Here is a 72,089-nt window from a genome sequence, read left to right on the forward strand (position 1 = left end):
TAAAATATACCTAATATATTAAAAGAATATATATAATATAATATTAAGAAATATAATAATAACAAAAAAGGAGAGAGAGGGAGAGGGTGGATGATTTTCGACCACAAGGTCAGCCATCGTCCAGTCGCCGGACCGCCGCCGGTGCCACCGTACACGGCAGCCGGACCTCAAAAAAACTTTTTCGATAAAAATGGGTAAGCTTTCTCCTTTTATTTTTTTTTACTTTCGTATAAAAGAAACAAAATAATATTGAAAGGAAAACAATAAGTAAACAAAGAACTTAAAATGAGAATAGACAAAGAAACCTCTTTTGCTTTGATCTTTAATTAATCTTAAAAAAAAACTAGCTTTTCCAAAAACTAGCATTCACAATAACTCTTCTCCTTGATTACTTTAAAAAGAAACCTCTCCAAAAATCATTTACAATAACTTTCTCTCCCAAAAACTCTCCAAAAAAAAAATCCCCCCATATACAAAATATGAGAAGGCTTATATAGCCATTTACAAAATATTTTTTTATTGTTTATGTCTTCATTTGTAGGTACAAGTGTGGTTAGTGGAGTAGGTAATGGAGCAAGTGTGGCTAGTGGATTTGGTGGTGGAAAAGGTGTGGCTAGTAGAGTTGGTGGTGGAAAAAGAGTGGCTAGTGGAGTTGGTGGTGGAAAAAGGAGTGGCTAGTGGAGTTGGTGGTGGAAAAGGTGTGGCTAGTGGAGTTGGTGGTGGAAAATGTGTGCCTAGTTGAGAAAAGTTTAAGTTGTGGGCTAGGTTTTTTATTTTGATTTGGGCTTAGGGTTTGGGCCATTGGGGTTTTGATGTAAATTAGGCTTTGGGTAGTTAAGATTTTGGGTTTTGGGTTTAATTTTGGTGGGTTAGGTAAGGCTAAATTGGGTTTTGATGTAAATGGGCTAAAATTGGCCTACAACAGCTGCCCCTCTTTGCTTATTATCGTGTAACGAGAATAGAGCAAAGATATAAAGAAAGGCTAATTTTGCCCAGTCTTGCTAAGTATGGACTTCTTTGGTGCTCTTCTCATCCAGGTAGTCTCTTTCCAGTCCATCGCATCTTGTAGCTTTAGTTCAATCCACTGCAAATTCGGAGATATGCCTTGTAGCTTCAATCTGTTCCAATGTAATTCAATATGCTCTTCTATCGCTTTAGTGAGATAAGGTTTTGGGTCTTCTCTTCTGCCACTTTAGAAAGGCAAGATCTGATATCCTCGATCAACTCCACTGCAACTTCAGCGAGACAAAATCTGGTGTCTTCAATCAGCTCTAATATTGATTCTTTACTCGGCATGTGATCCTGAGCTCAACTCATTTCTCACAATATGAATTGACTCTGTAAAACTAGACATTAAAAACAGAAATTGAAAATAGCTTAGCACGTGAGCCAAGGCTCAACTCACATCTCGCAATATGAGTTGATTTTTGAAAAATATAAATTGAAAAAAACAGAAATTGAAAAGCAGAAATTAAAAAGACCTCAGCATGTGAGCCGAGGCTCAACTCACCTCTCGCAATATGAGTTAATTTTTGACAAACAGAAATTGAAATTACCTCAGCGTATCCCGAGGCTCAACTCTCCTTTCGCAATATGAGTTGATTTTTGAAAAACAAAAATTTAAAAATACCTCAGCGTGTCCTGAGGCTCAACTCACCTCTCGCAATATGAGTTGATTTTTTTTTACGAACAGAAATTGAATAACAGAAATTGAAAAGACCTCAGCATGTGAGCCGAGGCTCAACTCACCTCTCGCAAGATGAGTTGATTTTTGACAAACAGAAATTAAAAGGCTTAACTCACTTCTCGCAACATGAGTTAATTTTTGAAACAACAAAAATTAAGAATACATCAGCGTGACCTGAGGCTCAACTCACCTCTCGCAATATGAGCTGATTTTGAAAAAGTAGAAATTAAAAGGTTCAACCCACCTCTCGCAATATGAGTTGATTCTTGACAAACAGAAATTGAAATTACCTCATCGTGTCCTGAGGCTCAACTCATCTCTCGCAATATGAGTTGATTTTTTGAAAAACAAAAATTTAAAAATATCTCAGCGTGTCTTGAGGCTCAACTCACCTCTCGCAATATGAGTTGATTTTTTTTACGAACAAAAATTGAAGAACAGAAATTAAAAAGACCTCAGTATGTGAGCCGAGGCTCAACTCACCTCTCGCAATATGAGTTAATTTTTGACAAACAGAAACTGAAATTACCTCAGCGTGTCCTGAGGCTCAACTCACCTTTCGCAATATGAGTTGATTTTTGAAAAACAGAAATTTAAAAATACCTCAGCGTGTCCTGAGGCTCAACTCACCTCTCGCAATATGAGTTGATTTTTTTTACGAACAGAAATTGAAGAACAGAAATTGAAAAGACCTCAGCATGTGAGCCGAGGCTTAACTCACCTCTCGCAATATGAGTTGATTTTTGACAAATAGAAATTGAGATTACCTCAGCGTGTCTTGAGGCTCAACTCACCTCTCGCAATATGAGTTGATTTTTGACAAACAGAAATTGAAATTACCTCAGCGTGTCCTGAGGCTCAACTCACCTCTAGCAATATGAGTTGATTTTGAAAAACAAAAATTAAAAGTATCTCAACGTGTCTTGAGGCTCAACTCATCTCCCGCAATATGAGTTGATTTTCCTTGAAAAGCATGAATTAAAAACATCAAAATACCCAAAACCTGTCCTTTGGTAGAACTCAGGTGTCTTTTCCTTTGATTCAGTGCGACTCTCATTCAAGATTTCTTACTCTGCTGGAGTACCTGTATATGCTATGTATGATGTTATCATGATATGCACATGTTTGTCTTAAATGCTTTTATGCCTACATGATTATGCAGTGCTCCTTAAGCATGTTTTTCGTATGTCCATTTAGCCACGATTGTTGAGGATCTGTGTTCATTGCTTTGATTCTCGACTTTCTCTTCAGGCCTTATACCTGCCTTCAAGCTTCACGAGTAATCGACGTTCCTTAGATATCACTCTTCTGCCCCCGATTGAACTTTGTTCTTACTTTGAGCCTCTTGTGCTTATCAAATTTTCATCCAGGTAATGCTTAACATTTCTTTTGTTTAGAGTATGTCATTTCTCCATTTATCATGTAAATAAACACATAATGAGATGCATGAAAAAGGTCAGGTAGGGAAAAAATGATATTTCATATTCATCTATTTCAAATGTGGCAAATAAAGCAAGTTAACCAATGAGAGTAAAAAATGTCAAAAAGAAAGAAAGGATCGTATTCAACGGATACAAATACTTTAGATATTCACACATGAACTCTTCCACGTTCCTCAATCAAGAATCTTTTCGAGTCTGGCTCTTTGCGTAGAAGATTTCGAGCTTTCAGAAATGCTTCGAATACTGTAGTCTCACTGTTTGACCCGCTGTTAAAACGCCACGCTCTTTAAGCCAGGTTTACCTCATTAGGACGCCCTCTCGGGTTTTCATCCTAATCTTTTGTGCTAATCAAGACGCCCTTTGCGGGTTTTCACCTTGATCCCTTTTTTTTTGGATGCCCTTTTCGGGTTTTCATCTCAAGCATAATATTTCTTCACAGCATCTGAGTTCACTGGATTCGGTAGCTCCTTGCCATCCATCTCGGTAAGGATCAAAGCTCCTCCTGAAAATGCCTTCTTTACGACGTATGGTCCTTCCCAATTTCGTGCCCATTTTCCTCGCAGGTCCTTTTGTATTGGGAGAATCTTCCTCAGTACGAGTTCTCCTTCGTGGAATTCTCTTGGCCATACTTTCTTGTCATGGGCCGCGATCATTCTCTTTTGGTACATTTGCCCGTGACAAATTGCTCTTAGACGTTTTTCTTCGATGAGGTTAACTGATCATATCGAGCTCGAACCCATTCTGCTTCTTCTAACTTTAATTCCATTAAGACTCGCAGGGAGGGGATCTCAACCTCAATAGGTAGCACAGCTTCCATTCCGTAAGCCAGAGAGAAAGGAGTTCCTCCCGTAGATGTTCGCACAGATGTGCGATATGCAAACAAAGTAAATGGAAGCTTCGCGTGCCAATCTTTATATGTCTCTGTCATTTTCCCAATGATCCTCTTAATATTTTTATTGGCTGCTTCAACAGCCCCGTTCATCTTTGGGCGATAGGGCGAGGAGTTATGATGCTTTATTTGGAACTGCTCGCACACTTCTTTCATCATATTATTGTTCAGATTCGTGGCATTATCTGAAATGATTCTTTCAGGCAAACCATACCGGCAAATGATTTCCTTTTTCAAAAACCTGCAAACTGCAGTCCTCGTCACATTGGCAAACGAAGCGGCTTCTATCCATTTTGTGAAGTAATCGATGACCACAAAAACGAATCGATGTCCATTTGATGCTTTTAGAGAAATTGGCCCTATGACATCCATGCCCCACATAGAAAAAGGCCACGGAGAAGTCATGACATGAAGGGGTGAATGGGCTACATGAATTTTATCGCAGTAGATTTGACATTTGTGGCATTTTCTGGCAAAATTGATGCAGTCATTTTCCATTGTCAACTAATAATAACCGAGTCTCATAATCTTTCTGGCCATATTGAAACCACTGGCATGCGTTCCGCAAATTCCCTCATGGACCTCTTCAAGTATTTTTCTGGCTTCAACATCATCCACACATCTCAAAAGCATCTGATCCTTTCCTCTTTTATATAGGATATCCCCATCAAGAACAAATCCCGCTGCCATTCTTCTAATTGTTCTTTTATCGTTCTCATTCGCTTGTTCGGGATACCTTTGATTCTTGATATATTCTAAGATATCATAGAACCAAGGCCGTCCGTCTACTTCTTTCTCAATGCTACAACAGTGTGCAGGGACCTCGTATATGCTCATTTTGAGGGGCATTATTTCTGCTTCTCTACTTGCTTTAAACATTGAAGCCAAAGTGGCCAGGGCATCAGCCAGTTGGTTCTCTTCTCGCGGGAAGTAATGAAAAGTTATTTCTTTGAATTTTTTGATCAATTCAGCCACTAAATCACTGTACTTAATCAATTTTGGGTCCCTCACTTCCCACTCTCCACAGATTTGGTAAACCACTAGGGCTGAGTCCCCGTACACCTCTAAGATTTCGATGTTTCGTTCAATAGCTGCACGAAGTCCCATGATACAGGCCTCATATTCTGCTATGTTATTGGTACAGAAGAAATTCAGTCTTGCAGTGAACGGATAATGATTCTCGTCAGGGGATGCCAGGATTGCTCTAATTCCATGCCCTAAAGCATTTGACGCACCATCAAAGCACATCTTCCATGACTTCTCTTTTGATGACTCGGATTCCATTTCTGTGATGCACATTAAGTCTTCGTCTGGGAAATCAAATTTCAAGGGCTCTTATTCCTCCGTCGTTCGAGTCGCTAAGAAATCAGCTATTGTGCTCCCTTTATCGGCTTCTGACTTACATAGGCAATGTCATATTCTGATAAGAAGGTCTGCCATCGTGCCATTCTTCCTGAGAGTGCCGGTGATTCCATCATGTATTTTATTGGGTCTAGCTTTGAAATTAGCCATGTCGTGTGATACAACATATATTGTCTGAGTCTCCGAGCTACCCAAACCAGAGCGCAACAGTATTTTTCAATGGACGAATACTTTGCCTCATATTCAGTGAACTTTTTACTGAGGTAGTAGATCGCCTTTTCTTTCTTCCCTGACTCGTCGTGTTGCCCCAGTACGCAACCCATTGAATTTTCGAACACGGTCAAATACAATATCAATGGTCTCCCCGGAGTTGCCGGTACTAGCACTGGAGGACTAGACAAATATTGCTTTATCTTATCAAAGGCCACCTGGCATTCCTCGTTCCATTCTCCCGGGTTATGTTTTCGAAGAAGCTGAAAGATTGGGTCGCATTGGTTGGTAAGTTGAGCAATAAATCGGGCGATGTAGTTTAATCTCCCTAAAAATCCTCTAACTTCCTTTTGCGTGCGCGGAGGTGGTAATTCTTGGATGGCTTTTATTTTATCTGGATCAACTTCGATACCTCTTTCACTGACAATGAAGCCTAGCAACTTTCCCGAGGTAGCCCCAAATGTACATTTGGCTGGATTAAGCTTTAGCTGACACTTTCTCAGCCTTTCGAACAACTTCTTGAGGTTCACTATATGCTCTTTTTCCCCTCGGGATTTAGCAATCATGTCGTCAACGTAGACCTCTATTTTTTATGCATCATGTCATCGAATAACGTTACCATAGCCTTATGATATGTTGCCCCAGCATTCTTTAACCCGAATGGCATCACCTTGTAGCAGAACGTTCCCCACATTGTTATGAAGGTAGTTTTCTCCATATCCTCAGGGGCCATATTGATCTGATTATACCCCGAGAATCCATCCATGAAAGAAAACAATGAATGTTTTGCTGTGTTGTCCACCAACGTGTTAATATGTGGCAGGGGAAAATTATCTTTTGGGCTTGCTCGATTCAGGTCACGGTAATCTACGCACATTCGTACTTTGCCATCTTTCTTTGGTACCGGGACTATGTTAGCCACCCATTCTGGATATTTGGAGGCTTGTAGGAAGCCAGCATCAAATTACTTTTTGACTTCCTCTTTTATTTTCAACAGCATTTTGGGTCTCATCCGTCTTAATTTTTGCTGGATGGGCTTGCATTCTGGCTTTAATGGGAGCTTATGGACCACTAAATCTTCATCTAGCCCTGGCATGTCCTGGTATGACCATGCGAAAACATCTTTGTATTCGCGGAGTAAAATGATCAAACTATGCTTGGTACTCTCCGAAATAGAAGTCCCAATCTTCACTTCTTGTTTCCTCTTTTCAGTGCCCAAATTTATTGTTCCCACAGATTCTTCATGAGGCAAAATCTGTTTATCCTCTTGTTCCACCATTCTTAACAATTCAGGAGACGAGACATAATCTTCAGCATTTTCTTCGGCTTCAAATTCTCCTAAGCAAACAGCCTTCTCACAATCAATTTCAAGATTCGTAACGGGCTTATTCATGTCGTCAATATCTGAGCACCTGAAAGTTGAATGGAAAAGGAAGCTATAGAAGGACATCCAAGTATTGGAAACAAAATGTTATGTCATGGCAATGAGGCAAATGTAAGGATAGGCTATGAAATGAGAAAATGATTATGAAATTAGTGATAATGCGAAAAATCGTGACAAAATGCATCTTCATTGATATTCATTTAAATGATAAAGAGCGAATGGAAACTCTTACAAAAGAATTCTATTATATCTAAGGACACAATAGAAGGTTAATGTTTAGCGTTACTCTGAAGACTTATAAACTACAAGAAGCTCATCGACAGTCCAATTGTTCAACATGAAACCAGGAGGGCAAGGGCGTATCCTCGAGACATCTTTACTTGCACCAGCCCCTTTGTCAATGACATTTATACTGACATTCTGAAAACTCCTTTCAATTAACCCCAGCATGTTTCGTGGATCATCTTGTCCAGGGTACATCATTCCCGCAGATGTAAATATTTTTGACAAAGGAGGGTACTCTATTGGTTCCCATTCTGGTTCTCAGCCCAAAGTTCTTGCAATTCTTCTCTCTTGATCATTCTTCCACTGTCTTCTTCTTTGACGCCTATCAGGCTGGAACCCCAAATCGTATCGGGCCCTGTGGTGCACTGGCTTTAAAGCCCTGACTATTCCTTGCAGATATCTCCCTAAACCTCTTCTCGCTCGAGCTCCCCTTCCTACGGTCAATTTGACACCCATTCTAGTATTTCTCGACAGTTTTGGCACCGGAATTCTGTTTCCCTCAACAACAAAAGTGGCATTGACGAATTCAAGGGATCGGAAGGAACATTCCAATGCGTCTTTGTTCACTTCCAAGTACGGTGTATCGGCAGAGACAGATGCGACAATGTCGTTTTCTCCCTCGACAGTGACCAAACAACCGTCCATGATAAATTTCACCTTTTGATGAACGAATGATGGGACTGCTCCAGCAGAATGGATCCAGGGTCTTCCCAAAAGGTAGTTACAAGAGGGTGTAATGTCCATGACTTGGAACTCGACATCATAAATGTAAGGGCCCACTTCCAAAGGGATTTCGATCTTTCCCATGACTTCGCGCCTCGTCCCGTCGAATGCCCTTACCGTGGAATGACAGGGCCTTAAGTAGGACAAATCCATCGGTATTCTGGAAAGCGTGGCCAATGGCATAACATTTAACGCTGACCCATTATCGATGAGTACGTTCGGTATTATTTAGCCCTTGCAGCGAGTCGTGATATGTAGCGCTTTTCACCGAGCCTCTACCATTTGGCGGTATCTTATCATCACTAAAAGAGATGAAATTTTCCGCATTTAGATTATTTACCCACCTATCAAGCTTCTCAACGGATATGTTGTTGGCCACATAAGCTTGATTTATCACCTTCAATAAAGTATTCCGGTGTGGCTCTGAATTTAACAGTAGAGATAAAACTGAGATTCGTGCTGGCTGCTTACTAAATTGTTCCACCACACTATACTCGCTGTGCTTGATAAATTTCAAGAATTCCTGAGCTTCTTCTTCATTCACAGGCTTTTTGGTTTCTTGCACGGGTGGAATTTCTTGCTCGACTTCGACTTCGTGCATCACTGCTTTTCCTTTTTGCTTCCAATCACTATTCTTTTTTACTGGTTCGACTTCTTTCGAATAACAACGCCCACTGCGGGTAAAATGACCTACTTCCCCAATGTCTTCAGTTGTGGCTTCGGGCTTTTCCCCTTCAGGTGCGATGATATTGACATTATACTTCCATGGTACTGCTTTATTGTTTTTATAAGGGAAAGGAGATGGTACTTCGATTATCATTTTTGGTTCTCCTTTTTTGCGTCATAATAAATTATTAACGGTCGGTCGGCGCTATACGGGAAACCTGATGATTGATTGTCAGAGGCACATATTTCTCCACTATCGGCCTCTTTGGCTTTACAAAAAATCCCAATCTCCTTGTTATCCATCATACTTTGCAGTAATCCTCTGAACTCATCGCAGGACTGAATGTCGTGCCCTTCAACACCATGGAACTCACAAAGACTGTGACCTTTTGCATCTTTTCCTTTGAATACTCCATCAAGACGATAGAGCAACTCTTTTTCAACTAGTACCTCCCAGATTTTCTGCAGAGGTGTTCTTATTTCAGAAACCCATCTTCTACTTTGCCGTTCGTTTTCCTCTCTTACTGCGCTCACATTCCCTTCGGTGTGGTTTGGGAATGGATTCCCGGTTGTACCGCCAGTACCATCAAATCACAAAATGCCCGCATCAATGATTCCTTGAACTCTCCTTTTAAAGGCAAGACAGTTCTCCATAGAATGCCCCTGATTCCCAGCATGGTATGCACAACTAGCGTTTGGATCGTACCATTTTGGGTATGGAAGTTTAAGGGGTGCCATGTAATGGGGGGATATTAACTGTTTCTCCAAAAGTTTTGGGTACAATTCCCCATACGACACAGGGATGGGAGTAAACTGCGGCCTCTCGGGATTAGGCCTTGCTGGTCTTGGTTCATTTCTGGGTTAGCTTTGAGTGGGTATAGTGTTTTGTGGGAATGAGGTGATGGGTCTTTGGTTGTTCGTGGCGTAAACGGGATAGGAAGGAGGTGGTGCTTGGTAGTAAGGGTTTTGAGGGGAATAATAGAAATTTGGAGGTGGATAATTTCGAGGTCGGGGTTGGTTCGGATATGGATTAGAGGCATAACGGCTTCCCATTCCCACCATGTGGGCTTCTGGTTCTTTCTTCTTCATAGGTGCTGCCATTTTTTAACCTTCTGAGCCTTCCATTCTACCGCTCTTGACGGCATTCTCTATGAGCTTACCAGATATTACAATATCCGCAAACTCTTTCGTGGCACTTTCCACTAATTTGTCATAAAACGGCGCCTTTAAGGTGTTGATAAAGAGAACGGTTATCTTCGTTTTTGTTAGTGGGGGTTCCACTTGGGCCGAGACGTCTCTCCATCTCTGTGTATATTGTCTGAAGGTTTCTGATGGCTTTTTCTCCATCATTTGCAAGGTCATCCGGTCTGGCACCATATCCGATACATGCTTGTACTGCTCGCAACATGCTGACGCCAAGTCCTTTCAGGATCGAATCTTTTCTCTACTGAGTTAGTTGTACCACCGAAGAGCTGACCCTGTTAGACTATCTTGAAAGCAATGTATGAGTAGCTTATCCTCGTTCACATAACCGGTCATTTTTCGACAGAACATGATGAGATGTGCTTTTGGGCACCTTGTCTCATCATACTTTTCAAAATCAGGCGCCTTGAATTTCGGAGGCAAGATTAGATCAGGTACCAAACTGAGTTCTTTGGCACCTAGTGCGGAGAAGACTTCAGTGCCTTCTATTGCTTTGAGTCTTTCCTCTAGACTTCTATATTTTGCATCATGATTATTCAATTTCAACCTGGCTACCTCTGCTGGGTCGTCCAGATCTGGAACTAGTGGATCAGCAGGGCTTGCCCCTGGGTTCGACGCGAACATTCCTTGCCCCAAATTAGCGGGTGGAGCAGGTGGCATAGGTCGTTGTTCCAAGCCTATGGGTTCCCCTTGAGTATACCCTCGTTGTGTGGCGTGGGTATGCAGTGAAGTGAATCCCGGGGGATAGAGTGGATCCTGATCGTGGTGAATTCTTGACTGAGGTTCCATAGCATCGGGGTTCTGCATGGGTCCTTTTCCTTTGACCAAAGTTGTCATCATCTCCATCATTTTGGCCATCTGATTTCTTTGCTCGAGTGATTCCTCTCGAGATCTCACCATTTGATCTCTCGTCTCTTGTTGCGATTTGGCCAGTTACTCTTGTAATTCCTTTTGAGCCCTTTCCATCCTTTCAATTCTCTCATTGAATTCAGCCTCCATTACTCTAGCTTGTCGGCGCGTTTTATACGGATGACGTGGTTCCAGTCTTGTGGTATTACAACTGCGAATTATATATTTTATCTTCAGCGACCGAGTATGGGATATGCAATGTATGAATGAATGCATGAATGTCAAAATGTTAGTTATGCAATGAATGCAAAAAGTTGGTGTTGATTTCAAGATAGCCCCTATTTAGGCATTTCCTTAATCAAAGGAGTATTACACAACGTTTCGGTCACTCGTATAATTGACTCCTCCATTAGAAACCCGTTTTTGGCAACCAATCTCTAATCAACACCTTCCTAACAAGATGCCTTCGATGCATGATGAAAAATAAAAATACAGACAAACGACCTTGGTTAGCGCAACACATATAAACAGAGAAAAACTGTAGAAAATCTAACAAATTAAGCTACTTAGTTCAGTGGACTCGATTCCCTTGCTTAGAAAGCACAAATGTAAAAGAAATAGAAGGTAAGATATGATTTTCCCGTGTACTTATTTCGGTGACTACTAAACGAGCGGAGGTTCGGTATGGCTCTAGTTAGGTGGCTCGTATGGTTCATTATATGCGGTTTTGGTTCTAGATAGGTACTCGAATTGCCCGTACTATCATCTGCTAAAATTAACACGGAGCCTCGGTCATAGCCTATCACAGGCTCACGAGTTCAATTCGAGGGATTACATTTACTTATGCCTATGCGGAGGGACAAGTTAACTCACGAAAGCATAAGTCATATGTAACCCGAAAGTATTCACTAGCCTGCGCGGAGGGACGAGTTAACTCACGAAGGCGTAGCGTTTACTTTCACTTAAACGGACGGAGCCTGGGTAGAGAGCTCATGTTATGCGAAAATGCAAGTGCACGGTGTGTGGGGAACAACTCATAAACCTTTACGTTTCACTTAAAGAAACTAAACCAAAATTAAAACCATAAAAATTGAAAACTGAAAAACAACCAAATAAGCAAGTTAGAAGAAATATTTACAGCACGATACAAATGCATGAATTTTGAAAACGAGATTTTCGGATCACGACCAAATATTTACTTTGAACAAGGAAATTTGAAAATTTTGACAAAACGTGTTTAATTCCAGACACGACTCTCAAAAAGGCTGTCCCTAGCGGAGTCGCCAGCTGTAGCGACGTAAAAATTTTAGCTTAGCTTGGTCGCTAATTGTGGCGATTTATTGAAAAAAAAGTTTGAAATTTGACATTTGATTTTTGAAATAAACAGAGAGTCGCCACCGATCCTTTTTCCTAGGTGTGATCGGACACCTATTAGATCTCTTATTAAAACAAATAAAAGGCTAAGTTTAGGTCTACGTTAGAATCCAGAGAAAAATTAGGGTTCGGGAGTCGGTTACGCGCGAGGAAGGTATTAGCACCCTCGCGACGCCCAAAATTGGTATCTTATTAAACACATGTTGTCTTGATTTTCAAAAATACGAATTCAATTTGACATTTAAGTGTGATCCGATTGAAGGAAATGAGAAGTTGCAAGTTTTTTTGTTTTTTAGAAGGACGTCCCGTTTTTAACACGAGCCGATTAATTTCACCCAACATAACGATGAAATCGATGACTTAATGTTAAAATCGGTACATTGCCTTATTCTTAAAATTAAAATGTAAAAAGTTTTTAAAATGATAGTAAAAAAATCCAAGAATATTATTGTCAAAAAAATGCGAATAATGATGTGAATAATAAAATATATAAAATATAAAATATTAAAATATCAAAATATTAGAATAATAATAATTAATATTGACAAATAAAAAATAAAATAGAAATAAATAAAAAAAATGTACATAATATATATATTAGAAATAATAATGATGTTTAAAAATCAATACTATTAATAATACTACATCAATATGTACATATATAAAAAAAATAAATACGTGATAATATTAAAAATATGTACATAATATAGTGTTAAAAATACATACATAATATAGTTAAGATATATACATAAGATAACATGTAAAAAATATATATATAAATAATATAATATTAAAGATATATACATAAAATAGTATAATATATATACGTAATATAGAATTTAAAATATACCTAATATATTAAAAGAATATATATATAATATAATATTAAGAAATATAATAATAACAAAAAAGGAGAGAGAGGGAGAGGGTGGATGATTTTTGGCCACAAGGTCGGCCATCGTCCGGTCGCCGGACCGCCGCCGGCGCCACCGTACACGGCAGCCGGACCTCAAAAAAACTTTTTCGATAAAAATGGGTAAGCTTTCTCCTTTTATTTTTTTATTTTACTTTCGTATAAAAGAAATAAAATAAGATTGAAAGGAAAACAATAAGTAAACAAAGAACTTAAAATGAGAATAGACAAAGAAACCTCTTTTGCTTTGATCTTTGATTAATCTTCAAAAAAAACTAGCTTTTCCAAAAACTAGCCTTCACAATAACTCTTCTCCTTGATTACTTTAAAAAGAAATCTCTCCAAAAATCCTTTACAATAACTTTCTCTCCCAAAAACTCTAAAAAAAAAATCCCCCCATATACAAAATATGAGAAGGCTTATATAGCCATTTACAAAATATTTTTTTATTGTTTATGTCTTCATTTGTAGGTACAAGTGGTGGTGGAGCAAGTGTGGTTAGTGGAGTAGGTAATGGAGCAAGTGTGGCTAGTGGATTTAGTGGTGGAAAAGGTGTGGCTAGTGGAGTTGGTGGTGGAAAAAGAGTGGCTAGTGGAGTTGGTGGTGGAAAAGGTGTGGCTAGTTGAGAAAAGTTTAAGTTGTGGGCTAGGTTTTTTATTTTGATCCGGGCTTAGGGTTTGGGCCATTGGGGTTTTGATGTAAATTGGGCTTTGGGTAGTTAAGATTTTGAGTTTTGGGTTTAATTTTGGTGGGTTAGGTAAGGCTAAATTGGGTTTTGATGTAAATGGGCTAAAATTGGCCTACAACAGTGACCAAACTAAGGCTTAGTTTGGATGGGCGGTGTGTTTACCTCCGGTGAGGTTAAAAACAGCGGTGGCGGTGAGATTGAATACTGTAGCGGTGAGATTAGAAACAGCGGTGGAGTGTGTGTTTGGATTCAAACGCAGCTGTAGCGGTGAGGTGAAAATGAAAATGACTATTAAGGACATCATATTAGAATTGATATATAATAGAAGTTTTTAAATTATTTTACTTATATAAAATTATTAAAATATATGAATTTATAAATTCATTTAATAAAATATTAAAATGTATCTTTTAATATTTTATTATAAATATTTTAATGAATTATATAATCAATTTAAATTATTTATTAGATAAAATGATAATAATTTTTAATTTTTTTTAGTTAAATATTCTTTTATAACAATGATAAATATTATTTTCGCAAATAGTAACATTATACTTGGATCAAATTTTGAAGTATCTAAACGAATGATTTTCAATATAATATATATATATTAACATAAGACATAACAAGTTTCATTATTACTAGAAATTAGGTTTTGATACAAATTTGTTTTTACAAATATTGATTCATTAAACTATTTGCAATGGTTTCCCTTAACATTGCAATTTCAAGGTCACTTTCACTGTTAGAAGAACTCGATTCACCTCTATCAAAATGGCTTGAAGAGATTGGCATGTCGGGTATATTCTCAAATTGTCGAAAATCCTCATCATTTGACCAAGCATGTCTTCGAATGTAATTATGCAAAACCATTGTTGCAATAACTATTAAAACTTGCTTGTCGAATGAATAGCTTGGAATATCTCTTAATATTGGCCATTTTTTTTCCAAACTCCAAATGTTCGTTCAATCACAGAGCGTAACGAAGAATGGGCATGATTAAAAATTTCTTTTTTTCCAGATGCTCGATGATTACCTCGATGAAAGTCAGGTAAATGATATCGTTCCCCCCTATATGGACCTAGAAAACCTGTCATTTGTGGATATCCTCAATCCACAAGATAATATTTTCCTACAAAAAAGTAAAACATAATATCAGTTTAAAAATAAATTAAAAATTTTAATATTGTTTTTTATGTAAAGATTAATTAAAAAAATTAAAGTCCAACCTGGTAGAGGGTGTGGAAACTTTAACTGTTGTTTTCTAAGTGCTTGCAAAAAAATTCTATTGTCATGTGTTGTTCCTTCCCAACCAGGAAATGCAAAAATAAAGCACATGTTGAAGTCACAAACTGCCATAATATTTTGAGTTGGTTCACCTTTTCGTCCGATATAAGGTATTTGACAAGAAGGCGAAATGCATGCTTTTATGTGTGTTCCATATATGACCCAAATACAATCCTTTAAAATAAATACAAGTAATGAGATAAAAGTTAGAAATAATTTATATTTTAAAAATATAAAGATTGTGTAAATTTTACCTTAAAGTGAGGCCAATATCTTGTATCATGTTGAATATGGTTCGGTACTTCCTCGAATTGACCTTCAATGGGTTTAATCGTGTCTATTCCCATTCGAGCAAATATATGTAACATATCAGTAAAAATTCGACTAACGGTTTCCCCAGATCATTGAAATCGCTCTGCTGCGTTTGAATTTGATTCTCTATTTCCAAGAATATACAATGATAATGCTAACTTCTCCATCGCAGATACCTTCCCATGCTTTAAGCCATAATTTGTTTGCAAATCATGCAACAAGCTGTGAAATATATTTTTTGGCATCCTAAAACTATTCATGCAACGATCATCATGCCCATTTAATACTTCGTCCACCCACATTTGATCTGTATAATTTGAATCCATACATGGTTGCTTAGTAAAATAAGTTTCATGGTGTAGCAATACACTGCTTAATACTTGTTCTTCCTCTTCATGTTAATTGTTGTGCTGAACTTATGTAACAATTGTGGCTATTCTTCGTTGAGCTTCTTCACTTAATTCAGGGGTATCATAATTCATATAAAAACTATTATACATATTGCTAAATTCATCCATAACCTGAAAAAGTAATCTAATAAAAATAAATTAATAACTTGTGACATTCTATACAACATAAAAAATTGAATAAAATCATAGCTAAAAATACCAAACATAAAAAATGTAACACCCCCACGGCCGAGACCGTCGCCGGAGTCGAGCTTGAGGTGTTAATAAACCTAATTTTATCATTCGGACAATTTTAAACCATTGACTTCAACATTTATATTAAGCTGTTCATCTGCGTCACGGTCACTAAAAAAATCATATCTTGAGTTAAAAAACTCGAAATTAAGATCCATAAATTTTCCCAGAAACTAGACTCATATATCTATTTACTAATTTTTTTATAGAATTTTTGGTTTGGCCAATTAGTACAGTTTATTAGTTAAAGTTTCCCATGATTCAGGACTCGACAGCTATGACCCCTGTTCACTACGAATCATTTTTATCTCTGTAAAAAATTCAAATGACTATGCCGTTTGTTTCCATTAAAATTAGACTGAATAAGAAATCTGCACATATAAAGTATGCCTCTTAATTATTTTTTTACAATTTTTAATGAATTTCCAACATCAGAACAGGGGATTCAGAAATCGCTCTAGCCTTGTTTCGCAAAAACTTAAATATCTTATAAAATACCTCTCATTTGCTTATTTCGTTTCTTCCATATGAAAATAGACTCATCAAGCTTCAATTTTATAATTTATTCGTCATCTAATCCTGTCTCTACTATTTTTAATGATTTTTCAAACTCACGTCATTGCTGCTGCAGGATTCTGTTTTATAACAAAGTTCACCCTTTTTATGAATTTTCAAGGACTAGGTAGTACATTAAACATACATGACATATAGACATAGCCGAATTTCCTAGTATCCATAACAGCCCATATTCTACATGAAAATTAGATTATTACCTTCGATTTTACCCCTTTTACAATTAAGTCCCCTTTTTAGGAGTTTTCACATAAAATCAATAGGTACAAGTTGTTAAACACACACTAACACATCATATTCCTTCATTATTCATCAAAATATAATCATGTCACACATGGGTAAATTTTCATACATGCATTCTAGCTCAAAATATTACTAAAAAATGATAGAACATGCTTTCTAGATTTTAAAATCGAAAAGAACATTAAAAATGGGCATGGAAATCACTTACAATCAAGACTTAAAATGTTGAAAACCCTAGCTATGGTGTTAGGAGAATTTCAGCAGCTTGTATGGAGAAGATGAGCAGATTTTTTTGTGTTATTTTTCTTTTTTAATGGCTATATTTACCATTTGACAAAAATGCCCTTAATGCCTTTCTTTATAATCTTTCATGTACAAGCCCATTTTTGTCCAAAATTTTAGAAATTGGTAAATTTGTTATTTAAAGCCTCGTAATTAATATTCCAAATCAATTTCATACTAAAAACTTCTAGAATGTAAGTTTTGCAACTTATTCCATTTAGTCCCTAATTTCAAATTAAGCACTTTACGTATAGAATTTCTTCACGAAATTCTCACACAGTCATGCATTCATATCATAAACCTCAAAATAATTATAAAATAATTATTTCTATCTCGGATTTGTGGTCACAAAACCACTATTCCGATTAGGCCCTAATTCAGGATATTATAAAAAATATGATACATTAGGTTTACGTATAAAAAAGTAGATCATACATTAGTTTTGCATATAAAAAAGTAGATAATACATTAGGTTCACATATAAAAAAGTAGATCATACATTAGTTTTGCAAATGAAAAAGTAGATCATACATTAGTTTTACATATAAAAAACTAGTATAGTTATATTACAATAATAATTCTAAGGAGCTTATGGTGGAGGTGGTGGATGGTATGGTTGGAAGGGGAATGAGGATGTTGCTACCAAGGATGAAAATGATGCAATTGGATTTTGTTCAGCATACTCACGTCGAAGCCACCAAACTCTAACATCTGGATCTAAGTTCAAAAACACTTCTCATTTTACCGGTATTTGGAACATTTTGATGGCAAAACAGTACAGTTCATCTTTTTTTGGAATTTCATCTTCCAAATCACGCAAAGCGTCCATTGCATTTGAAATAGAATATTCAGAGTGAGGAAAAATAATTTCATTCACTGACTTCCTTGGACTAGCCATACTCTCACACAATTTCTCAATATGATTAGCTAATGAAATTCTTGATGATTTTCTACTTGAACTTGATTTTTTTCCTTTGCCGTATACAACCCCAAGTGTTTCCTTTCTTCGATTAGGAGTTTCATGAGAAGGGTTTGATGGTACCTCATTAGGAGGGATATCTTCATTCTTATTGCTATTTTCATCTGAATCACCAAATCCCTCATTAGGTGTATTATCTCCCATAGGAACCCCACTTGGAAGAACACCAGACGAAGGTGCCCATGCATTCTCTCTAGTGGCTACAATGCCACCAAACATTTGCCACATTAAATCATTCAATCGTGGTTCAATTCCTTTCTTCTTAAATCCTTTAAAATCAGGATTTTCCTACATAAAATGTTAAATGTTAAACGTTATACTCAGATTTCTATATTTGTAAATGATTAATTCCAATAAACTTTATGCATTAAAATAATGACAATGTTAACACTAACCTGTATTTTTTCAGCCCACCATTCTTCGGTAGCATCGACCGTCCTTTTAGATGGACACCATCCAATACCTGTAGAGTCCTTAAGCAACTCCCTTCATAACCTCCATTCCTTTTTTAATGTATCCCACTTATTTTTCAATTGAGGTTTTCCATAATTTTTTTGTGTTTTTGTTTGTGTTTTAGTTGTCGGTCTATTACCAGCATTGACTTCATTCACGCAAAGTTCACAAAATATCAATGTCAGCTTGTCATCCCAAACAGCTTTTGTTGCTAAGGTACTATCTCCCTCCACAAATTTTCGTGTCTTTACCATCTATTATTATTTTGAAATCAATAGGGCATTAAATAACACAAGTGTAAGCATGAATCAGTATGTAAGCATAAATCAGTAATACAATAGGGCACTAGGCAGCAAAAATGAAATCAATATGTCCTACTTTGGACAGCATAAATCAGTAAATAAAACAGGGCATTAAATAACAAATAACTTGTGCAGATACATATAACTCCATCAAACAAGTGTAAGCATAAAGAATCTTCCAAAATGAGATACAATTCATGTGTCATGTGTCATGTAGATATGAAAATAAAATAAGAAGAAAGCACAAAAGCCATATTACCGACAAGAAAATTTTACTCAATAGAGCAAAGAACAAGCCATACTTCCAACTATAAATAGTGTTCCTGTTATCCAAAAGTTAGCATACATCCTGTTATTCATGTTTTTTCATGCCTATGGTCTTCAACTGTATGCATTCAATATTACTAATTAACTTTAGAGGCAGTAATTCACCAAAGATGCATTCTTACAATAATTCTGGCTATAACAGAGTAGCTAAGAATTATATCAATGCCATGTAGGTGATCAATTACTTACAGTTCCAAACACAACACCGTCGAAGGCAGTATGATACTCAAAATTTGGAGTTGGAAACTCAGGAGTAGGATAAGCAAAAGTAAAAGGAAGCTCAGGGCAGCTCAAAATGATGTACCTACAACAGAAAAGTAACTCAAGCATTAAGATTACCAATCATATTTAAATTTATTTACGTTATAAACTGAAAAGGCTAACATGTTTAATTGAATTGTGGATGGCAATGAATTATATGTTAAGAGTTCATAGAGAATGATAAATGATAATTGTATTTCGGAGAAGCAAGGGTAAATGATATGAGTATGAATCTAGTAATGGCTAAGTGTGATAGCCGAATGTGCTATGAATTAATATAAGTGAATGGTAACTTAAATATATTGTATCATGTAATGACCGAATGCATTATGAAATTGGATATTAGTCAATGCTATAAAGTGAATGAAATTACTATGTGTGATATTCAGGCTAAGAGCCTAGCAGGCTAGTTGCCGTTGAAATGAATTCGGGTTAAATCTAGCAGGCTAAGTGCCGTGGAATTATTCCGAGCATGATATTAATGATATACCTACAAGGTAGTGATATACCTAAAGGTATGAAAACAATAGGAATGCAAACAACCTAGCATGCTCAATAATAATCTCAGTGGAGATATACCAAAATTTTCTAGTTCAGTCAAATTTGTTTATACAGGGAATAGCTTACTTCAAAACAAAAATGAAATGAAAATTTGCTCAAATAATTTAAAAGAAATCAGAAATAAAGTAAATTATGCTAAATTAAAGCAAGATAGGATCATGAATTAGTAATGTCTATCACAGAACTCAGATCAAAAGAAATTATTAAGCTGAAACCTATAAAAAAACACTAAAGAGTTTTCCAAACTCAGATCAAACTCAGATCAAAAGACATTATTGAGCTGAAACTTATAAAAAAGCAGTAAAGAGTTTTCCGAACTCAGATCAAACTCAGATCAAAAGACATTATTGAGCTGAAACCTATAAAAAAGCATTAATATATACACAAGTATATACGTAGGTTCCATATTTCATATTCTCCATAGACTGGTAATATTCAAATACAAATAGTCATGGCATGGTTGAATCTAGATTTTTTTTTTAAATCAAACTTCATATAGCAAAGACTTACTTGGACTCTTTCTTCCAGGTAGTTGATACCTTGGTTGTTTCACAATGTTCTTCAAGGATTTATGATCACTCTTATTCATACGTTTAAGAGAAGGAAAATAAAACAAGATCAGTTTTAGACACACTGTACAGAAAATACTACTAGAGAAGCAGAACCACTAAGAAACATTCCATGATAGATAAAATTACCTGATTATCCATCTCCAGCTTGCGTTGCACACCTGCAATAATTAATGATAATTAGAAATCCACTATGTATGATCATCTAGGAAGTAAACAGCACAATAAACAAGGGTAAAAACTAGATCAAGCTCTCCATAGCAAATATCATTAGTAAACTATTTAAACATTAGTACATATTCTACAATCTATCACATATGATTGTGCCCATAGATGCATTTGACTTCAGAGAAAGATTGCCAGTGAGCCCTGCATTCGGTAGAACCCCAGAAAACCTCCTAGCTGATTACTGCTCCAATTTTTGTCTCACCTCAACTACAAGCATGCAAATTAGAGATTAGCCATATAATAACCAAATAACAAAACCCCTCCAGAATAAAGGACAAAAATGGCTGTATATTAGAACAAACCAGGTGGAAGAGTTCTAGAAACAGGTGCTCTAGGACGTACAGAGGGTGGAACATAAATGCAACTCTGCACATCATAAGGAAGCCTAATGGTAAAGCACTTGCTACAACATAAATGTCATTTGACCTCATAAACGAACAAATAGAAACATTATTAACACAAAAAAAAACTACCTGAAAGAAAGGATATTGAAGGGCCTCAGCAGCAGTTGGCCTTCTGCAAGGATCCAACGAACAGAGAGACTAATCTGGCCATGAATCTTCAGTTGGAGTGCCTACTACACTGCAAATTTTTTAAATTTCATCTGCTTCACTGCACACATAATAGTAATGAAGGGTTAGCATCAATCCTGTGACTAACCAGGAAAATATCTAATATTGCCACTAATTAGAAAAACATAATTGAATATCATCTAATAACTACAAAAATGCATGGTAATGTATGGTCTCGAGAAGAAACAGAGAATATGGGAATGAAAAGAAATTACTTACAGAGAGCTTCAAGAAGAAACTGAAAGACTTTGCGCTTCATAGGCTTGTCGATTGTCGGAGGAGTTGAATAGCTTTCGCAGTTATCTGTCAATGAATTTGGTTGTTTTCTTCCCAAATCTGAAAACAAATAAGATTGGGGAAGAACTTATGCCAAAATTTTAAGGATAAAATGGTAAAATGATATAAATAAAAGTATGGGTATTTTCCCAGTTGCCTTTAACTGCTGCTCTTTGCTTCAGTCTCGTTTCACTGTTGCAGTGAGATTGAATTTCTTTTTCACTGCACTGGACTGGTGAACCAAGGAGCAGACTAGTGAGGTTGAGTACCCCAACTGTACTTCACTGGTGAAAAAAGCTCATCCAAAGGCAGCTTAAAACTAAAGGCATAGTTGGACGACTATTTTTATAGTTTACCCTAAAAACTATTCTTATTTTAGTCACTCCTTAATCAAATGTTATTATACACTCGTTTAAGTCACTTAATTTTAATAAATTTTCATTTTGATCACATATTTAATTTTAAAATTAATTTTATATTTTCATAAAAAAAATCTAGGTTTTCATAAGGGATGGTGTTATTTAACTACGAATATGAAATCTAAGTTTTCCTTATAACTCAGCCCATTGTAAAAGCTCAAAGTTTTTCTCTGTAAAAACTCATGTAATTCATTGAAAACCCCAAAATTTTCCCTTATTATTGAAAAAGAAAACTAAATTTAAATAAGAGAGAAATGGGAATAAAAAAGATAAAATATTTTTCCAGTAAAAATTTAAGTTTCCTTATAAAAAAAACCTAAGCAATTCCTTGTAAAATCTAAATTTTTTCGTTTTATGAGAAAAAAAAACTAAAATTAATAATAGAAAATGAAAGAAATTAACTAATATTAAAATGATAAAAATAAATTTTCTTGTAAAGACATAAGTTTTTCCTATAAAACCCAATTAATTTATTGTAAAATTCTAAAATTTCCCATTTTATTGGGAAAAAATTAAAACTAATTTTACAAAAGAAAATAAATAAATAAATAAATAAAATTAAAAAGATAAATGATTTTTCTATGTATAAACCTAAGTTTTCCTCTGTACACCAAAGTTTTTCTTTTTACTAAAAAAACTAAAATTAATTTTAAAAAGAATTAAAAAGATAAAATAAGTGATCAAAATGAAAATTTATTGAAGTTGGTTGACCAATTGTGTAGTTTATCTTTTAAAGCACCAATAAAAACACCTCATTATCATTTAATATTTTCATATAAACTATTACTAAAAATTCTTTCATATGCATATGCATATGCGTGTGGAATTCATGTATGTAATATATAGGTGCATGTTTGCAAATAAAATTCAAGAAAAAATGAAATATATAATTTGAAACTAATAATAATAACATGATACAGAAATGGATCGAGTAATCTCCTCTTTTATCCAAGAAAAAGTATTTTTAGTTTGCATGGTCCAATCATTGATCTCGAAAATTTCTACAATAAAATTAGGTAGGTCACTAGTATAATTCCCTAGCCACGATTCTCTCGAAAGTACCTGCTCTTTTATTAACAAAGCCTAAAACTATCTATTGCCCCTCCCTCACCCTTAAATAGGAGGATAATGCGCTTCAACGCATTAGAACCCATATTCTCTTACATTAGAAACAATGTTAATGCCAATCAAACTAATACTCAATCGACATGTGATTATGAATCTTAAATGCACTTAATTTGCTTTGTAGCTCGTGTTGTTATTTTCCTATAACATGTTGAAATGTCATCATGTTAAGTCGCATTATTTAACGTATTGTCAAAATGTTATCATGTTGGCAAAAGAAAAAATCAACATTAAAAACATATTTATAAAATACTTATTTAACAATTAAATCATGGAAAGAGTGGGTAGCTCACTTAAAAAGTTTATGTAATAGCATTAAAATTTACAAAATAATTAAAATAAAATTTTAGTTGCAGTGGTAAATATAAAGTTTTGTAAATGCTAGTGACACGATTTTAAATCTCATTATTGAATTTTTATTGGTTTTATTCAAAACATAAAATAAAATAAAATCAAGAGTATCATTGTAATAATATAACTTATTTAAAGTATGTAATATTATTTTGGTAATTTCATTGACTGAGTTATATCAAGTTGATTCGTAACACCAACTCAGCTACACATTTAAATAATAATATAAATAGTCATGTTTAAAGTCTTGTACTAATTCAATTTTGATAAATTATTTAACTTTTTAAAATAAATATATAATCAAATAATCTTTTGAATGTCGACGATTTTTTTAAATTTTTTATACAATACTTATTTCTACCCTTAACTCTTCAAACCTATAAAATGAAGGAAAAGTGCATTTAAAATTATTCGAACTCACGTTTTTTATTATTATAATAATAATGGTATCAACTAAACTAACACATGATCAATTTTTTTTTAAATGTGAAACATATTCTTAATATTTTATATTGTATTTACTATATGAAAACTACATTAATAGTCATCCAACAATAGTTTTTTTTCATCCGATTACAAAAAATTATAAAATAGTCATTCAACTATTAGTAAATTTCCTTTTTGGTCACCTAATTATGAAAAGTTATAAAATAATCACTCAACTATTCAATTTTGTATTTTTTGATCACCCGGCTATATTGAATTTTTTGGTATTTTCATTATTACATTAACCAATCAGTGACCAGAAAAGACAAAAATAAATAGTTGAATGATTATTTTGATATTTTTTATAGTTGAATGATAAAAAAAAACATTTACTAATTGTTGAACGATCATTTTATAATTTATTATAATGAGGTAAAAAAAATCATAGTTGAGTGGTTTCTACCCTAATTTACTATTTACTATGTCAAGTCTTCTACTTGTTAGAGAAGTGAAAAAAGAGAAGAAAAAGGAAAACCAAACACTTGGAGCTTTATTAGGAAAACAAATAAACAAACAGTTGTATGGTGAATAATTGAGGCGGTGTTAATGGCCCTTTTGCATGTTCCCAATTCAATTCAACCTTTGGTAAAGCTTCTCATGATTATGGCCTTTTTTTTTCCTTTCTATTTTGTATCTTTGCTTTTATTACCCCACTCCATTATTTTATGGGTAATTTTATAGGAATCGACTTCTATTGTTTAAATTTATTTATTTTTCAGAATTAGGTGTTAAAAGTGATTGACTTAATTCATTCCATCGATTCGTTTGATTTGATTATATAAATTATTAAAATAAAAAATTATTAAAATTTCAATTCAATCAATATTATATTTGATTCAATCATTTAATACAGGTTACCAAATTAATACTTTTTCTGATTTAATCTAATAATCTAATACAATTCAAACAATCTTGATTTTGCCTAAAAAGGATGATCCCGGTTAAGACTTAAGAAGAAAAAGTGAAGCAATAACACTTATGATAGTGAGAGAGGAAATGGTGATTGAGGCTAAGTTCAATCAGACGTACACAAATTCGTGATAATTCAGTTCAATTTGGTTCTTATTTTTTTATATACTAATTATGAGTTTGGTTCTTTATGATTTTTAGATCTTATTTAGCAAAGTTTCAAAGTTTTTTTATAAATATTTAAAAAACATATTTTTCAAGTTAATAAAAATAATTATTATATAATATTTTTGAAAATATTTTTACAATAATTTTTAATTAATTTCACTATTTTAAATATAAAATATTTATTTTTTACATCATAAAATATTATTCTCTCAAATCGAATTATGGCATGTAAATTGAGTTGAGATACTATTTAATATTTTTAATTCCTTATTTAAATGTAGATGGTTTATTCATTAATTTTCAAGATCAAAGTCGTAAATGATAATTAATTAATATATGATAATATAAGATTTATGCTTATGTATATGAATTAGATTTAATATTTTATATATTCAAAAAGTAAATTTTGTGATATTTTTTAATGTTAAAAATTAAAAATTATAAAATGAATAAAAAATTTCCAGTAATTATATAAAAGAAAATAGGTGTCTTAGGTAAGGGGATGACAACCATATTTAATGGACCCAAAGATTTATTATGAGTACTTTTGTTTCATATATCATAAATGGAAATATTAGTATACTTTTCTAAGGGTTGGGCTGCTCGAAAATATATTTGAAAAGTGAGAGGGTTTAAATAAAAATATAAGCTTAAAAAATTAAATCTGTTTTCTAAATAGATCAGGCATTGGGCAATATTTTTTTGGCCAGGTACGTAAATCCTTAGTATTTTGCTATTGTAAAACTTTTGTTTTATTGTTTATTTTGCTACTATTTTAATATAAAAACTTTTAAATGTATTTTCAATTTGCTGAAAATCATCTGTTTTATGTTATTAGTGCATTTGTTCTTATATTTTTAATTTTTTATATTATAAAATAAATTTTTTGATTGGGTTTAGATAAAAATTTAAGTCCGTTTTGTGAACTAGACCAAATCCAAACTTATCCATCGGACTTGAAATTCTACTAAAACACGAAAAGACGTTTGAACCCTCTAAAACTACCTATCCCTAATTAATCCATTATTTAATTCTCAATTTTACTTTGATTTTTTTGCATACCAACCTTTCTAATTGTCAAACAACCAAATATGCTACGATGTCTTTTCAAATGAACTTTAACTTCTTGTAGTTAATATTTTAATTGATGTTTTAATAAATTTATATTTTTTTTCCTGTGTTTGACTAATGTGAATCAACATATATATATGTGTGTTGTTTTTGGTGATTAGTTAAAAAAAATATAATTAAAAATGTATCAAGAACTAAATATTTCATGATTTATCTTCATATTAGTTTGTTGTATAATAATATAGTAAAGATATGATATAATTAGAATTAATTATGTTTTTAGCTTTGTTCGTGCAATAGAATAAATATGATTTAAAAATTATTATGCCTTTGTTATCATTCTATCTAACTCAAACTTTAATTAATGTGCTTTTAAGAAGTAAAAATTATAACAAACAATAATTATTAAAAATATGATTGGATTGATAATTAAAATATATAATATTTTAGAATCTCGTGTATTGACCTGATGGTTAAGATGTTCATTGCCTCAAGTGTGACTTGAGTTCAAGTTGTACTAGTTACGTTGATGTTAGGGCTTTATCTTTCTCTTATAATTCACCAATATATGTCGATTGAACTAATAATTTAATCGATTTAATTGATGATATATAAATTTAAAGTAGATAAATTTTATTTAATTATAATTAAATGGATTGAATTCAGAAATCTAAATCTTTTATATGAAGGAACCCATGTTGCTTCTTGGGCTTCATTTTCTATATACTATTTGAACCATAAAAGGCTAGTCCAATTTCACTCCATTGAAAAAGTGTTATTTATTTCAATAAACCTCTAGAAAACCCAGCGGCGACCACCAGTTGCCGGATCCGAATCTTCCTTTGCATAAAATTCAGCGTAAGTTTTCTTTTCATTAATTGTATATTTATTTCTTTGTTTATATATTGTTCCTCTTCTTTTTCTATCTATTCCTTGATTCCTAGAAGAAGAAGGTTTTAGTATACGTAGGAAACCAACGAAAAGGGCAAAAAAAACGTGTTTTCGAGGCAAAAAGCTTGTATTATAAGAACAAAGATTCAAATTTTACCCTTTCAAAGTATTAATTTGATTGATTATTGTTTTTATCTATCTGGGTTTTTCTTGTTCTGTAGAATTATGGCTGCTTTTTTTTTTTTGAATTTGGACTAAACTGATAGGGGAGAAAATTTTATTTCATGTTCATGGTATTTGTTTTCTTTTGGATGGTGGAAAGCTAAAAGGTAAAGAAATAAAATGGTGCAATATAGATTTGTTCTTGACTTATTTTTTAGAATAAATGGATATGAGGGTATGTGACTGCAGCTGAAGATCTTTGGCCTTTGTTTTGGAGTTTGGATCCTGGAAAATGTTATTTAGCTTTAGGTGAAGATGAAATTATATACCATCACTCGATAGCAATGTTGAAATGCTTAGATACAAAGAGGAAAACTTGCATTTTAATTTCAGTTACTCATTGTTATGTACTTCTAAATTACTCAAGGAATAAATTACACAAATTTGATTTGCTTTGGAACTGTTACTTTGCTGGTCTTTTATGTTATTAGTATTAGTGTTCAGTCGAATTGTATGATCGACCTAGTGGTCATCAGATACACTGCTTCAGAGAATTGGTTTAGTTTCAGGTTCTTATATTTTGCTTTCATTATATAACAAATCGATACTTATGTTTTAAGTCTTTGTGAAGTTTATTTGACATGTAAGAGAGAATGTTGGAGAAGCATAAAATGGTATTTCTATTTTGAACATTTCAAGCTTTCTTTTTTGGGTGATAATACCCCGGTACCAATATTATTCACTTGACCAGCTGTTTTCAGTATTTTTATACACAAACCTGTCATTTCTACCCAATGCATACATTACTTAAAACTCTTCATTTTTGTTAAGGTATATATGTCCGACACTCATGTTTGATACATATTTGGATGTAGGTATCCACCAACATGTGAAAAAAACTTAGAAAAATTGAGCATGCTCTTGTTGGATATATACCCATATACTATACTTATTCCCGAGTCCAAGTAATATAGCCTGGTGCAGTTATAGTCATGCTAGATAGGCTATTGTTATGTTGGTTGTGCTTTTGCTTTCACAATATTGATTAATTGGACAGCGTACAATATAAATTTGCAGATGCTTTGGTACTTGAATGGCCAAAAAGGAAAAATAATTGACATTAGCTGCAGTTTGTTGTTGTAATATGATTCCTCATTCCTGTTATCACGGCCAATATTGATTTTCTTCGACTTTGTGATGAAATTTCTTCATTTTCCTTGCGCATTAAACTTTGATTCTGTTTCAAAGTACCTTGGAATCACTTACTTCCGGAGAAAATGGGTGGGTTGCCTACACAAAATACATCTACGTTAGCTTTGCCCGGCTTGCAGCAAAATCAGGAATCAGCAAAACCAACAACCGGTGCAGAATCAAAGCCAAAGAAGAAAATTTGCTGCGCTTGCCCCAAGACAAAGAAGCTCAGAGATGAATGCATTGTACAGCACGGTGAAGAAGCTTGTGCAAAATGGATAGAAGCTCCTCGTATATGCCTTCGTGCAGAGGGCTTCAATGTTTGAGATTTGATACACAAAGTTTATAGAGTGAAAACATTTAGTTACAAAACCATTTACACATATTATTTGAAAAATCTAAGAAATAAAGGACAGATACATTTTCTTGCCCTATTGATGTTGGATTCATCCCAACTGTTAAATTTTCATGTATTTTCCTTTGTTATGAGGCTGTTTAGCCTTATCTAATCTCTTGGAACAGCCACAATACTTTCATTTGTAACTGGTTTGAGTTCAGACATTAATGGTGATAAAAATGCTTCATGTATATATGTTTCATCGTAGAGACAGAGATATATATAGTAAGGATACTTCATTAACCAGATAAGGCCATAAGCATAGCCATTACATCATAGTAAAGGATACAAAGGTTAACTGACAGATATAAGTCACCACACAAACTACAACAGACAAATTATTCAACCTTAAATTCATTATTTAGATCCCTATATATGCCATGACCTGAAGCATGACCATTGTATGTTGGCTTAGTGGCCACAGGTGCAGTCTGTGCAGCTGCAGCCAGTACCGCACTTGCACTTGCCATCGTTCTCAGCTGGAGCATCCATCACAGCAGTGTTGATGTAGCTGCAATTAGAACAACAGAACAGATTATATAATTAACATATCATTTCCCATATTTAAGTTTCTTGATTCTCCGATTATAATTAGGATCCATATAGCCTCTATTTTTCCAAAAGCATATATCATCCTCTAAATATTTGAGAAACTTGTATCTTGACACGTATAAACCAACATCCAACCGTCAACCCGAGCTCGAGTAACATAGTTATGGATGGTTCATATATAAAATTTGCAGATGTTAGAGATTCAGAGTGCTTGAAAAGCCAAAGTATATACCTCTTCTCAGTCTCAATGATCATGGTGTTGCTGTTTCCCTTCCTGTAGGCATAGAAAAAGCACCAAAAAAAGGCCTTAGTTTTAATACCACACAACTTTGACATACAATAAACATGAAAAAAACAATATAACATACACAACAAGACATTGTTTCAGCTCGTTTAAGACATAGTTTCAAGCAACAACACAAGGGTAAAGGTAAGAGCATCATGGATTACTTACGTGCATTGGCTGCGGTCAGCGCAGTCACAGTTGCCGCACCTGTCAGACATGGTGAATGTGGGAAGTTTTTTGAAAGTGAGAACTTGGGGTTTTTGAGTTTGTAACTTGTGTTAAGGTAGCTTATAAGATTGCAATGGAATGGGTTTAAGAGCATGGTGATGTATTTATAGATGGTGAAATGGGGGCAGTGCAGAGGGAGGAATAGGATTAGTGGATATGTAAGTAAGGCCCACATAGGCATGAGAAAAGCACACGCCTCTCGGGGAAAAGGCATAAGGAATCTTCATAATGGAGGGCTTGGCTTCCTATCCTCCCCTCATGTCCATCTCATTTCCCTTTCTTTCTTTTATATGTATTATCTCCTTTAATTCAGTTTAGGTTAAATTAAAAATTGTTAGGTGAAGGTCAATGAATTCTTGGTAGATCTATTCTTGGCTAAGGTCCAAAATTTTGAAATCTCGAGTTTGTATCCCACTATTGAGAATTGGGATGTGTGGATCTTCTTCTCACAGTTTTTGTGTATATGTTTTATGTGGATTTTATAAGATTATTTTTAAATTAGTTCAATTTTTGTTTGATTCTTCTTAAACTACATTATAATTGATTGGTCATATATTTATACTTTTGTTATGGTTATAACTTGTACATGTTTTGTACTTGTACTTGTGAAACTTTCAAAAAAAATTGTTAGGTGAAGCTGAAAAGATTTTCAGAGACCAAAGAATATTTACACTATTATTTAAAGCTTTGATTGAGTTTATGTTACCCATTAACTTGGTCTCAATTCAGTTATGAAATTATCAAAAATTCATTATTATTATTATTTTTATATATACAATCAAGAAAAATACATGTACATGATGAGATTTGAACCCAAAACATTTGAATTTGTAACATAAAGTTTTTTATTTCCATTGGATGTATATATAAATGTTTAAAGTAAAAAAATTATAAAATATATTTTATTTTATTTTTTTGGTGAACTACAAGTGGAGAACAAAACCCTAACAGCAATGCGATTAGCGCGACCATTATAAGAATATTTAAAAAAATTAAGTGTTATGAGTTAGATCGACTTTGGCTAACAATTCTTTTTCCTCTCAATCTTGATTTAATTCGATGATGAACAATCTAAGTGTAAGAAATATTAAATTTAATATTATTATTGCAAATAATATATAATTTTTTCATAATAAAATATGAATTTTAAAGTTTTATAGTTAATTAAAAGATCTATAATATTAGTAAAAATCAAACTAAAAACTTTTGGAGGTCAAACATAATTTACTATTTTTGGATGATTGTTTAAAGAACTAAAATCTAATTTTACAAAAAATTTATCCGTTGCCATCATTATTATTGCAACATGCAATAGGACCTAGTTTTTAAGTACGTTTAAGTGGGCGTCATCTTTCAATTTAAAAGTTTGAGAAAATTTATGGGTTTAAGTATAATATGCATTTAAACCGCACTAAAATCTATGTTCTCCTACATGTTATAACAATAACTATGTCAAATAAATTAAAGCTCAATTAAGTGTATACTTATTTTTTTAATATTCAAATTTATATTTTTTAATTTTTTTAAATATATACGAAATAAAAAATATAAAAAATAGGCGAGATAATAAATTATTTAACAGGATAAACGATTATTTAAAACCAAAATTAAAATGGACACCTCCAACCAAAGAAAGATTTAGGGGGGCTGGCAGGGGCCTCAGACCCCTAAAATGTAAAATTTTTATTTAGGTCATTAAATTTTTTTAAAAAATTTAAATTAGTAAAGGTAAAATTATACTTTGACCTCCTAAAATTATAAAAATTTAATTTAATCTTTTAAAAATTAAAATTTCATTCAGCCCCTTTAAAAATTTGTTCTTACTTCACCCTTACCTCCAACTATCACCATCAAAATCTTGGCTCTTCTTAGTGGTCCTTTATTAGAGAAATTGGAGATATATTTCAAGATTCTTATGTGTTTCTTTTCAAGATTGATAGAAAATTTCTTGATGCTATTGTCAAAAAGTTGTAGGAAGGAAAATGGTAATCTATGAAAAAAAAAAGAAAAAAGAAGAAGCTTTCAATTTTAATTTGTCACAGCATTTAAAATTTTATTTATTTTGAGCATATATATATATATATTTGTATAAGCAAAATGTAAGTGGCAGTTAAATCATTCATGATCACATGCTTTGATAAAACATATTTGTGGGTTGAGAATCTTATATCTCATCACCTCTATTTTATTTTGTTTTTTTAGAGGAATTTTATTTAAATTTAAATTTCTTTTTTCTTTTTAGTGGAATAAAGTTGACTGAACATTTACATATTTTTCAGAATTTCCCATATGTTGGATAACACTTTGGTTTGCAATGTCAAAAATAAGAATAAATTCATTTTTATATTATATATATGTCTAGTTGCTTCATCAAGTGAATAATTTATAATAAAAAAATCAAGAATAGATTGTATGAAACTGTAATCCCACGTCATTCTTATCCCTTTCTAATAAGAGAATGACAAATCAGATTTTTAGCTTTTTCTTCTTGAAAAAAAATCAAATCCAACTAAAAATGCTAAAAATCAGGAGAAAAAATCTGATTTGTCATCCTTTTATTGGAAATGGATAATGATAATGTGGAATTAGAATTTCATATAATTCTTTCTCAAAAAGAATATGGCATAATCTTTAATACTATTATTTTGATGAATTTTTATTAATTTATTAAAATTTTGGAAATGAGTATTCAAGTCCCTACAACTTTTTTTTGGCTTCTTTAAATTGCAAAAAGAAAAACTAGAAAGTAAAATGATACTAATTTAATACATAAAAGATATATTTTCCCTTGTTCTTGATGAAATAATTTTTTAAATAAATAAATAAATAAAATAAAGATAAATTTAAAAAAAAATTCCCTATCAAGATCACGCATTTTTCTCCCACTTTCCATATGCCTCTAAGAGTGTAGGTCATTGGTATCTCTATTCCCCCACTAAAATTATTTGGCATAAAGGACCTTAAATATTCACCCTCCAAATGTAAGGCATCTCCCTTTGAAACACTGAAAGAGAATGTGTGTACATATATATATATATCTTGATAAGATTTGTTGATGCTAGAATTGAGTCCCATTTCAGAATTATCATCTAAAATTTGATTTAATTTAACACATTAAATCAATTGTACGGGTTGTAATAAAATTACACTCATATGCATATTTTTATCTAAATCTGAATTTTCAAAAAAATAATTTTGATTTATGTTTTTGTGACACAACCCATATCTTATAAAATAGATTGAATCATGATACTAAATAATTTTATAATGATGATGTACGAGCCTAATTAATTTAAATAAAAAAATATTTTTTTTAAAAAATAAAATTTAATTATAAAATATATAAAATATTAAATATTTTTAAAGGGTTTTTTTTAGCTGGTGATATTAAGTTTTTGGAAGGTGTCTAAATCATTCATATTTATGAGAAAAAGGAAATAAAAAATAAAAAAGGAAATAAAAAAAGAGAGAGAATAAAACCAATGATGAAAGAAATAAGTAGGAGTGTAAATTACTCCAATTTCTGTTATAAGTTTATCTTTTGAAGTAGATTGCCAATAATTACAAACCAAAGACCTTGTTGATAGTGAGTTATGGCAATTGCTTCTTCAATTTGCTAATGTTACATTTGGATAATTTTCAGATATGGGGTTGCCTTCCTCACTAATAACTTTCCTTTCTCTTTTTCACATGACATGTCCATATCAAATTTTGTTGGATTGTGTGAAAAAATCAATTTTTTGATAGTATGATGATTCGTTTGTATTTTGTATTGATTTGAATTTATTATGATTATATTGTATTTATATTTATAAATTCTCAAAAATAGAAATGCACACTTGAAGCTCTCTTTAAATCCCACAATTAGACTACCTATTTATAAACTTACAAAACTTCAACTCTAAATAAGAGATAGTGAGATGATTATAGGAGTTATTTGTTGATCACCATATTAATTATCAACAAAATAACCTTCAATTATCACCAAAATTGTGTGCATTGACCTCAAAGTTTTTGTTTTGCTCGATAATTATTAAATAAATATAAAGTGAATGATATATTGCGTCAAATCTGGTACCTTTCAAATCAGTATTAAGTACAATTGTAAGTTCGATCAAATTTTACTTTTAAATTAAAATAAGATTGTATAATTATTCTCAAAATATTAATTAATTAATTAATTAATTAAAATTAATTAAAATAATAAAAAAATTTCTCAACTTAATTCTAATTTCATTAAAGTCATGATAACTTTACCATATTAGATTCTATGAGTAAATATATTTAATTGTCTTGTTTACTTTGAACAACTGCATCTACCGCGAACAGTAATTCATGTAATCTATTTTTCATACATCATTTTCATCCATTCATCAAAGTGGTTCTTATCATGCAATCCATACAAATTATATTGAGCTAACGGAGAGACCAATCAGACATATATAATTAGGGCTTAACTAATTTGTATGTAAGCTTCTACTTTTCGTCTATTAATCACAAATTATTTAATTATAAAGTCAATCCACTAAAATTACTATGACTAATCTCCCGTTATAAACCATTGAAAGTAACTTAGAGTTATGCTTTTTTTCCAATGACCTTGTCACTTGTATGCTTACTCTTATCCGATACCTTAATCCCTTTGGGTTAAAATTTGTTGACCCAATTTGATCTTATTTTGTCTCATGGTTATCATTGCATCCTTCATGATGAAAAAAAAATGCTAACAAATATTAATGATAATTATTCATTCTAAACGAATGACCTACGACCAAGTTCCTTTTTCATAATTCATGTAGTGCCAATGAGAGAATACCATTTACTCTTTAATCGAGCTATGAATTTCACTATTGTAGGTTAAGTCATGTCATACATAACTCAAGCACCCAGTGTACTAACTTTTGGCTTCAATATCAATGGAGCATTGACTTTCAATACATCGAAGTACATGAGTTAGGTACTAGGGGTGAGTATTCCATTGAGTCGAGTTGAATCAAGTAAAAAAAGTTAAAGTTTGTTGAGTTGACGAATCCTATTTTAGCAACCAAACTCAATTCGAATTTTTTTCAAATCGAATCAAATCTAGTAAAAAAATTTTGAGTCAACTCGAGTCGAGTTAACAAATTATATTATTTATATTCAATGTTGCGTTTATATGGATCGATTATTTAACTAGTAGATGAAGTACTAGATTATTTAACTACATAAACAATGCAATTGTTTTATCTTTTAACTTAATAGGTTAACATTTATTAACATAATGTAGTTTTGCCTTTTAACTTAATGGTTTTGAATTTTAACTTTTTAAAAAATAAACATTTATCAAAACGATATAGTTTTGCCTTTTCTTATTTGAATTTTTGGATAACTCGAATTGTAATTCATATTCAAGTTAAACCAAAAAACTTAATTTTTTATTTGAGTTGATCCGAATAACTTGATTAACTCAAATAACTTGAACTATTTAATTCAAAATTAAATTTTTTTATCGAGTTTTTCGAATCGAATTGGATTTTTCTCACCCTTATTAGGTATACATGGTCAGTCACTTACTCAACATCGAGCTCAGTCACACCATAAGCGTCACAAGTAGATAAATCCATAAACAAATCCAATATAAATTCTACTATTGGGTTCAGTCCAATGTATTGTCAATTTAGACAATCACATCTATGTATCTATTTATGGGAGTCAACTTCTTCGATACTCATGATAAAGTGTCTCCCCAATTAGATTTATAGACAAAATCATAGTCCCTATAAATCTATTGCTCATTTTGATTCTCATGGATTACTAATATAAGTTGTCTTCTCGCATCATAATCCTACCATATAATGCAACTTAATATTAGTTAAACCTTTAGGTAATCAATAAGTGAATATTTGCTTATTCATTTTACTTTTTATGCAAAATTATTGAGGACAATTATACGAAGATTAATGGTGAAATTTTATTTATTTAATCAATTTAAAAATTACAAGTAGAATGATAAAATCATAACACAAAATCCTAGCATTCTTGATTTGGCAGTAAAAGTCATATAATTGCTATTCTTCATCCTCAGTTCCTCCAATTTCTGAATCATCATTCCATGTGACGTAAATGAATTTATTTTTACCAGTGTTGGCACACTCAAGCTTAGCATGCTCATAACATTTACATTCATGGCATTGAATTTCTTTCTTCTTATTTCTGTTTTCTACCATAATTCCTTTGTCTTTATCATTATACTTTGGAACAATTTTATTGAAGTTCATTATAAGAAGAGATAATTGTTCTTAAAACTCGTCAATAGAGGCAGTTGTGCCATCAAATGTGTCAATGCCAACTTTCACATTAAAAGCTATGCTCTTATTCTACATGACTTTGGCTTTTCGAGCTTCCACTTGTTTTATTTCAAAAGTCTGTAATGAACCTATTGGTTCATTTACACGCATAGTGTTGTCAACTGTGGCTTCTTTAATCGTGTCACCTTAATTGCAAAACACTTAAAAATATTTATTGTCAATAATTAATTATGTCACAAAATTTAGCATAAAATTTAGAGATGGTCTTATAATCAAACATTTGTAAAGATTAAAATCTAGTGGTAAGTATCTGAAGTTTTGATAACTTGACTCTAAGAATTCCTTCATAGGTGGTTTAAAGATATTCCATAGCCAAAATATATTTTTGAAGTCCTAAATTCATGTTGCTTTACCCTATTGAAATAGCATACAATGCTTTTGAATTGAAGTTCACTACTTTATCTTCTTTAGATATCCAGGTAGCTTTAGGTTTTGAGGTACGTGTCAAAATCATACTAACAAGAAGAGATGAGTAACAATTTTGACTTACTTCATTAATAAAGAAAACTAAGAGTTTTATACAGATGAGGAGTAAGTATTAGCTAACTGATTAACTAACTGTTAACTAGCATAACTAACCCTTCTTAACTAACTTCTGTTTAACTAGTCGTTACTCCTAACTTCCCTTTGCTAGTCGATTTCCTCTCTGTAAATTCACTGTTATTAGGAACAATTCGGAGCTGACTCCTGAACTTATGATATAGTCCTACGGATAATGGTTTTGTCAGCACATTTGCAATCTATTCTTGACTTGGAGCATGCCCTACTTGAAACAATCCACTGGCCACTTTCTCTCACATAAAAAATAAATCCAACTCAACATACTTGAATTTCGAGTGCATGACAGAATTTTTGGCCACTGCCACAGCAGTAGAGCTATCACACCACACCAACCCTTTACCCTGAACAGGAGCTCCCGATTCAAACAACAATGATTGAATTTAGACCATTTCGATAGTGACATGAGCAAGGTTGCGATATTCCGCTTGAGACCACTTGGTGTTTCCTAGATTTCCTCCAAGAAAGACACAGTAACCTGAGGTTGATCTAGCATCCGAAAAACCTTGAAGCAGAAACTTAGATCTCTGAGTAAACTTTATGCCATAATCCAAGGTCCCTCTCAAGTATCGAAGAATTCGTTTCACAGCCTTAAAATGCAAATCCAACGATTTGTGCATGAATTGACAAACCTTATTGATAGATAATGCTATGTCTGGCCTGGTAATGACGACGTATTGTAAGGCACCAACTATGCTTCTATAAAAGTGTGCATTGTCAACTGGAGTACCTTTATGAGCAGATAAGCGACATGTTGTGACCATAGGTATTGGCAATACATTGGAGTTGTCCATAGAGGCCTTTGTTAGAAGATCTAGGATGTACTTTCTTTGACTAAGAAAAATCCAATCTGGAGTATAGCTGACCTCAATACCAAGAAAATAGCTCAACCTTCCCAAATCTTTTGACGAGAACTGAACATCAAGTTCATTAACAAACTGATCTATAGCTTATGAGTCTGTCCCAGTAGTAATGATGTCATCGATGTAGACAAGAACATAAATCAGCTGAGACCCTGACCGATGAATAAAAAGAGAGTTGTCAGCATTCGAAATAGTAAATTTTGCAGCTAAAAAGAAATTTCTCAGCTTGTGGAACCAGGCATGAGGTGCTTGCTTAAGACCTAGAGAGCTTTCTTCAAACAACATACCAACTATTGACTACCATCCCTTTGTTGCTCAAACCCTGGTGGTTGCATCATGTATATTTCTTCCTGCAAGTCGTCGTTTTAGAAGGCATTATTAATGTCGACTTGCCAGAGTGTCCATCCCAAGGAAACTGCTAAAGCCAAAACCACTCGAATGGTTGTTGGCTTAATTACAGGGCTAAAAATTTCCTGAAAATTGATGTCGGCCTCTTGGAGGTAGCCTTTGACAACCAAATTGCCCTTGTACCGAGTCACCTAGCCATCGGCATGTCTTTTGACTTTAAAGATCTATTTGCAACCCATAGCTTAACGATGTTCAGGTAAGGGTACCAGATCCCAGGTATCATTCGCGAGTAATACCTTGTACTCAACCTGTGCAGCTGCTGTCCAAGTAGGACTTTGAAAAGCTTCAATAATAGACGTAGGCTCCTTCTCTGTTAGAACTGAGGTGAACAACTTAGGCTTATAGATGCCATTTTTCGATCGGGTTTGCATTGGATGAGTATTCACATAAGGAACAATACGAGCAAGAAGAGCAGGCTGATAAAAGGATTGACATGTGTACCTGCTAAACCAATACCACTATTAGAAGAATGTAGACCTGAAAAAGATGGAATGGATTCTACCACAAGAGAGGATATGTCTTGTTCGAAACCTGAATAATTTTGGGCTGAGGGGGTAATAGCTACCAACCAGGGAAGACATGATTTGTGATGAGAAGATCTAATTGAATTAGAACCAGAAGATAAAAAGAAACTATTTTTGAATAGAAATCGTGATTCATCAAATGTGACAAGGCGAGAGACAAAGATGCGGCCATCCGTATCAAGGCACTGGTAGCCCTTCTGATTCGATGCTACTCTAGTAAACACACATTGTTTGGACCAAAATTGAAGCTTGTGCTGCTGAAATGGCCAAAAGTAAGGATAACAAGTGCATCCAAACACCTTTAGGGAAGAATTATTAAGACGGACCTTGTAGAGCACCTTATACGGACTTTGCTTCTGCAGAACAGGAGTATGGAGCCTATTCATCAAGTGAATCACATATGCAAAAGCATAATACCATAATTTCAAGGGTAAAGATGCTTGTGCAAGAAGTGTCAACCCTATGTCAACTAGCCGGCAATGCTTTCTTTCAATTACGCCGTTCTGCTCGGAAGTGTGGGGACAGTCAACTCGATGTTGAATACCAAGTCAAGACAGCTTCTTGGATAACGACCGAAACTCACTTCCCCCATCAGTCTGAAGCATCTTAACAGAGTAACTAAATTGAATCCGAACTATTTCATGAAAGTAAAGAAAATACTTGAATACTTTGGACTTTGATTGTAGAAAATACACCCAGGTATACCTGCTATGCATGTCCACAAAGGAGACATAATAAAGAAATCATTGGACTTTAGATGAGCAGGGCCCCAAACATCAGTTTTCACTAATTCAAAAGGCAACGAGTACAAAGTCTTTGAAGGACTAAAATGCAGCTTATGAGCTTTGCCTAAACAACATGCTGAACAAACATTAGGCAATTTTTTACTAGTGAAGGGAACATTACAACTACGTAAAACATCTACAAGTACATTAGTGCATGGATGGTCGAGTCTATTATGCCACAATATAAGAGAAGATATAAGCTGAGTTGAATATAGACTTGTCGAATTCGACTGTGAAGATGCAACAAGTTTGTTGGAGCCCGAACCAGATACATCAAACCTGTAGAGGCCATCATGCATGCGACCAATTAGGAGGACCTTCCTTGTTCGAATATCCTTCACAAAACAAATCAAAGGGTGAAATTCAAAATATACAACATTATCCATTGCAAACTGACCAACAGACAGTAAGTTCTTGCATATAGTAGGAGCATAAAGCATATTCTTTAGGCGTAAAAGTCGAGAACCAACTAACAAGTTAGAAGAGCCTACATTAGCAATCGAAACAGAGGCACCATTCCCCATAGAGACTTGTTTCATACCTGTATATGGAGAAACAGAGGAGAGGGTAGTCATATCAGGGGTAATGTGATTAGTGGCCCCAGAGTCTGGATACCAAGCCTGATCAGGACTAGCAGAAGGAGGCTGTCGAGGAGAGGAATGAGATGAGAAGATGGAGGATGAGTAACATAGACTACAAGTGTGTGACATATGAGAGTAAGTAGGAACACAAGGAGAACCTCCTTGATCATTAAACTAGTGGTAATTAATTGATATTGAGTGATTCGAACCAACACTTGAAAAGTTCTCATCAAACCGGCGATAGCACGTCTAAACCAAGTGACCAATTTTGCCACATAACTGACATTGTGGCCTGGTCCGTGACCAGTTCCGTCCAGTGCCACGAAACCTGCCACGAGACCAATCACGTCTTTGCTTTCGGTAACCATGTCTGGACTCTTGCGAATAGCTGGTAGGAGCACCAGTATGTTTTGGACGTTCAGAACTGTCTTGCTTTTGATGGGACGCCAAATTGGCTTATAAGGGAAACTCTACCAATGAGGCCAATTGTCGTGCCTCAAAGTCAAGAAGCATTTCTGTCAACAAATCAAGTGACATATGAGTGGTAGAGGCAACCACACGAACAGACTCATACTCGATCGGGAGACCAGCCAATATAATACTGACTTGTTATTGTTCTTTAACCGTACTACCAGCATCGATGAGAGTATCGCTTAAGCTTTTCACCTTGGCCAGAAATTCTTTGATGGTAAGACCTACTTTCTTGAGAGAGTGGAGTGTATGATGTATGCTTGATAGCTTAACACTGAATTTGGCCCCAAACTTCCTTTCAATCATTGTTCAAATATCAAAGCTAGTCTTGGCCAACGTGAGATAGACCAAGATTTCATCGGTAACCGTTGAAATGCAGGATTATCAACATACTGACCTTCAGGTCCATGTAGGTGAAAAGGTGGAACAGAAACCGTCCCTAACACAAACCTTCCTTAAGGATTAACAAAATCTGATGCTTTCATAACAAGAAGTTGTGCTCCCCAAGTTTAATCGTATCATGCTTAGAGAAGTAATGAATGTTCTGTAGAGTTGTATTGCTGGGTGCTTGAGAATGAATTGCTCCTTCAATACTAGACGAGAGGCGAGATGTGTCTCCCGCAGAAATAGGTTCAGTCTCCATGAAGAAAGGACAAAAAAAACTAGCTACCTCAAGAAATCCAAAGCTCTTAATACCATGTCAAGATCATACTAACAAGAAGAGATGAGTAACAATTCTAATTTACTTCATTAATGAAGAGAACTAAGAGTTTTATATAGATGAGGAGTAACTATTAGCTAACTGATTAACTAACTCTTAACTAGCATAACTAACCCTTCTTAACTAACTTTTGTTTAACTAGTCGTTACTCCTAACAGTACGTATACTATTTTTTTGAGTGTAATGTGGCACTCATCCAATTAGAATTGATCATCATGCTTTCTCACCAATGGATTTCAGAAGAACCCTTATTTTTGCTTTCCAACAACTATAATTAGATCCATCCAAGAGTGATGGACGTACGATCTAACCACTTTCCTTCAAACATTTTATTGCATAACTATCATATGTAAGATCTCATAAAATGCTTTATGAGATTGGCTTTGATTCCAATTGAAAATGCAACATTATAGAGAGTTGTGTCAAAAGTTATAGGTACATTGAGTGCACACAAACACAAAAAGAATGAAAATTCTAAATATAGGAAGGTGTTTATGTAGTTTGGTTTTAATTTAATCTACATTTTCAAGGCTTTGTCTAGAGAAGAATTTCATTACTAAATCTCATGCTACAAGAATTGATTTAAGTTAATCTATTCTAATCCTTAAATAATTGCAGCCTCATCAAATTAGTACATTTAGTATAAACTCATCCTCGCTAAAAGAAACTCTTTCAGTACTTGAAAACAAATCAGTTAGAGGTGAATAAAAAGCATAAAATGCTCGAACTCAATTGTTGTGCTTCTAGATTTCCCTCAATCTTACGACTACATTGCTTATTTACAAGCTTACAAGACTTCAGCTCCAAACAAGAAATAAATGAGATGAACATATTATTTCGTTCTTGATTTTTACCATATTAATTATCAATACGATACCCTTGGATTGTCACCAAAATAATTTTCAATTAATCACAAATTTAATCACCAAATACTCTTCAAATAATGTTTAGCCGAAAAATTCTCTATCTTATTAACCATGACACTTTTTATATGCTTATCATAATCCATTAGAGTAGGTTTGACCCGTTAGGACTGTGTGCATTGAAGTCTTTACTGTCCTCAAATCACATCTTGAGAATTATCAGATAAATCATTGTAATGTTGCTGTCAACTAAATTGAATGATACACTATGTCAGAATTGCCAACCTTTCAAAGCGGCGCAAATCTGCCTTATATGTATGGAAAGAGATTTGCCAACATATGCAACCATGCCGCAGCCTGTGCATAAACACATTTCATTTGTGAATATTTTGCAAAATGTTAAATCTATTAAATAAGTTTAGAGAAAATATTAAACACTTCATTGAAAGCTTGACTGAAATTATAAAATCATATACGAGGAGAGATTCACTTGCAATGATATAAAATTAAAGTGATTTTACATATTTCCTTTAACTTTTTATATAATCAATATTTTAAAAATTCAACCGTTGAAATTATGAAGATATTTATACTTGACATGCATGTAAATTTTTGAGTCGACATGATATCTTTATCATATTGATCTAAAATATTGTCTATATTAATATATATTTAACGGTTGAAAGTTTTTCTCATAAAATGGGTAGTTAGAAATTTTTAATTTATGTCAACTTGACATACATGATCTACATAAATGAAGCATGAAATTCAAGGTTAGATTGTTAAAATGTTAATCATATAAAAATTACGAAAAAGTATAAAATTATTTTAATTTTATACTGATGTAAATAGATGATTCTCATCATATATTATTTTTATTATTTGTATACATCATATTATTAATCTTGTTTAACTCTGGTATGATTTAACATTTTGTTTTCAGATAACTATCAAATTAATATTACAAATTTGAGAAAAAAAAGCTTAAAATAGTATGAATAAATCTAAAACCACTTACATCAATCATGAAAATGAAGTGATATTTAATTTAAATCAAATTAGGGTTCTTGGCATCAATAAGTAACCCTCCAAATAGGCAAATAATCTCATTGATATGATACAATAGTTTTCAAAGCATATATGCATGATGATATCAACTTTTAAGAAATTTACTACTGGTTGGAAGCCAAGCACCTAATGTTTTCAACCATTTTATTGTGGATATGGATTTAAGAAGTTTGAGCATGGAAATAGGGGAGATGGGCAAGCAACTAGGGTTTTTTATGTTGAGATTTGAGAGTAGGGTTTTCAATCTCTTATTTGATTGTATAAATATATATGTTTGGGCAATTACAAATGGTAAAATCAAACAATATGACAATAACATATAATGAAATTTTGAATCTTAGTATTTAAGTCTTAAGATTTCTGCTTTTATCAACAACGCTATGACCTCATTAATATATTATAGTTATTTGTAAATGTCAAATTAATATAATGAAAAAAATGAAAGAAAATTTTGTCTCTTCCGATAACCCATCTCTAATTCTTAAATAGAAGGAGAACTTGTTGTTAATCTAATTTTAATTATTCATTAAACTTTATTTCCTCATTTTACTATAGGGGGAATTATGTTTTTAGGAGGTTAGTTTAATTTGATGTTTATCTTATTTTTTGGTAGTAAAGAAACCGTAGAAGCAATTACAATAAAAAAAAATTAAGACAAAACAATATTAGAATTATTTCGATGTTCTATCGATAAACTCCAACATTGAAATTGGGACCATCTCAACTATTCGCATACTATTGGTACCAATAACTAGTATCTTGGCATGTCAATCTTCAATATAATAAATTTGTTCTAGTTTAATGTTAATTTGTTTTGAATTTTTGACTTAATTTCAAAATTGTTGGAATTTTTAATTAGTAATTTGATATTTAATTCTAATGGGATAGTTTTCTAATTTGACTTAAGACTCAAACTCACGTGACACGTCATTCAAAAAATAACCTTACGTGACACGTAAGAACATTCAGTACCAAAATGGTAACCAAAGAAAGGAGCTGATTATATATTAGCTAGGCACTAAGCCGTAATGTCTCTTTAAGAAGGTAAAGGGAAAAAATATATTGTTTTTTTTTTTTTTGTATAATCACTGAGAAGGGAGCAGGTAAGAAGCCGCCGTCGCCGCCGTCGACTCGGCTAACAAATTATAATTATTTCTTAATTTTTTATTTTGTTTTGTTTGATTAATTAAAAAAGCATTTCTATAATGATTTTCTCCTGCACTTTCTTTAATTTTCTCACTGTCCAAACAGGTTGGATACGGCTGCTTCTTTTTGTGTTTCTCTGAATTCCGGTTCCTTAATGGACCTCGAAGTGATCAAGATTCCTCCTCCGATTCCTCTCTCTGTTAAGTCTAAAAATAAACAGGTCACCCCAAGCAAACATGTCTGCTTTTCATTTTTAATTTCGCTCCCATTTTTTGAACTTCATTCTATAAAAATGTTTTTTTTTCTTTTTTTGGAATTTTTAATTCGAATAGACACAGTGATCGCTTCGTTTGTTACTTTTTTGATCGGTTCATTTTCAACTTTTGATTGATTTTATTTTTGTTTTGGATCATTTTTTTTAGTATTTACAGTGAAAACTTATGAGTTCACTTGTTTATTACTTAAGCCATACCCATTGGAATGTAAAACTATTGGAAATTTAATTTCGTTTTAACGTGGAATTTTGTGGATTAGTTACTCTTTGTTGGTGGGGGTTATAGAATGACCACATTTGTAGTAGTATTATATGTTCTTTTAATAACCAGAAGACGATAATCAACATAGATGTATACTAGAATAGATGTTTGAAGTCAATATAATTGGCTTCAAGCTCGTTCGTTAATGCTCAATTGTGGATTGGTATATAATCAGGCAGCTTCTTAGGGCCTCTTTACATTTTTAGTTTCAGCTAATCGAGATCTATCACAAATAAAATTCTGAAGATGGTATTTGGTCTTTAATTAGGTACGAATTAAGTTCTGATACTGATAATGTATGTAATTCGTACGTGCATTATCTTGGTTGATTGTGTAATGAGCTTAATGTTGGATATGATCTTATGCCTTCATCTGAAAGTGGGAAAGAGAGCACACCAGGTGGTTATTTTATCATGAAGCATTGACATAGATTGTATAAAATTTTGGAAAAGCATTCCTGTTGATGACTCTATTATTTCAAGGTTAAGGTTGGCTTTGATATAAAGTAACTTTTGTAGATACACAAAACCACAAATCTAGCTATTCAGCACAAATAAACATCTAACATATTATACAAAAAGAGTCTTCCTCATCTTTGAGAAATATCTTCTGTATCTCAGGGTTACTAAAACCTTTCTGTTTCATATCTTGGCAGGTTGCTACTCATGAAGTAATTGATGTTGATAACAATGAAGATTCAACCGACACAATGATCCTTGATGAGGTAGTTGATATACGGAGCAAAGGGAAGGCTATAAAAAGTAGCTCTGGTGTTTGCCCTGTTATTAAAGCTGAAGTATGTGAAAGATTGGATTTTTCTTGCAGTTGTTGCTGTTTATCGTGCCTGGTATTAAATTTAATGATGCACATTTGGACTTATCATTTTGTTATTTACTTTTTCCCTATTTTTTCTCTATAGGATTTTGTGGCTAAATCTCTTGGTTTGATAAACAAGGTTAAACCTCCTAAGCATTCTATCCAAGGATCACAAAATATATCTAACCTTGATTGCAATTTGGCCTCTAGTGATGAGCTTTTTTATACAAATTACATTAATGATTTCATGGATGCCGGTAAGTATGCGATGTTGCAAGAACATTTTGATGGTGTTGAGCTTCCTGCTGGAGAAGATACATCCATCCCATGGTTTGAAAATATGACCATTGAGGTTCCTGATGGATTAGAGGCATCCATCCCATGGTTTGAAAATATTTCAGAGAGTAAAAAGAAAACTTCTCATGGAACCATCTCATCGACTACTAATGCAAATGACAGTTTACCTTTCTTGTGGTTACAAGATCCTGGTCATATCAATATGAATGCAGCTTCAGTTAGTAATTCAAGTTCCCTGACCCCGGATGATCCTTTGAGTCATTCTCCTGGTGTAGCAAATCTATCTTCACCTTCATTATTTTCTCAAATTCTTCAAAGTCAGAATTCTGCTACTTCACAAACTATATCTAGTATTCAAGATCTTCCAGTTGTGCATCTGCCTGATTTAACTAATGGTAATAATGCGAGTCACCACATAGAAATGATATTATCTCATGCAATCATGTCCCCTGTAGATACACCAAATCACACTGTGGTTGCAGAACCATCCTCACCTTTTTGGTTACCCGTAGTGACTCCGGAACAATTTTTCAATAAGCATAGTATCTATTCAAGTTTTCCTGATCTAGTTCATGGCGCATATATAACTCCTGAAGAAGTGGCAGACATTAGAAATCAGAAAAATGTAGATGAAGAAGCTATCCTCAGTAAGCTCCGACTTTTTAAACAGTTTGATACTGTTGAAGATTTTTCAGATCATCACTATGCTTCCAGTGGTGCTTCAACAAAGCAGGTGACTAGCTTTTCTAGATATCCTCTGGTCTTCCGTTTCTCTATTTTTATAGTCTTTATTTTTCATCCGATAAACTTGGTTTCTGTTTATTCTATTTTCGACAGCCACTGAAGAATTGGTCAAAGAAGATTCAGGAGGAGTGGAAAATACTTGAGAAGGATTTGCCAGGTGAGTTTTAGCATTACATTCTTCTCTGGGAGAATTTTCATTTGATTTCTTGTTATTTCTTTTCTGAATCCTGTTTCAATAAATCTGTGGTTTAGTAATCCTGCAAACTTGGATTGTGACTCAAAATGCATATTAAGTTTTCGATGCAAAATTAAACAGTTTAGACCTTTGACTCTGATTTTAACAATTTTCTATTCTGCTGGTGAAATGTATAAATAATACTTTGTTTTTCTTATTTTATCTTATTTTTATTGTTTCAACAGATACTATTTTTGTTAGGGTTTATGAATCAAGAATGGATCTCCTAAGGGCTGTAATTATTGGAGTAGAAGGCACTCCTTACCATGATGGTCTCTTCTTCTTTGATGTTTTCTTCCCTGCTAGCTATCCTAAAGAACCACCAGTATGTAATTAAGGGTTATGAATTTGAATATTAATTTGCATCTTAATGTGATATCTGGTGTACGTGTTTGGTCCGATGACTAGGAAATTGCTTGTTTCAGCATGTTTACTATCACTCTGGCGGACTTCGACTCAACCCAAATTTGTATGACTGTGGGAAAGTTTGCCTTAGTCTTCTTAACACCTGGTCTGGTAAAAAGAACGAGAGATGGATACCTGGCATGTCAACTATGCTCCAAGTTCTGGTATCCATTCAAGCTCTAATCTTGAATCAGAAGCCTTACTTTAATGAGCCAGGTTGGGAACGTCTTAGTGGCACACCAAAAGGTGAATTAATGTCCAGGCAATACAATGAAGAGACATTTATCTTGTCACTAAAGACAATGATCTATTCAATGAGGAGGCCTCCAAGGGTAAGTTGAAAGAATTATTGACATCAATTTCAATGATAACATATGGGAGTTGGAATGTAATTAATTACCCTTGCTTCTCTTTGGCTTAAAATTCTTATGAAAATCCTGTTTGGCTGCAGCATTTTGAGGACTTTGTTGTCGGCCATTTCTACACGCGTGCTCAAGATATTCTTCTGGCATGCAAAGCATATATGGATGGGGCTCAGGTAGGTTGCCCGGTAAAAGGTGGTATCCAAGATGTCGAAGAAGGTGAGAAGAGTTGCTCACCGAAGTTTAAGGTCTCCATGGCTGGATGCGTAAATATGCTCGTGAAAGAATTCACGGTTTTGGGAGTCAAGGATTGTGAGAAATTCCTTGTTGCCCCTGAATCTCGAAATAATGGAGTTGATAGTATGCCCATGGCTGCTGCAAATATGAACTAGCTTTTGAAACCAAAAATTCTGAAAACTTGGCCAGAATGGTTTTTATTTATAAATTTTGCACAGAAGTTCAATTGATTTGTTATCAAGTAGTTGAGGAATGTAACTTCTGCTTTCTTTCATAGGCTGCTTAGAGATAGTTTTGACTTTGTACATTGATGTGTATAACGATGGGGTAATGCAGTAAATATACTGTCAAATAATCTTTTTTTTTTGTCAAAGATAAAAATATAAATAAAATTAAATAAAAACTAAATATGTAAATAAATATTGGATTTGGATATTTGAACCTGTTATTTTGAAAATAGAATGGATTTGATACTCTCTGAACCAAAATCAATACAGATTTCTCAATCCTTCTAAAGTTTTCATGAGATATCTTTAGAAAAACAAATATTTTATTACCATTTCATATGTAGTTTTTGGATCAATGCTTTCACATTGTTGGCTTATCTTTTGCAGGTTTCTGTAAAAACCAAAGCGGAAGGAGTTTGTATCGAAGTCTACCTTGATCTTCATGCTGTCTTTATGTGTGCCGAAAGTAATCCGTATTCGACATTTGTGTTAAGACACTTTGTTCAGATATGAATACGTGCTGACATTTGTTTGAGTTTGGATATCATACAAATATGATGAGAATAAAGGAGATTTTAATTTTTATTTTTTTTGGGTTTTGTTTTGAATGCAAGATGGGGCGGACTGCTCCATGCAAAAATTCCAGTTCTGCCGGCAAAATACTTAATAGGACAGATTCAATCACTTAAAGACAAATTCCAAGAATAAATTAGAGCTTCACAATAGCATAGCTGATTGTTTCTTCATCTTTGATGCTACAATGTCTATGAAACCTTCAATAATGATACAGGTTTGTAAGCTCACAGTCTTCTTTTTGTTCATTAGTTTTTCTGCAAAATCTGTGTCATTTGCTGAGATTGTATTTGAAGAACCCAATGATGATGAGAGTAAAGCTTTCCAATCTGCCATGACTGAAGTGAATGTATACAGTGAGAGTGAATGTGAAGTCGCTTACTCTGATTACTGCTCTTCAGTTGTTCCCGAATCAGTCACCAACTCTAAAGCTTACACTGAGAGTTTTGGAGCATTTGATGGATATGAAACTGGTTATTACATTGGTGGAAATGGAATTCTCAACCCAAAGATCAACACAATCTCGAATTCCTTCTCATTTGAAACCAGATATGTGTCTAAAACTGTTGCAGATGGTGTCTGGAAGATTGAGGGAAGCTTGATGTTCTACGAATCATATGATCCGATACCAAGTCCATTTCATTTGAAACTCCATGGGTTCTGGTCTGAATTTTCTGGGAATCTCTGTATGGTTGGAACAGGTTCTGCTTACTCCAAACAGGCTAATCTGCTAACTCCTGCAGCAGTTTTCAGGCTTAGAAATCTCAGGAATTCGAGTAACATCACTACTTTGATTACTGGAACTTTAGAGAGTTTAAGTTCTAGTGATGGGGTTTACTACTTTGAACCCATTTCTGTTGTCATGTTTCCTTTGTTGAATTATGAGTACACTTTTGACTTCAGAGAGTTTACACATCAGTTTTCTGGTGAAAGAGATGGCCTGAAGTATTTGGCATTCAATGAACTTCCAAGTAGAAGATTTTGTTCAATGATAATGGGCCATGTAAATGAATTTAAGCTGCAGTACACAAGGGACTGCAGTTCTGGAAAGCAAACTTGCCTCCCATTTGTTCGGTTGAATGGCTATTTGCCTCATTTTCTCTCATTTTCAAGCATTAGGTGTTCAGAGGTTGAAAGGAAAATTCGGGTCTTGATAGAATTTAAAAACACTAGCCATGTCGGAAAATACCCTTCTTTCAATCCCAACACAACATTGATTGGAGAAGGAACATGGGATGATAGGGAAAACCAGCTGTTCGTTCTTGTTTGTCGGTTTTTAGACATTGGAGAATCTTGGTCTAACGCTCATGTTGGTGACTGCAAAACAAGGTTGAGCTTTAGATTCCCAGCAATCTTGTCTATCAGAGAGATTAGCAGTGCAATGGGGCAAATATGGACCACAAAAACCGCAAATGATTCTGGTTACTTTGATAGGACTACATTCCGAAGTACCGGGAACCATATGGTGGGAGTTCCTGGTTTGAAGTATGAATACACCGAATTTAACAGAGTAAAAAATCTATGCCTGAGAAAGGAGCAGCTGCTCCGGAACAAGGGACAAAGTTACCCAAGTGGCCATTCCACAGACATGAAATTTGACATGTTGGTTAAAAGTTCAGAGAATAAACATGGATGGGGTTCTGCGGATCCTCTCGCCATCGGCGATCAGTTATACAAGCCTTATTTGTTTCTGATGGATCTTCCTGGCACCATGCTGGAAAGAGCAGTGCCTGCAAGGCTTATGAATGTTAGCTATGAAGTGAGCATCACATTGCAAACTCCTATAGATGCAGCTAATGGAGTTTATGTTTCTTACATTGAAGAGAAAGTGGAGATTACAGCTGAAGGGATTTATGATTCTGATACTGGAAAGTTGTGTATGGTTGGTTGCAGAAAGTTGGGATTTGATAACCAAGTGTTCGAAAATGCTTCTGTGGACTGTGAAATTCTTTTGAACTTCGAGTTTTCTCCATTAAAACCAAATCAAATTGGAGGATATATCACGGGAAGCATCGAAAGCACCCGGAAAAGTTCTGATCTTCTTAAATTTGATCGTCTAGAAGTGTATTCTGCTATCTACAAGACCGATCAACGAAAAAGTTCGATTTGGACAATGGATCATAAGTCTACAACGGTTCTATTATCTAACACACTAATGGGCATCTTTGTAGGATTGCAGCTTTATTATGTGCAGAATAACCCAAACGTACTCCCTTCCATTTCACTTGTTATGCTTGTGATTCTTACCTTGGGCCACATGGTTCCTCTTGCACTAGACTATGAAACCTTGCGCTCAAACAAGCAACACCGGAACATGGTTTCGCCGCACAATGGTGGATTGATTGAATTAAATGAAGTGATTGTGACGGTAGTTATGGTGGTTGCTTTCTTACTACTACTTTGCCTTCTCCAATTAACAGCCTCAGCTAGATCACGTGACAGCAACTGGAAGTCCTTGCGGTTTGCGGAAGAAATGACCCTAATTGTGATTGCATTTCTATATGCTGCTGGGGCCAAATTTACACTGCTTGTTGCCAGGGAGAAGCGTAGACCGGATGTTGCATTGCTTTACTCTTCATCCGTCGACTCCTGGTATCATTCCATCTACAATGACTTCAAATCATATGCAGGTTTAATCTTGGACGGCTTTCTTTTGCCTCAGATACTTCTCAACATGTTCTCAAACTCCAAACAGAAGGCACTCAGTTGTTCATTCTATATCGGGACCACTTTTGTTCGATTGCTGCCACATGCATATGATCTTTATTGCAATCTCAACTCTGTTTATTACAGCATGTTACAAGTTTCCGTGAGTCCTGACCGGTGTTTTGTCTCCGCTGCTTGGGATGTTACAATATTTTGGGGGCTCCTCCTGCTTGCTGCAATCATTTACTTGCAGCAAAAGTTTGATGGTCATTGCATTCTTCAATCCAGACTTAGACTGTGGGAATCACATTCTGAGGAGTTCCATTCGTAACCGAATCGTGAAGTCTGAGAGAAACTGGGTGCGGCTTTCTTCCCTTACTTCTCAATACATTATTGATTACTATTTTCAAGTCAGAATTTTACTCTTAACGAGTGATTCATAGGTGTGAATGGTAAATAATGAATGTGTAGAAAGGTAATGGAATGGATCTTAACTCATCCTGAATAATAGTGTTTCCTAGCTATTGTTTGAAATAATTTTGAAGTAGAAAAGAAAGGAAAGATATATGAATTTGTACAAGAAAAAAGTAAATATAATACATGCTATTGTATTTTTATTTCCCGTGGAGGATGGGATACACCCACCCCACACCTTGGGGAAGGAACAAAGCCAAATAATTTTCCATTGAGAAATTGGCTACCCATTCGTGAAGAATTGGCTGGTATTTGCAATGAGATGTATTTAATATTTGTTATATGTTATTCTTAATTTTTTTTTGAAAGAATATATTATTATTATATACCCATAACATCTTATATTATTAACATAATGATCAATTTAATCCTCAACATTTATATTTTTTGTCAATTTGACTTTTATTCTTTTCTTGAGTTAAATTTAGTCTTTAGCATTTCAAAAAAGAGTCAAATTATTTTTTTAATGGAAACAATGACTAAAACATTATTTTTTTAAACATTGTTATCATTGCAAATCATATGAGAGTTTATGTGCATATCATGCTAACATAATATAATTTGTTTAATATATCATGTTGACAAATAATTCAAAAACTATAAAAAAAAATCAAAATTAAAATTAAAAGAAATGTAAAAATTTTGTGAATTCGTTTTGGTTGCAGCCCTTCATCCATATCCTCGTAGATATTACGTTTTCGCTTTATAAGGGAACCATTGCCTATTGATCCCACATCATCAGAGTATTGCTGGATATCTTCAAAATTCGCACAACACTGACTACTATGCAGCTCTTTTATTTGTTCCATCTCTTCCAAATCTCTCTCATAGACTAATCTAGCACCACACTTCTTCACCTTAACACTGGCTATGCAAATCCCTACTTCGAAAGACAACTCATGTTCCTGATCTAAGCAATCTGTTGCCCATAAATTATCGGTTTCACATCCACCACATTTGTGTTTCAAGGAAATCTGATACAACTCGTCACGTGAGAAATAACGAATGAAAATGTGGTCCTTCATCACGGGCTGTTCTTCAGGCGGGAAAATACAGATACCCCACCTGGCCTCTCGAGGATTTCTACCCTGGAAATTAGATTGAGTGCAATTGGCTTGTCTAGAATATCTATTATGAATAACAGCTGCACACATGAGTTCCTCAGCCCTTGAAGCATCATCACTGACAAAAATGCAGCACAATACAACTCCCATCCATTGACTATCATTCCAAACTTCCAGAGGCAAATCTATCTTAATCGAAGAGTCATTTCTCTGTTGACTAAACCATTCCGGAGTTTCACTTCCAGGCATAATAATATCAGATACTTCTCTTGAATTTCCAAATACCTGCAAAATAAAACTCTAGTTGTTAATTGTTTGGTAACTAACACCATGAATAATTATGAGACTGTGAAAGAAACAAAGATATTAACGAACCTTTAGATGGTTTTTCAGCAATGTTAAGGCATCGATGTTCTCAACCAATCTGTAGCAGTGAATACCATTATACTTAGACCAATAGATTGAATTGTATACTTTTGATGGATTTGTATTGAAGCAATGGTTAGCATGTAGCAATCACATGTTTTATTATTATTATTATTATTATTATTATTTGGATGTAATGATGTAACTTAGTTGTATTCCAACTAAGTTTGTTAGTGTAGTAGGTGGTGATTTATTTTAAGTGGATATAATGATGTAACTTAGTTGTATTCCAACTAAGTTTGTTAGTGTAGTAGGTGGTGATTTATTTTAAGTGGATGTAATGATGAAACTTAGTTGTATTCCAACTAAGTTGTCAAGTTGTAAGCTTGTATAAATAGGCTTTATGCCATTTTAAAAAAATATGAATGAATTCAATCAAGATTTCATCCATATACTCTCTATTTTAGCTTTGCTTAAAATTTATTTCATTTTTCTTCTTTGTTTCTGCCGCAAGTCTCGATTCTTGCTCGGCAAGCTTTTTGTTGAACCTTGCTATTTGTTGCACTTAGCTCCTACAATTGGTATCAAGAGCCTATTTCTTAAGGGATCTGTTATACAAATTCATGGCTTCATCAAGCTTTTCACCAGCTGCACCTCAAGTCTTCAATGGAGAAGGCTACCACATATGGGTGGTTAAAATGAAGACCTACCTACAAGCTTTCGATCTGTGGGAGGTAGTCAACTCAGATGTTGAACCAGAGCCACTTAGAGGTAATCCAACAGTAGCTCAAATCAGGCAGCATGCTGATGAGAGGACCAAGAGGCACAAAGCCATGTCTTGCATCCAGAACTCAGTGTCAGATGTGATTTTCACAAGGATTATGGCCTGTGAATCACCAAAACAAGCCTGGGACAAGTTGCAAGAGGAGTTTCAAGGGACAGAGAGGACAAGGCAACAACAGTTGCTGAACTTAAGGAGAGATTTCGAGAATTTGAAGATGAAGGAAGAAGAAACTATCAAGCAGTACTCTGACAGGATTATGGCTGTGGTTAACAGCATTAGGCTCCTTGGAGAGCAGCTCAAGGAAGCTAGGATAGTGGAGAAGGTTATTGCAACTCTGCCCGAGAGGTATGAGGCAAAAATCTCATCTCTCGAGGACTCAAGGGACCTGTACACCATCTCCCTGACAGAGTTGATCAATGCTTTATATGCTCAAGAGCAAAGAAGAGCAAGCAGACTGGAGGAGCATCAAGAAGGTGCCTTTCAGGCAAGAACAAACACTGCCTACAAAGGCAAGAAGGCTTGGAGAGACAAGCCAAGGACTGATGTTGCAAGAAAAGAGGGTCAGACTTGCAAGCACTGCAGAATGGTTGGTCATCCAAAAGAAAAATGCTGGTTCAATCCAGATGCTGTATGTCAGCATTGTAAAAAGAAGGGTCATGTTGAGAGAGTCTGCAAGAGCAAGGCCAAATCAAGGCAGAGTCAGTTTCAACAGATGAAAGCTGAGGCTCGAGTAGCTAAGGAGGACAGTGACCAAGAGGAGCAAGTCTTTGCTGTGTTATGCTCAGCTGCTCAAGAAAAGTTCTCATCTGGTTGGCTTCTAGATAGTGGATGCACCAACCACATGACACCTGATGCTGCAATCTTCAAGTCTTTAGACAGAAGCTGCAGAACTAAAGTCAAGATAGGAAATGGACATTTTATTCAAGCTGAAGGCAAGGGTGATGTGCTGATATGCACCCCCACAGGTGCCAAAGTGATTTCAAATGTGCTTTTGGTGCCTGAAATTGACAGAAACCTGCTCAGCATAGCTCAGTTGCTGGAGAAAGGTTATTCTATTGTGTTCAAAGACAACCAATGCCAAATCAATGATCCAAGTGGATCCAAGCTGATGGCAGTTCCTATGGCTAATAAGAGCTTTGTAGTTGACTGGACCAGGGAGTCAAACATTGCCTACATAGTTACATCAGATGAATCCAAGCTTTGGCATCAAAGACTGGGACATGCCAACTTCAGATCGATGGCTCGAATGGTCAGAGAGGACTTGGCTGAAAACTTCATCAACTCAGTGGATCATGATGATGTGTGTGAAGTGTGTCAGCTAGGAAAGCAGGCCAGACTCCCATTTCCCTCGAATCAAGCCTGGAGAGCCTCTGAAAAACTCCAACTGGTGCACACTGATGTCTGTGGCCCTATGAGGACTGAGTCATTAAGTGGAAACAGGTACTTCATACTGTTCATTGATGATTTTTCAAGATATTGCTGGCTTTACTTCCTAAAACAGAAATCAAAGGCGGCCTCAGTGTTTTGGAAGTTCAAGACTGCTGCTGAGACTGAAACAGGTTGCAAGCTGAAGTCCATAAGGTCTGATAATGGGACTGAGTACACCTCAGCTCAGTTCCAAGCCTTCTGTGATAAGGCAGGCATCAAACATCAACTTACCAACACATATACACCTCAGCAAAATGGTGTAAGTGAAAGGAAGAATAGGAGTTTGATGGATATGGCCAGGTGCTTGATGATTCAGAAGAATCTGCCTAAAGCACTATGGGCAGAGGCAGTTAACACTGCAAACTACATTCAAAATAGGCTTCCAACCAAGGCCTTGGATCAGAAGACTCCATTCGAAGCCTGGTTTGGATTCAAGCCATCACTGGCTCATCTGAAGGTCTTTGGATGCATCTGTTATGCTCATGTACCTGCTGTCAAAAGGGACAAATTGTCTGAAAGGGCTCGACTTGGTATTTTTGTGGGCTACAGCACTGTTAAGAAGGGCTATAGGATCTTGGATCCTTCAACAAAGAAAGTGTCAGTCAGTAGGGATGTGGTATTTGATGAAAAGTCATGTTGGAACTGGGAAAAACATGAACCTGAGAAAGTTTCAGAAGGACTTGCAGCAGATCAAGCTGAGCCAGATCAAAATGTTCCTGAAATGGACATTAATGATGAACCAGTTAGAGGAACAAGACCATTGACTGAGATTTATGAAAGAGCTCATGTAGCCATAGCTGAACCAAGCAATTTTGAAGAGGCTGAAGCTCAGCAAGAGTGGAAGCAGGCAATGGCTGAGGAGATTAGCATGATTGAGAAGAACCAGACCTGGGAATTAGTTGAAAGGCCAGTCAAAAGGAAGATAATTGGGGTGAAATGGGTGTACAAAGCCAAGCAAAATGCTGATGGTACCTTGAACAAACTGAAAGCAAGGCTAGTTGTCAAGGGGTTCAGTTAGAGGTATGGCCTGGACTACCTGGAGACCTTTGCACCAGTGGCCAGGCTAGACACCATCAGATTACTGATTGCCTTAGCAGCACAGCTCGAGTGGAAGATCCATCAACTCGATGTGAAATCAGCCTTTCTGAATGGTTTCTTAGATGAAGAGATCTATGTTGAACAACCACAAGGGTTTGAGATAGCTGGCAGAGAGCATATGGTCTACAAACTGAAGAAGGCCCTATATGGCTTAAAACAGGCTCCAAGGGCCTGGTACAGCAGAATCGATGGCTACTTGACTAATTTGGGATTTGATCGAAGCAAGAGTGAGCCAACACTGTATGTCAAGAAGCAAGGGACACAAACACAGCTCATTGTATCCCTATATGTTGATGACCTGCTGGTGACAGGAGGAGATCGAGCAGTGCTGGTCGATTTCAAGACCAAGATGCAAGAAGTATTTGAAATGTCTGATCTAGGGGAAATGTCTTATTTCCTTGGAATGGAGGTGACTCAAGCACAAAATGGGATATTTCTAAGTCAGAGAAACTTTGCCACAAAGATTCTGACCAAGTTCTCCATGCAAAACAGTAAAGCAACTAAAACACCTGTTGCTGTTGGAGAAAAACTATCGAGCCAAGGTGATTTTGAGAAGGTTTGTGAAACAACCTACAGAAGTCTAGTTGGTTGTCTGTTATATTTAACTGCCACTAGACCAGACATAATGTATGCTGTAGGATTGCTCTCAAGGTTCTTGCATTGTTGTAATAAAAAGCATTTACAAGCTGCTAAGAGAGTGCTTAGATATGTCAAAGGCACTTTGAGCTATGGTTTAAAGTACAGCAAGGAAGGAAATCTAAAGCTGGTTGGCTACACTGATAGTGACTGGGCTGGCTCGATAGATGACATGAAAAGCACCTCAGGGTATGCTTTCAACCTTGGTTCAGCCATGTTTTGCTGGAGCTCGAAGAAGCAAAGTCTGGTGGCTCAATCTACTGCTGAAGCAGAATATGTGGCAGCTGCAAGTGCTGTCAACCAAGCCATTTGGCTAAGGAAAATCTTAGCTGATTTGAAAGTGCATCAAAAGGAAGCTACTGAGATCTTCTGTGACAACCAATCTTCAGTTGCAATTGCTAAAAATCCAGTGTTCCATGGAAGAACAAAGCATTTCAGCATCAAGTTGCATGTTGTTCGAGAAATGGAGCAAGCTCAGGAAGTGAAGCTGATCCATTGTAATTCTGAGGATCAACTTGCAGACATTTTGACTAAAGCCCTTAATGTCACAAGGTTCGAATGTCTAAGAAGGAAGCTAGGTGTTTGCTCCATGCAAACCAAGGAGGAGTATTGAAGCAATGGTTAGCATGTAGCAATCACATGTTTTATTATTATTATTATTATTATTATTATTATTATTATTATTATTTGGATGTAATGATGTAACTTAGTTGTATTCCAACTAAGTTTGTTAGTGTAGTAGGTGGTGATTTATTTTAAGTGGATATAATGATGTAACTTAGTTGTATTCCAACTAAGTTTGTTAGTGTAGTAGGTGGTGATTTATTTTAAGTGGATGTAATGATGAAACTTAGTTGTATTCCAACTAAGTTGTCAAGTTGTAAGCTTGTATAAATAGGCTTTATGCCATTTTAAAAAAATATGAATGAATTCAATCAAGATTTCATCCATATACTCTCTATTTTAGCTTTGCTTAAAATTTATTTCATTTTTCTTCTTTGTTTCTGCCGCAAGTCTCGATTCTTGCTCGGCAAGCTTTTTGTTGAACCTTGCTATTTGTTGCACTTAGCTCCAACAATTTGCAACTAATTCAAGTGAAGTACAACCATCTGTCCACACATTTTTTATACTTGTTAGAAGTTCAGGCAACGATTTAAGCTCCTTGCAATTCGACAATCGAAGAAATTCAAGCTTGGAAAGACGACTAAGAGAAGAAGGTATGCCGATGAAGTTGTTACCACTGAGATCAAGTTCTTCTAATGAATATAGACAACAAATATCACCAGGAATATCGAAAAGATTGCAGTCCCTTAGATTCAGCTCTTTTAATGAACTCAAACATAACAATGAAGGTAACATCGAAGTCATGGAATTTATCCTTCCTCTTTGAATTGCCTTGCGCCCATCGAATGACAAAACTTTAAGATTTTTTAATTGAGAAATGAAGGATGGCGGTTTTCGTAAGGCTGTTTTACTTAAGTCAAGCTCTTCCAAAAACTCTAGTTGCTGCAAATTCTCTGGCAGATAATCAACTTTATAACAACCAGAAAGATTAAGAGTTTTTAAACTTTTACACCCACCTATGCTCCCTGGGACACTCACAAGGTTCCTGCAATCTTTCAAATTTAACAAAACAAGACTGCTCAGATTTCCAACAGATGGATGAATATATACTAATCTAGTACAACCTTTCAAAACCAAAATTTCAAGATTTGGGGCAGTTGTTAAGTCCGGTGCCTTGATCAGGTTTTCGGACCCTTTGAGGTTGAGCACTTTCAACTTATACAGGGGCTGTTGAAAACAATAATAAATTAGAGATAAAAGAGAGAATAATATAGGAAAGCTCATTTTTATTGTTTTTCTTCAATGGAAATAAAAAATTCATCTTTCTTCTCAAAATAAGATAGAAAACAATGACCAAATTAGTTAATTCTTACTATGTTTTCTTTCCATAGTTGTTCAATTTTGCCATAAGATAGGAGAAGTGCAACAAGATTTTCTGGTTGGAAGCTTGAAGGTAAAGATTTTAAAGGATATCCCGTCCAATCTAAAAGTCGTAGCTCATTAGAAAGATAGGTGAAATCATGACAATTTGAACAACAAAGGACTTTAAGTAGTCTTAATCTTTTCATCTTTATGAAGGCATCCGCACTCAAAGTGAGAGTCTTATTCATTTCCCTAGGTAAAACAAAAAAATGATTTCAGATATACAAAACACCTATATCCAAATTTGAATAACATAGCTTCAAAGAATTGGAGTTGATATTCACAAACTCACACAGCTAGAAACCATGATATACACATAAGATAAGTGTTTGGCTAAAAGAGAGAATGTAAGAAATAGATACAACCAAATGCAATGACATTACAATTACGCCAAAATACATGCAACGAACTTTCACAACTACAACAAACATACTCAACTGTATAGAATGAATACAGACCAGCAAAGTTCGATTCGAAAATAAATTTTAAAATAAAAATATTTAAAAAAAATTCAAGAATTTATATTTTTGAAAATTATAAAATTTTTAAAAAAATCTAAAAAATATATAAAAAATTTAAAAATTTAAAAAATTTCTAAAATTGGAGACCTAAATAAATAAATTAACTATTCAAGTTTATCATACTAAACTATCTTTTTTTTTTCTTATTTTGCTTTGGAATTTTTTCAAATATATATGGTTTCAAATTTATGTTCTCTAAAATGAAATTACTTATATTATAACAAAGTTTTAATTTGAGATGTTTAATTTTTTAATTTAACTCTAACAATTTTACTCGATTCGACTCGATCGACTCAAATTTCATTTCACTCGACTTGATTCGAAAAAAAATCAAATCAAGTTAGGATGATAAGATAGAATTCATCAATCAATTAACTCGAAATTTTTATTAGATTTGATCGAACGCTCACCCTTAATAATGAATACATACATTTATATCATTTTTGCTAACACATACCACTCTTTTTCCTTTTTTTTTGAAATATTGAGCATGAAAGATTTTTGCCACTTCTTTTATTATTATTATTTTTTACAAAAAAAAAATATACATAAATATATGTTTGTATGTTTTCTTACCTTTTATTGTCAATAATCATGCCTTCAATCATCTCCGTAGCCTAAACATAAAAATTTAAACATAAGACCAAAACTCTTGAAATTTACATTTATGATTATCAAAGCTTGTTTAGCATCATTTATTATGTGTTGAAATTAATAAACAAAAACAAACTAAATAAAACAATTTTCAACTAAAGTTATTCAATGAAATAACATTCTATTTTATACATCTCGTGCATGTCTTTTTTAATATTTATAATAAAAAAAATAAAATAACACTTCCTAGAAATATAGAGGACAAATGTACTCATTTTACTTTGTCGATATTTAAAATAAACACTTAAACACTTTATAAATATAATAGACTTTTTAATACTAAAATATATAATTTTATGGAATGACTTACTGTGTTTTTTGTTAGCACATGATAAACATCTTTTTCTGCCTACAATCTACAACGTTTTCCAGGTTCAGCAATAGATTTTTCCCTAACAATTTTTCTTCCCATTTCTTGTAGTAAGTCATGCATCCACAATTTGTTGTCTTCATTAACTGTTAGTAGAGATTTTTTAATGAGAACAACAACTCCAATATCGGGAAAAAACTCACAGCCATCTAATACTTTCATTACAAAATCTTTCTCCTTCCCGTTAAAGAAGCATGCTATATATAAAAATATGTTCTGCTCAGTTTGGTCCAATCCATCAAAGCTTATTTGAAGTCTGTCAAGAATTTCTTTATTAGAATCTCTTTCAAGTCTTTCTATTGCACTTCTCCATTGAGCTGCATCTCGGCCACACAAAAAGGAACCCAAAACTTCAAGAGCTAAGGGAAGGCCTCCAACATATTTTAAAACACGTTTAGAAAGATCACTAAAATCATTTTCTAGCCTTGTCTCACCATTAAAAGCTTTCAAATTGAAAAGTCGGAGTGCTTCATATGCATTCAATGTTGTAGGCTTATACACGTCATCAACTCTATAAGATCGGAGCAAATGTTCATCTCTTGTTGTTACAATGATTCTACTCCCTAAATCGAACCAGTCACGCCTCCCAACTAAGCATTTTAAGTGTTGTAGGTTATCAATATCATCAAGAACAACAAGAACCTTTTTGTTAGATAACCTGTGGTTAATTATGGCATTCCCTTCATGAACATTGAAGAAATTAAAGCAAATAATCACCTGTGGTTAATTATGGCATTCCCTTTATGAACAAGAACCTTTTTGTTAGATAACCTGTGGTTAGCAAATAAGGTGTTTGAGCTTTAAAGGAAGGCTGGTGACTGAGGATTTAGCGATTCATTCAGCAATCCAACTTTCTCCACAATTTTTGTCCCTAATTAATGTTACTCTCCCAGACGGCCCATTATAAAATCGAAAATTTCTCATCCCTTTAGGTTGTGGCTCTGCCTCTGTCTCCTCGCACACCTAACTCACAACTATTACATAAAGTGGAGCAAACAATTAGACTCAATAATTAAAGTGTGGAAGGCCAACAATTTGAACCATGATAAAGCCTCCCTAATGGCAAAACAAATATAGTGGAAATAAACAATGTCGAAGCAAGTGAAAATATATAATCCTAATCCTAATCCTAAAGGTAACGTGTTAGGTTATTCAAATATATTAAAAAAAAAAGAAAGACTAAGACCTCCAGCCAGCCATCCCAATTTATAAATTATGATCGCATACACTTCCAAGAAATAAAAAAGGAATGGGTAGGTACAGAAATGATGATTAAATTATTGTTTAACAATAGTTTGAAATTTAACAGAAATGCTAAAGTGAATTTTTTTTATTAGTCTAGTAATAAATTTAGTCCTCAAATCTAAAAATTTGTTATTTTAATTTAAATTCTAAAAAAATCAATAAATTTACCTCTTAATATTTTCAAAATAACATTTTTATTTTTAAAATTTTGTAAAATTTAATTTTTTTTAAAATTCTATAGATTATGGGAAAAGTTGAATTTATTTTGATTGAATATGGAATATTCAATGGGTATCAGGAAATTTGTGTGGAAATATGAAAGGTTGTAGTGGTAGAAGACAAGTTGGGTCACAGATCAGAAAAGGAAGAATCCAACAAGGTTGACAAAGTTTAATTATTTAACTTTTAATAAATAAAAAATGTTAGACGGTTGGTTTTATTGTGGACCAGATATTATTATAAAATATATATATTTCATAGATTACTTTCTAACCCTAATTATTAAAAAATATTAAGAAAAGAGTAGCCAGCCATCCCCAAATTATTAATTTGTATAGAAAATAGTAAATTATAAACACATACACTTCCAAGAAATAAAAAAACAAAGAAAACACATTATCTTAAGTCTCAAAATAATTTTACACCTTTTCATATATTTTTGTAATAATAATATTTTAATGATTTGACCATTAAATTTATCAAAATAATCGTATTTATAGTAAATATATAAATTTAAACTAATCCAATGTTTCTATTATATCAATCTAAAACATTATATATATTAATATTTATTCAACCATTGAAAGTTAAAAAAAATAGTTAGAAATTTTTTGTTTACATTAATTTTGACATACATTAATTATTTTTATAAAATGGAATCTAAAATACGATAACAAGATAATTAAGTTCCTTAAAATGAAAAATTAAGGAAAAGAGTGATGAATTTATCGAAACAATCCTCTTCTCTTGGAATGTCTAAAGTTATACTACTTCCAATGCTACATAACATAATCCTCTTCTGTTTCTTATTAATACAATCTTTAATTGTAATAGGAGTCGAATTTTACCTTCAAACTTTTAGAAATGATCGAATTATTATTTTTAATGAAAATACTTTCTAAAACATTAAATTTTTAAGCATGACAACTCACATGATAATTTAGATGTACTTTATTATTTTTTTAAGTTTTATGAATTTTTATTTTTAATTTTTTATAATTTTTAAATTATTTATTAACATGACATATAAGACAAATAATATCATGTAAACATGAAATACATGTGGACTGTCACACCAACATCATTAAAATTATGACTGAATTACAAATTTTTTATTTTGGATGTATAAAATGAATAATGCTCCAACAAACATTCCATTTTCCCATCAATCTCTTTGGAAAGGGGATTGGAAGACTTGCAAGACATTTGCAGTTTTTTGGGTTCAAAACTTTAAGCCTTCTGAGACGTTCAATTGAGGAAGGAAGTTCTTTAATGCCTGTATCATCTAAATAAAGTTCCAACAGGTTCTCCATTTTGCGATCAATCTCTGAAAACTTATGAAGGTTCTTAAGACTTTTGCAACCTCTTAAATTCAGAAGTTTTAGCCTCTTGAGCACTCCAATGGATGGATGAACATCTATTAATCTAATACAATCTTCTAAAATCAAAATTTTAAGATTTAAGGCTGTTGTGAAGTACGGTATCTTGATCAAGTTTTCAGACTCTTTGAGGTTGTGCACTTTCAATTCATAGAGGGGCTGTTGAAAACAACAATAAATTAGAGTGAAAACATAATAAAGCTCTCTTTTATTATTGTTATTCTATCTTTATCAAATTTTGATCCTTCATCTTAAAGAAAAGCTAAATGACAAAGATGAGATGAAATCATTCTTACTCCATTTCCTTTCCATAGTTGTTTAATGCAACTATAAGATAGTAGAAGATAGAAGAAGTAGAATAAGATTATGCGATTGGAAGTTTGAATGTGGAGATTTTAAAAGATATTTCATTCAATCTAAAAATAGTAGTTTACTTGGAAGATATTTAAGATCACAGCAATATAAAAAGTAAAAATCTTTAAATAATCTCCAAATTTTCATCTTCGAACATATATCAACAATTAAATTGAGTGTTTCCTTCGATTCCCTAAAAATCATAGTCAAAACAAAAATAAACTTCAAAATATACAAAAGCCTGCACAGTTTTTGATTATTCAAAAACTTTCCAAATTAAAGAAAAATTTTAATATTATTTAGTGATACATGTGTACGTATGTTTTCTTATTTTTTATTGTCAATAATTATGCCTTTTAACATTTTGATACCCTAAAAACAAATCGAGAATAGACATAAGAAAACGAAATATAAATGGGGATAAACTATATTACAAAACGTGTAAAAATTTAGATGAATGTTTATCATTCTTATTTTCAACCATGTTATATCTTTTGGTCAGAATATAGTAAACAGAGCAATTTGAGTAAAGTATTTCTGTTTTTTTCAATAGATGATCATAGTATTTCAAACTATAGTGGTTCAATGAAATCGAATACTTTTTTATACATATAGTATAACTCTTTTTTTTTTAAAGAAATATAATTTAACTCTTGTTAATATTTGTAATTAAAAAGAAATTATTTGAGAGGGACAATCATGAACTTCGTGTAAGGCCCAATTTTATGCCCAGGCCCGAATATTAAAACAAGATAAACAACAGTCCAATTACAAAGGAAAATAACAAGCCCAATGTAGCCCATGGCCCAAAACAAAAATTAAAAACCCAGCCCAGACAACATTAACATTTTCGGCAGGAAGATGCCCCCCAAACCCTAGCGCCGCATGCCTCGCGTGGCCTCCTCGTCTGCCACGCCCACTCACACGCCTCTGCCACCATTGTTGGCCACGACCACCTGCAAGAAGCTAAGCAGAAATAAACAAATAGAAAATAAACAGTTGTAATCGGTTATAAAAACCGAAAATCTCACCATTGTAACTTCTTCTTCCGATTAAAAAAAAAACAAACACACTTGAAATAAAATAACAAATTGCTTCCTCTTTCGATCTATTTTATTCATTATTTATCTATTTTATTCATTTTTTTGAATACTTCCTTATTATTAATAAAAAGAAAAAAGGGAAAAGGGGAAGAAAACCACCTGAATCGGCCCACTGAAGCCGTCGTCGTCGTCGGCTCTTCGCCGTCGTCAGACGCGAGTTTAAGGAGAGGCCCGAAGCTTTTCTTTTTTCCCCTCGTTTCCCCCCGTTCCTTGGCCTCGATCTCTGAGTGCGCTGCAACGCGCGGCCTGAAGGCGCCCTTGCATGGCTCCGGCCACCAGGCAAGGGAAGGCACGACGGCGGCTGGGCTTGGAACCCGAACAGCAAAGGGGAAGCCTCCCTTTTATTTTTTCAGTTTTCTTTGAAAGAGAGTGAAACGGCAGAGGGAGTAAAAATTTTTGCTTTTATAGTGATGAAAACGGCGCCGTTTAAAGGGGAGACCTGCGCACTTTGCCCTAATGGTTTATTTGCGCTTTTGGTCCCTCTAGCTCTGCGACACGTTCCATGTAGCCTTTCAATTCTTTTAATTTTGGCCGCATATTTTTTTCGTCTGCTCCAATTTAGTCCGCGCATAAATGCGACGCTTCAGGACTTGGGCATATTTCCCGATCAGTCCTCCGTACTTTGCGCGCGTCTCATTTCAGTCCCCTAGCCTTTAAATATCTCATATTTCGGCCCCAAATCATTTTATTTGTTTGCGATTCGCCCCAAATTTTAGTTTAGTTTTCAATTTAATCCCTTATTTGTTATTTTAGTTATTTTATCATTAAATTAGTTATTTAATATTATTATTACTATTATATTACATTACTATTATTATTGTTATCTATTTATTTATATTTATATTTATTTAAATTTTCGGTACATATATATACTTATATATTTTTATATATTTTACAACTTATGTACATACCTATATATTTATATACATACTTTCATTTTCATAAATATATACACGTACACATTTTTCTCTAATATATATATGTATATATATACTCATATACATTTCTTACTATATCTTATAATTTATATATATATACACGTACATATTCTCTATTTATTTTAAATATATTTTTTATATTTCATATTTTCTACATGCATATATATATATACTTATCTATTTACATATTTTAATTCATATACCTATACATGTATACATATTTACATATATTTTTATATTTAATAATCTCACAATACCTATACATACATAGATTTTTCATATTTTCATAATTTTGTGTACATTCATGTATATACGTTCTTTACATCTATTCGTTATTTATTTATTTATCTTCATTTTCATTATTATTTAATAATCTTATTTCCGTTGCTATTACTCGTGTTGTTTTTATGCCATCATATTCATTACTGTTTTGCTATGCATATTAACACCATACATCAAAAAGATTTTTTTTTTAATTAAGGAAATATTTCGCGTTTGGAAAATTCGAGAAAACGTGCCCTAACGTGCTGGGTTTCGATTTTTCGTTCGACCAAATAGCCAAATATCCTTTTTAAACTTTCAAAATAAGGCAATATTTCGTATTTAGAAAATTCGAGAAAATCGTGCCCTAACTTACTGAGCTTCGATTCTTCTCGCGTTGATCCTAAATAACCGAACATCCTTTTGAAATTAAAATAAATGAGGTTTAAACAAAAAATAAAGGCAAGCTTACTCTCGAAAATACGATGTGTTGTATCCTAACTTACTGGACGTGACATCTTGTTACTTCGAGATAAGGAAGCATTTTCCATTTTGATTTATTTGAGTAATTTTAAAATAATAATATAAGGAGGGATCGTATTTTAAATTCTTTTTGAGTTTTTAATTTTTGACACCAAGACATTAAGAAATCAACTAGGTACCAATTTTGGGCGTATCGAGGGTGCTAACCCTTCCTCGTGCGTAACCGACTCCCGAACCTGTTTTTGGATTTCGTAGACCAAACTCGTTGTTTTAATAAAATCAAATTGTTTATCAAAAACAACCATTTTACGAGGTGACCCGATCACACCTCATCAAAAAAGATTGGTGGCGACTCCCAATTTCGTTTTATTTTCAAAATCCAAGTCGACCCCGTTTTCAATCAAAAAAATGGTGTCAACAGCTTGGCGACTCCACTGGGGAAAAACACGAGAGTCAAGCCACGAGTTGATTACTTTTTGTCTTTTTGTCAAAAATCAAAACATGGTTTCTATGTACGATCCTTTCATTACACTTCATTCATCTCTATTTCAGTTTTTATCTTTGTGATTTGATTGCTGTGGTAGTTTAAGCTTAGTATATTGTTGCATTGCATTGCATGACCGTGGGTCACACCCTTCTAAGTGGGAGTGAGAAACTACGCCTTCGTGAGGTTTTCACCTCCGCATGGGATAGTGAATCGCTTTCGGGATACATCCGTACCTATGTCTTCGTGAGATTTTCATCTCCGTGCAGCCATAGGGAAATGTATTCCCCTGAACCGAACTCGGTCTGTATGAGCCTATAATGGGTGAGGATCGAGGAATCTGCTGGTTCGGGTACCCTTGCTTTAGAACCAAACAGCATATAGTGAGCCCTAAGAGCCTACCCTAGGTAGAATCACTTCAAACCCCTAGTGGTCACCTGAATAGGAGTTCTATTTATTCTTTCTTGTTTTTGCTTTGTACTAACCTGTTTTCTTTTGTTTTGGTTATGATCGAATTGCATTTTCATCATAAGAAAGAGGTGTTGATTCACGTTCAATTGCTAAATAGAGAGCTTGTCATAAGAAAATAGGTTTCTTGATAAAGTGGATAATAATACGATTGTCCGGATATGGTCCAAGAAAACTTGATAAGAGGAGGATGATAGTTTAATGGAGGACTACACGACTTTGCTTTGCTTCCTGAGGATTCAAGATGATGAAGATTATTCGAGAGCCACTAAACTTTCTTAAAAAAAAAAGCCAACGAGCATCACGAGGATGAGTGAGCAACGAGTTGCGGCCCAGAGGAAATAGAAGAGACGTCCCTACTGAAGAGTTCGTAAAATTTATCTTAACGCTCGAATGAAGAAGAGGATCGATTGTCTCCGCATATGAGGGCAAAGCTGTATATATATCCGCTTTATGTAAAGAGATTTGTTTCCTAGTAAAGTTATTCTAATAGAATTGAACCAAGAATCAACGTCTCTTTTTGCATTCATACATCTGCATTACATTTCATTGCACGTATCTTTTCATTCATCAACATTACATTTCATTGCAAACAATAAATTTCCTAAAATCCAAAAGTGCATTGAGTTCAGAACTCTAGTACAGAGCCAGATAGATGATGAAGATTTGGAATTCTCTGAAGATATCGATGGTATGGAAAGGAAAGGTGTTTGTGCCTTTGAAGAAAGGACTAAAAAACTAAAAAAACCTATCAGGAATTTGTTTCTACATCCCTAAAGGCGTTCTAAACAACTGGACTGTGAAGGAAATTCTTGTAATTTTTAGGACTATTTTAGAGTAATATTTGGAACACTCTTATTGTTCTAAGCCTGGGAGCAATAGAAAATTCCTTTTGTGAAAAAGGCACATTTCCACTATTTTTTATTTCAATAAAATGCATCTTTGTGTCTGGTTTTGGAAAACATTCTTTTGTTCCTTCCATTTCATTCATACTCATACTACACAGATAATTACCCTTTGATTCATTTGCTCTTTGAGACTTCCTTCGTCCCTAGAATAAGTCTCCAGATATCAATGATATGAGCGACACTGCTATTGACTCAGAATCTCCTTTTGAGCAAGATATGTGTCCAGAGGTACCTCAGGACTTTGAAGACGACCGAGACAGTGGTTTATCTCCTGATTTATTAAGGATGGTAGAACAAGTCGAAACAGATCCTACCTTACAAAAAAATCAGCGGAGATTGTGGGCTTAGGAGAAAAGAAATAGGTAAAGATCGGAGCATGTATCACTGCAAAGACAAAGCGAGATGTCATTAAGTTACTCTAAGAATTTAAAAATGTTTTCGTATGATCAAGATATGCATGATCTGCTAAGACATATGGATGCTGTTGAGAATAAGAAATACTAGAAAATGTCCATAAGATGTTTGAGGAACACATGCATTGATTTTGTAATGACCAAGTAAATTATGAGATTCGGGTATTGCTGATCCACCATGGAAGGGGATTGCACCAGTTATACCAAGAAACGCCACAAGGGCCAAATTTACAGAGACAAGATTTATGTGCTTCATTTATCTCTTCATGTTATGACTTTTCCATTGACTTTCTCTATGAGGGGCATGGATGTCATTGGGCCGACCTCACCAAGAGCTTTTGGCGGTCATCGATTCATCTTTGTGTTCGTCGATTACTTTATCAAGTGGGTAGAGGTTGTTTCATATGCCAATATCATAAAGTCGACACTCGGCAAATTTCTTGAAGAATCATATGTGAATATAGAATGCCAAAAAGGATCATATTAGACAATGCATTGAATTTGAACAACCGCACGACATCAGAAGTTTGCAGTCTGTTCAAGATTAACACTATATCGCCTCAAAATGAACAGTTCAGTGGGGGCAAAAAAAAAGGAAAAAAAGTAAAAAAAAACGAGAAAATAAAAAGCAAAAAAAATAAAAAAACTAAATAAAAGAAAAACCTCTACTGGAGCAACTCAGTTCTCACTAGTATATGGAATAGAGGTAGTTTTACCCATCAAAGTTGATATTTCTACCCTTCAAGTCTTGTCAGAGCTGAATCTGGATGAAGCAAATCCAAGCCCGATATGATCAGTTAAATTTGATTGAAGAGGAAAGATTCAAAGTTATCCGTCTTGGTCAAAAGTACCAAAAATAAAATACGCGAGCTCACCAAAAAAGTTCGCCCCAGAGAATTCCAAGAAGGGGACCTGATATCGAAGAATATTCTTGCCATACAAAAGGACTTCAGAAGAAAATGGATGCCGAACTGGAAAGGACCTTATGTGGAAGGCCTTATCTGAAAAAGCGTTGATATTGACAGGATGGATGGCAAGAACCTGCCTAATCTCGAGAATTCTGATTCAAGAAATAAATACTTCACTTGAAAAAAACGAAAAGAAAAATGAAAAAATGAAAAAGAAAAGAAAAAGAAAAAGAAAAAGGAGAGGCCAAGGTGAAAACCCGCAAAGGGCGCCTTGAGACCAAAGGGTTTTGAATTGAAAACCCATGAATGGGCAGTTCAAATTTTGTTCAAAGGTGGAGCATGCGGTAGTCTTGCCATTTCTGAATTAATAAGAAGGAGAGATGCTACATCTTGGGGCATCAAAAAGCCTTCTAGGACTTCTAAACACATATCAAGTTCAAAAGGGTCCTTAAGAAGTTTGGGGCAGAGAAGCTCATGCTGCGATATCTGGGGCACCTATTTCCATTTTATTCATTTTTTGTATTTTTGACAAAATACGCCACATTGATTAATGTATTCTCATTTTGTATTCTAGCAAATTTGCTATCTTGATTAATTTGTTCATTTAGAGCTTTACTCTTAACAAATTTCCATCTTATCCATTGTGATAATCTTTTTCATCTTATTCATCTCGTATCTCAGCAAAAAATGCTATCTTGATTGATTTGTTTGTTTAGAGCTTTGCTCTCAACAAAATTTCATTTTGTCCATTTTGATAATCTTTTTCAAGCATTTTTCATTGAAATAACGATTAATGGACTGACAATACTCATGCAGAAGGAGTTCTGCATATTACTCTGAAAGTTTCTAAATAATACAAGGACCTGAAACATGACTATTGTTTAGAACTAACCAAACCTAAGGGTTGGAAACATTTGAGAAAGGATAGTCTAAATTGAGACTATTTCTTTGAATCTTCTGTCAAAGGTACTTGCTGAACTGGAAAACATCAGTGATAGAACCTTGACAAACAAAGAGGAACGATAACCCAAACATTAAAAAAAGGATCATTCTCATGACATTCTACATTCATGCAAAATCATTCATACACATCTAGTTAGGAGCATTTGATTTATTCTGATCATGTCATCCTAAACACTAGGCATAAATAGGTCCATAAAATGGATTTTACAGGTCATGTTCCCCAGAGAACAGATCAAAGAAACAGATCCTATACCCTGAAGTTGCAGTGGGATGGATTGAAGTCATAAAAGAAAGCAGATCTTGTCTTCATGTATTGGCGTGAAGTAGATCGAAAGTAGCATATCCTATCTTCCTATATTGGTAGGAAGTGGATCGAAGATGCAGATCTTGTCTTCCCATATTGGTGGCGAAGTAGATCGAAGAAAGCAGATCTTGTCTTCATGTATTGGCGTGAAGTAGATCGAAGGTAGCAGATCCTATCTTCCTATATTGGTAGGAAGTGGATCGAAGATGCAGATCTTGTCTTCCCATATTGGTGGCGAAGTAGATCGAAGAAAGCAGATCTTGTCTTTATGTATTGGCGTGAAGTAGATCGAAAGTAGCAGATCCTATCTTCCTATATTGGTAGGAAGTGGATCAAAGATGCAGATCTTGTCTTCCCATATTGGTGGCGAAGTAGATAGAAGAAAGCAGATCTTGTCTTCATGTATTGGCGTGAAGTAGATCGAAGGTAGCAGATCCTATCTTCCTATATTGGTAGGAAGTGGATCGAAGATGCAGATCTTGTCTTCCCATATTGGTGGCGAAGTAGATCGAAGAAAGCAGATCTTGTCTTCATGTATTGGCGTGAAGTAGATCGAAGGTAGCAGATCCTATCTTCCTATATTGGTAGGAAGTGGATCGAAGATGCAGATCTTGTCTTCCCATATTGGTGGCGAAGTAGATCGCAGAAAGCAGATCTTGTCTTCATGTATTAGCGTGAAGTAGATCGAAGATAGCAGGTCCTATCTTCCTATATTGATAGGAAGTGGATCCAAGATGCAGATCTTGCCTTCCTGTATTTGGCAGCAAAGCAGATCAAAGATGGCAGATTTTACCTCCCTGACTACAGTGGAGTACATTGAAGCCGATAACTCTATCTCCCTGTATTTGGCAGTGGAATAGATTGAAGATCGAAGATGGCAGATTTTACCTCCATGTGACTACAGTGGAGTACATTGAAGCCGATAACTCTATCTCCCTGTATTTGGCAGTGGAATAGATTGAAGATTGCAGATCTTGCCTTCCAGTATTTGGCAGCGAAGCAGATCAAAGATGGCAGATTTTACCTCCCTGACTACAGTGGAGTACATTGAAGCCGATAACTCTATCTCACTGTATTTGGCA

The 72,089-nt window shown here is 34.1% G+C and overlaps 2 protein-coding genes and 2 long non-coding RNA genes across 5 annotated transcripts; 3 read left to right on the forward strand and 1 right to left on the reverse strand.

Moving 5' to 3' along the window:
• Positions 1-17,468: 17,468 nt before the first annotated feature.
• On the reverse strand, positions 17,469-21,659 carry LOC107902638 (uncharacterized). Of its 2 annotated transcripts, XR_005904580.1 has the most exons (9): positions 21,491-21,658; positions 21,173-21,311; positions 21,002-21,065; positions 20,768-20,906; positions 20,601-20,632; positions 20,413-20,482; positions 19,270-19,384; positions 18,394-18,705; positions 17,469-18,286 (listed from the first exon to the last, which is right to left on the reverse strand). It is a non-coding gene; the product is annotated as an uncharacterized lncRNA (long non-coding RNA). The 2 variants fall into 2 exon arrangements; XR_001685616.2 differs by having other exon boundaries at positions 20,601-20,906; positions 21,491-21,659.
• A 5,161-nt stretch (positions 21,660-26,820) lies between these two features.
• Positions 26,821-28,908, forward strand: LOC107902645 (uncharacterized). The gene is made up of 2 exons (XR_005904581.1): positions 26,821-26,934; positions 28,207-28,908. It is a non-coding gene; the product is annotated as an uncharacterized lncRNA (long non-coding RNA).
• Positions 28,909-43,997: 15,089 nt separating this feature from the next.
• LOC107902660 (probable ubiquitin-conjugating enzyme E2 26) lies at positions 43,998-48,562 on the forward strand. Its single transcript, XM_016828814.2, has 8 exons — positions 43,998-44,016; positions 44,224-44,338; positions 45,310-45,450; positions 45,574-46,500; positions 46,605-46,668; positions 46,932-47,071; positions 47,172-47,483; positions 47,603-48,562. Exons 2-8 carry the CDS (start codon positions 44,273-44,275, stop codon positions 47,903-47,905), a joined length of 1,953 nt encoding a protein of 650 aa, XP_016684303.1. The 5' UTR covers positions 43,998-44,016; positions 44,224-44,272; the 3' UTR covers positions 47,906-48,562.
• A 175-nt stretch (positions 48,563-48,737) lies between these two features.
• Positions 48,738-51,527, forward strand: LOC107902650 (uncharacterized). The gene has a single exon (XM_016828791.2). The coding sequence runs from the start codon at positions 48,738-48,740 to the stop codon at positions 51,525-51,527; it is 2,790 nt and encodes a 929-aa protein (XP_016684280.1).
• The last annotated feature ends 20,562 nt before the right edge of the window (positions 51,528-72,089 follow it).

Source organism: Gossypium hirsutum, chromosome A11, assembly GCF_007990345.1.
Source record: "Gossypium hirsutum isolate 1008001.06 chromosome A11, Gossypium_hirsutum_v2.1, whole genome shotgun sequence".
NCBI classification, from domain to species: Eukaryota; Viridiplantae; Streptophyta; class Magnoliopsida; order Malvales; family Malvaceae; genus Gossypium; species Gossypium hirsutum.

Coding starts and splice junctions, on each gene's coding strand:
- LOC107902660 (XM_016828814.2), top strand. CDS start 44,273: ATGGACCTCGAAGTGATCAAGATTCCTCCTCCGATTCCTCTCTCTGTT. Junction 46,501..46,604: donor GTGGTGCTTCAACAAAGCAG/GTGACTAGCTTT, acceptor TATTTTCGACAG/CCACTGAAGAATTGGTCAAA. Junction 46,669..46,931: donor ACTTGAGAAGGATTTGCCAG/GTGAGTTTTAGC, acceptor TTGTTTCAACAG/ATACTATTTTTGTTAGGGTT.
- LOC107902650 (XM_016828791.2), top strand. CDS start 48,738: ATGTCTATGAAACCTTCAATAATGATACAGGTTTGTAAGCTCACAGTC.